General features: G+C 35.3%; 6 protein-coding genes, 1 long non-coding RNA gene and 1 other non-coding gene across 10 annotated transcripts; 2 read left to right on the top strand and 6 right to left on the bottom strand.

The window, feature by feature from the left end:
- The first annotated feature begins 4,758 nt into the window (after positions 1-4,758).
- Positions 4,759-4,865, top strand: LOC125593584. Its single transcript, XR_007329487.1, has one exon. It is a non-coding gene; the product is annotated as a small nucleolar RNA R71 (small nucleolar RNA).
- An 11,923-nt stretch (positions 4,866-16,788) lies between these two features.
- On the bottom strand, positions 16,789-19,620 carry LOC106355075 (probable serine protease EDA2). The gene is made up of 9 exons (XM_048767634.1): positions 19,447-19,620; positions 19,237-19,362; positions 18,996-19,151; positions 18,732-18,911; positions 18,465-18,635; positions 18,301-18,372; positions 17,995-18,200; positions 17,834-17,928; positions 16,789-17,755 (listed from the first exon to the last, which is right to left on the bottom strand). The coding sequence occupies exons 1-9, from the start codon at positions 19,618-19,620 to the stop codon at positions 17,661-17,663; spliced, it is 1,275 nt and encodes a 424-aa protein (XP_048623591.1). The 3' UTR covers positions 16,789-17,660.
- A 3,028-nt stretch (positions 19,621-22,648) lies between these two features.
- LOC106366424 (histone H1) lies at positions 22,649-23,735 on the bottom strand. The gene is made up of 2 exons (XM_013806021.3): positions 23,322-23,735; positions 22,649-23,229 (listed from the first exon to the last, which is right to left on the bottom strand). Exons 1-2 carry the CDS (start codon positions 23,433-23,435, stop codon positions 22,858-22,860), a joined length of 486 nt encoding a protein of 161 aa, XP_013661475.2. The 5' UTR covers positions 23,436-23,735; the 3' UTR covers positions 22,649-22,857.
- Positions 23,736-27,030: 3,295 nt separating this feature from the next.
- On the bottom strand, positions 27,031-29,867 carry LOC106385906. Of its 3 annotated transcripts, none has more exons than XR_007329276.1 (4): positions 28,276-29,867; positions 28,137-28,180; positions 27,947-28,036; positions 27,031-27,870 (listed from the first exon to the last, which is right to left on the bottom strand). It is a non-coding gene; the product is annotated as an uncharacterized LOC106385906 (long non-coding RNA). The 3 variants fall into 3 exon arrangements; XR_007329275.1 differs by having other exon boundaries at positions 27,956-28,036; XR_002656448.2 differs by having other exon boundaries at positions 27,031-28,036.
- A 1,858-nt stretch (positions 29,868-31,725) lies between these two features.
- Positions 31,726-33,050, bottom strand: LOC111209302 (peptide methionine sulfoxide reductase A5). Its single transcript, XM_022709040.2, has 4 exons — positions 32,587-33,050; positions 32,389-32,501; positions 32,168-32,312; positions 31,726-32,084 (listed from the first exon to the last, which is right to left on the bottom strand). The coding sequence occupies exons 1-4, from the start codon at positions 32,881-32,883 to the stop codon at positions 31,887-31,889; spliced, it is 753 nt and encodes a 250-aa protein (XP_022564761.1). The 5' UTR covers positions 32,884-33,050; the 3' UTR covers positions 31,726-31,886.
- Positions 33,051-34,367: 1,317 nt separating this feature from the next.
- Positions 34,368-34,864, bottom strand: LOC125592899 (60S ribosomal protein L8-1-like). The gene has a single exon (XM_048768535.1). The coding sequence runs from the start codon at positions 34,790-34,792 to the stop codon at positions 34,508-34,510; it is 285 nt and encodes a 94-aa protein (XP_048624492.1). The 5' UTR covers positions 34,793-34,864; the 3' UTR covers positions 34,368-34,507.
- A 5,204-nt stretch (positions 34,865-40,068) lies between these two features.
- LOC106399633 (protein SMALL AUXIN UP-REGULATED RNA 10-like) lies at positions 40,069-40,926 on the bottom strand. Its single transcript, XM_013840092.3, has one exon. It carries the CDS (start codon positions 40,712-40,714, stop codon positions 40,388-40,390), a length of 327 nt encoding a protein of 108 aa, XP_013695546.1. The 5' UTR covers positions 40,715-40,926; the 3' UTR covers positions 40,069-40,387.
- A 1,071-nt stretch (positions 40,927-41,997) lies between these two features.
- Positions 41,998-42,982, top strand: LOC125592454 (replication protein A 70 kDa DNA-binding subunit C-like). The gene is made up of 5 exons (XM_048767633.1): positions 41,998-42,018; positions 42,115-42,382; positions 42,461-42,557; positions 42,684-42,772; positions 42,894-42,982. Exons 1-5 carry the CDS (start codon positions 41,998-42,000, stop codon positions 42,980-42,982), a joined length of 564 nt encoding a protein of 187 aa, XP_048623590.1.
- The last annotated feature ends 29,107 nt before the right edge of the window (positions 42,983-72,089 follow it).

The following is a 72,089-nucleotide window of genomic DNA, read 5'->3' as shown; positions in this document are numbered from 1 at the left end:
TTAGGAGTTTTCAAGGCTCCTAAGACAAATGTTGTAGTATAAAAGATTGTCGAACCAGTTCTGAGGGATATCAAACCACTGAGAATGCAAGTACTCACTTAATCTAAGTGCAACCAATGATTTAGATGGGTTTTAAGCTATGACTAAAACTAGAAAGCAATAACAGAATGATACTTTCTTGACTAAGGGAAAAGAGAACTCATGGGCATAGGGATTAGACCTTGGGTGATCAAGTATCGAACTAAGGATGGCAAATGATCAATCAAACTATCAACCTTAACCCTAGACACAATTCTAAGCAAGCTCTATGTCTAGATGAATGTTCATTTGCTAACATATCTCAAACATCAAATGTCTTTGGTTGAATAATATGAAAGCAATCATTACTAACAAGTCTATTAGCTATCTTAGCATCTTTAACAACAAATGTTTTTGGCAAAGTATACTAAAAGCCTAGGAGAGTTGTCTCAGGCATTTCATCAAACACCTTTTGGGTGGGAAATGTCTATTGATCAACTTTTGAGTGGCCAACTCAGAAGATGCATTATCAATACTCTACTAGCAAGGAACAAGAATGATCTACACTAAAACATCCTAGAACTAACCTAATCACCATTGATCTCCCTAACCCATGAATTCAAAAGGTGATTACTCACTAATCTCCATGATTCCTCTTAAACCCATATTGGATTTCAGATTAATCATGTAGAGAAATCGATAAGAAATCAACAATAACACAAGAACATAACAATCAAAATCCAAGAGATGAACTTTTCAAGAGAGTTTTTGTGTATTTCTCAATAGATCAAAAGATAATCTGCCTGGTGGCTACCAAAGATGTTTAAAACATAGGTTTTTGAAATTTAAAACGTCCAAAATAAATTGCAAAAAGGTCCTTGAGAAATCATGATTTTCGGCAGCAAAATAACGCGGAGCGACTTGCAGGTGTCGCTCCGGAAAGTCGCTCCAGGGCCGATTTTTGGTGTCTCCGGGCGAGAGGTCCCGAGCGACTTTGGTGTGTCGCTCCAACGGGTCGCTCTGGATCGGGAGCGACCTTGGTAGGTCGCTCTGAGAGGTCGCTCCAGGGTCATCTAAGACTGTTCGGAGTAACGAGAACGCGAGCGACTTCATGGCGTCGCTTTAGGAAGGTCGCTCTGAGAAGTGGGACACAACGACTTCGTGATGTCGCTCCGGGAGGTCGCTCCCATGCTCGGTTCGTCCAATGGTCACCTTTTCACCTCTTTTGAGCTTCAAATGCACTCGAATGTCTCCAATAACCTCATGTGGTACTCTAGTACCTAATAGAGACTCATGTATGCAAAAAATGCAACCTAAACATGGCTAAATCCTAGTCTATATGATCAAAATGCACATGGACGAATGGATAAGATAATGGAAATATGCAAGATATCAACTCCCCCAAACTTGTTCTTTTACTTGTCCACAAGTGAACTTTCTAGAACTCATAGGGAGAGATGTTTGAAGGTGAGAGCTCATAGCCAAAAGAAACACACAAAGCACTCAAATCAACATCTAAATTCAGCATTAGTATACCCTCTCTTATTATACTCTAGCTTCTCTAGGCCTATTCAACTCTTTTCATCCCTACACTCATCATCATGCATTCACACATGCAAATCAGCCAACTCTCAAGTTCATTAAGCATAGCATCAAGTGAATTCTTGCAAATGGTCAATTGGTCCAAATCATTTGGTTGAGTAAGGGAAAGCTTTTATTCAAGTGGGTTAAGAGGTTCAAAATCCATGATCTTTTAAAGTGGTTTACTCTCAAAACAAGTAGCCTTGACATTGCACATAATATATCTAAGAAAGGGATCAACTCATGCATACAATGCTCAATCTCCATTGTTCTACCCTTTTCCCAATCATACAATTACACAATCATTCCCAAATGTCAAACCCAACTCACATCTCTCACCAAAAGATCCTAAAAACTTTAACTCCTTCTCTTTGAAATCTACAAGGGATTTTCCACAACCTCAAAACATTACTTAGCTCCTAACAATTTTGCTAGCCCCCTTTTTCTTTCTTTTTCTTTTCTTTTTATATTTTTTTTTATTTTTTTTTTTTTTTTTTTTTTTAGATGGGGGCCAAGACTTTTCATAACTTGAGCTAGAGGTTTTTCTACTTATCCCAATAAGACAATTCACGTAAACACAAAGAGTCACTTCTTTTCCTTTTTCATTGCTCCCAAATCATAATCACAACTCTCACCCCCCCCCCCACCTATAGCTAGACAATAGAGTACCCAATCTAGCAAGAATGAAGATCAAGCATTGTCGTTCCCGATACTCTCAACATTATGCACATGTAAGACTTTCCGAAGAAGGCCTCACTCATCAAACAATGAAAGCTTAAAAGAAGGGAAATGTTTTGGGAGTGGTCCACCACTAGAGTTTGTCAAAATAAGATTGGCATAAAGGATGTGACAACTCAAGTGTGTATAACCATGACTCAGTACACAAGGGACCATGAGCAAGAAGTATTAAGTTCGTTCAGTTCAAATAAGGTTGTAGTTGGCTTCAAAGACTGAGTTTCAGCAATCAACAAGTTTCAGGAAGAGTCTTCAAGGCTCGAAGCATACAAGTGTTTTCGAGAGGTGCATAAGCTATTCAGGTGCAAAGTAATGTTCTTTACAAGGCATTTCAAATCATTGCTCCCGATGCAAGTAAATGCAACCTATATGCTCTAGACTCTCCTAGAAATGCCAATGATGCAAACTAAATGATATATATATTTTTTATGCAAATATATATGTATAATGCAATGCATGAGACTCAAAATCATCAAAGCAAACGTGATCAAATACTTGGTACCTCCCCCAAACTTAAATGACACAGTCTCTGTGTTGTCAAGGAGAAAGAGATACCCAAAAAGAGAAAACTAATATGGAAAAACGAAATGGTATATACAAGGGAAAGTAGTGGGTTACCTTCTATGGAGAATGAGTAGAGGGAGATGCTCCCTCCTCGTCGTCCTCAGGTGGTAACTCTTCAAGGTGCTCATCAGTAAGAGTGCCCATCTCTTCAATGTAGAAGGCTTGCCCGAACACAGTTGGTTTCTTCATTTTCTCCTTGATGTCAAAGTGGAGAACATGCCCTTTACCCAAATGGAGATCAATCGTGCCCTCTTTCACCTTAACAATTGCTCCTGCTGTAGCTAAAAATGGCCTTCCAAGAATCAATGGGTCGTGAGCCTCCTCACCCATCTCAAGCACCACAAAATCTGTAGGTATCTCATACCTTCCAATCTTCACAGGTAGGTCCTCTAAGATGCCCACAGGGTACTTCACTGAACGATCAGCTAACACCAGAGAGAGTTTACACTTCTTGTACTGAGTGAATCCAAGCTTCTTTGCAACAGACCAAGGCATCACGCTGACACTAGCTCCCAAATCGCAGAGACATTTCTCAAATACCATAGGTCCAAGAGCACAAGGTAGTGTGAAGCATCCTGGATCCTCTAACTTCTCTGGAACATCAAGCCTCTGGATGATGGCACTGCACTCATGGGTAAGAATCATCATGCTTTCCATTTCCTTCTTCTTTGCAGCTACAACATCTTTCAGGAACTTGTTGTATTGAGGAATCAACATGAAAGCATCGATGATGGGCATTGCAACCTGAGCTTCACTCATTTGCTTGTCAAACAAAGCCTTGTACTTCTCTAGCAGCTGCCTCTTGAATCTACCAGGGAATGGTAGTTTGGGTTCATAGGGAGGAGGAACAAAAGAATTCTCACTTGCTGGAGCAAGAACTTCACCATCCTTCACTGTTTTCTTTCTTCCCCAACCTTTCCTTTACCCTTGGCTTCCACAATCTTCTCCAAGATTTCATCATTGATTTTCTCATCAACAATCACCACTTCATCATCTAAGTTGATGGCCACCTCCTCACCTAGTTTCTCAGCATCCCTGGTGAGGGTTGTAGGAGGTAACTGCTTACCACTCCTAAGGGTGATAGCTTTGGCCTCCTTGGGGTTTTGGTCAGATTTTCCAGGTAGAGATCCTTGTTGGCGAGTCTGGTGAGTGTTCATGGAAGCAAACTGATTCTCTAAATTCTTGACTGTAGAAGCAAGATGTGAGAACTTGTTGTTGAGCTCATTGTAGCTCCCATCAATCTTGGAATGAAGGTTTTTCAACTCATAACCAACATGCTTCTCACTTCTAGTCTGAGACTCCAAGATTTGTTTCAGCAGGGTGTCAGTGCTGCTCTCTTGAGGAGCAGAGGAACCAGAAGAGGGGTTTTGCTGAGGTTGATAGCTGCCTTGATGGTTGTTTCGAGGCGGATAACCACTCTATTGGTTGTTGGGATAGGATTTCTGTTGGTAGTTGTTGTACTGAAAGTTGGGCTCTTTTTTGTACCAGCTACCATTGTTGTTGATGAAACACAGCTCTTCCTGACCTTCCAAACCCTCAACCTCATGGACAACAGGTGCTGTATCTTGGCTTGGGTTACCAACAAAGTGCAGCTGCTCTTGTGTGGCTTTATCAGCAAGGAGGATGTCTATCTTATCCTGTAGAGCTTTCAACTCCTTCCTCGTCTGCTTATCATCTGTTCGACTGCTTCTGTCGTGGTCTCCACTGTAGACTGCATCACTCTTTACCATGTTGTCAACCAGCTCCTCTGCATCTTCCTCAGTTCTCCCCAAGAAGAACCCATTGCTAGTTGTATCCAGTCTGGCCATGTACTTAGGAAGAGCACCACGGTAGAATGTGCTCAGCAAGCTCTCCTTAGAGAAACCATGGTGTGGGCATTGAGCTTGGTAGCCCTTGAATATCTCCCAGGCTTCACTGAATCCTTCCAAGTTCTTCTGTTGGAAACTGGAAATCTCATTTCTCAGCTTAGCAGTTCTTGAGGATGAGAAGAATTTCTCCAAGAATGCTCTCTTGAACTCATCCCAAGTAGTGATAGAGTCGCTGGGTAGAGACTTCTCCCACTGACGTGCCTTATCCCCCAAAGAGAAAGGGAATAACTTCAGCTTCAAGGCATCCTCAGACACACCATTGGTTTTTGACAACCCACAGTAGCTGTCGAACCTATCCAAGTGATCAAATGGGTCCTCTAGAGCCAAGCCATGATACTTGTTGTTCTCGATCACGTTGAGGAGTCCTGACTTGACCTCAAAGTTGTTGGCTGCCACAGCGGGTGCTCGGATTCCCAGTCTATGACCATGAATGTTGGGCCGGTCATAAGCACCAATGGGTCGAGCTGCCCGTGGTTGGTGTTCTGCCCCTTGCGGTGGATCTGCCATATCAATATCCAAGTGTGCTTGGTGTTCTTCTTCTCTTGTAGCTCTAGCACACTCCCTCTTTAAAGCTCTGATGTCTGCTACTATTGGAACTAGGTTTGATGGACCCCTGCTCCTCAAGTTCATACACCTGAAACTTAAATGTAGGTGAAGAGGAAGAATCAGTAACAAAACAAAATAAAAATGACTTAGTCTCAAGCAAGTGACTAAATCTCAATGTTTAAATCTGCTCAGAATTTGGCAACGGCGCCAATTTGATGTTAGGAGTTTTCAAGGCTCCTAAGACAAATGTTGTAGTATAAAAGATTGTCGAACCAGTTCTGAGGGATATCAAAGCACTGAGAATGCAAGTACTCACTTAATCTAAGTGCAACCAATGATTTAGATGGGTTTTAAGCTATGACTAAAACTAGAAAGCAATAACAGAATTATACTTTCTTGACTAAGGGAAAAGAGAACTCATAGGCATAGGGATTAGACCTTGGGTGATCAAGTATCGAACTAAGGATGGCAAATGATCAATCAAACTATCAACCTTAAGCCTAGACACAATTCTAAGCAAGCTCTATGTCTAGATGAATGCTCATTTGCTAACATATCTCAAACCACTACAAGAAAACATCACCTTAACGAGGGCGGTTTTCCTCGTTATTTCGTCGTAAAAGAGGCTTTACGAAGAAATAGCGAGGAAGCGCGTTTGCTCGTTACTCGTCCGTCGTAACACATATTTCCTCGCTAATTCGTCGTAACTTAGAGAGGAATATATTTCGTCTTAAAGACGTAGTAGGGCGATTCGTCGTAAAGACCACGTCAATATTCCACGCAAAGACGTCGCTACAATTCCTCGTAAATACCTCGAAATGAGTTCCTCGTAACCTACACGTAAATACCTTGAAAGAGTTTCCTCGCAAAATACACGTAACAACCACGAAACGATTTCCTCGTAAAATACTCGTAAACTTTTCCTCGTTATTTCCTCGCAAATGTTTCCTCGTAAAATAGTCGTTAATTGTTTCTCGTCATTTCCTCGTAAGGTTTCCACGTAAAGAGGTCGTACATTAGCTACGAATTTACTTCGTTTTTATTATTTTTACAGAATTTAAAAATATAATTAAAAAATAATTAAAATTATTTAATTTAATAATAAATTAAAATTTAAAATAAAAATAAATCAAAATGAAAATATTTTATATATAAATAAGTTTTGAATTTATATAATACAACAACCAAAAAAAAAAACTAAGGGTCGTTCATCGCCCGGTAGAATTCATCACTCCTCCTCGTAACATCCGCCTCGTTATGTACGTCGGATGACTCGCCTTGAATGGGATGTTGTTGTCGCATGTTCCTCAACATGGACTCCCATTCCGGATTTGTGGCCGTAATAACGTCCAAGAAACCCTCGACTCCACCCATACGAGATTTTGTCGCGGTCAACTCGTTACGCAGCTGAGCGGACTCTCTACGCAGCTCAGTGACTTCATCATCCCGTCGCTGACCATAAGACGATGTCGCTCTCGGAACATCGTTGACGGAACCAATACCCAACGTCCGTCCCTTTTTTTTAGGGAAAACCTTAAAAACAAAAAATAAATATTGTAAGTAAAAATTTAAAGTTAAATTAAATGAATAATAAAAAATTAATTTTTTTGAAAATTTACCTCCTCGTAAATCTTATCCACGTCAAGTGTGGATAAGGTGACGGGTAATCCGTCGGTAGACTGCTGGGTCAGCTGAGTCTGGCGGTCTTCAACCCGAGCAACTACGTCGTTGTAGATTTGCTCGGACTTGCCATCTACAAATACGTCCGCCTTGTTCTTGTGGGTCCTCTCGTAAAGTTCCATAAGAGAAGGGAGATGTCCCGTCTCTTTGGCCTAAAAAACAGTTAAGAAAGTTAGAATAAATTAATATATATATTAAAAAAATTATATAATAAAATATTTAATTACCATTTCCAAACGGACACCGGCGTGGGGTTTTTGGCCCGTAGTGTGAAGCATCGGCCCGTTCCCGTGCTCATCGACCGTGTTACGGGAGTTAGAGCAAGCCTGGGCGATTCTAATGGAATCAGGAAGGTGAAGGACCCTAAGATCGGCTCACTCGAATGGATCAGATTTGGATATGAACTCCGGATGGAGAACTGAATGGATTGAAGGGTCGCACGAAGGTTGCGGAAAGGCCTTCGATATTCCCGACTCCAAATGGTGCTTGATATGACTCACAAGACCACCAAGTGAAGGATCTCTCGTCGTTGCTTGATATGACTCACAAGACCAACGATTTGAGGAAGTGTTTACTTGGATATGACTCACCAAGAAACTAAGAACAAGTTCTAAACGAAGAACAAAGAGTTTTAACTCAAAAGCTTTAGACAAAATCGATTTCTGATTTATTAAAATGAAAGAGTTTCATACTTATAGAGTTTTGTAGATCTAGGAATTAAATAGAAAACTAGATCTAGATCTAGATCTAGTCAATACACGGAAATAAAGAGATAAGCTAGTCAAAGTGACCGTTCGGCTTCTGTCCAGATGCATCCGAACCGGCTAAGTCCAAAGCAGTAAGGATCAGCACATAGGCGGGACGATCAGCAAGGGCCGCGGGACGTTCTGATCGGACAAGTTGTGTTCCAACAAAGCCCAAGTCTTCTGATAGCTTAAGGATCCTTGCCTTAGAGAAATTTCCAAAGGAAAAGTCCATGATCGGATCGAACAAGGTAGAGAGATCATCACCACGGTCGTTGGTACATGCGGTACGAGCCAATCGAGCCAAAAGAGAGAAGTCTCGATCATTTTGTGAAACCTCATGATCCAAGTCAAGTCTGACATGATCTTTCTCAAGTCTGGCATGATCTTTCTCAAGTCTGGCATGATCTTTCTCAAGTCTGGCATGATCAAGGTCAAGTCTGGCATGATCCATGTCAAGTCTGGCTCGGCTGTTGGCTTTGGCTTGTCGAGATGGCTGGGAAGGTCGCGTACTGGTTCGGTCCGTTTGGTCTTCAGGACGTGGACTTGGTCGAAGCTTCATTCCGGATGTAAGTGGATCGAGACGGTACACGGCCCGATTGGTCTGTCTGATCTGATCGGAAGGATGAACCTCAACTGGGACGTCTGGAGCGTTCTGATCAGTCTGGTCCATGGACTGGGGCACATCAGAAGGCGCCAATAACGGATGAGGCCATCCCACACATCCGTGGTGAGCTCAGCGGGTTTGCCACGCTCATACCCCTTCACGATCCAGTCACCCTTCCAGTTGGAGACCGTGTCCAACAAGCGAACTTTCGCCTTCGCGTTAAACTTCTTCCTCACCCTCTCAGTGATCCTCAAGGCCCAAGTATATTTTTGCTGTTGGAAAAATAAATTAACAATTAGTTTTTTAGAAAGTATATATATAAATCATGAAAAAATTAAAGTATATATAATTAATTAATAGAAACTTACAGCGTAAATTTTGAACCACGTCTTTCTGACGTAGTGAGGCGTCTTACTCCAGTTTGGATGTGGCATGGAGAAGTAACCCTTGATCGTGTCGGTTACGTCCGATGCAAGACATCCGTCAACCCCCCACCTGGAAAATACAAATTTAAAATATAAATTATTTTTTAATGTTATAAAAGAAATTTAAACGAATTAAAAAAAATTAATGCAACATACCACAAAGTTCCGTCCGGTCGGTCTGGGTTGATGACTGGTAAACCTTCTCTGTCTGGCAGACTGAGAATGTCCTCTACAGTGTACTGCGAGTAAGGAGCACTCGGAGGCACCATCAAATCAGGATGAATATCGGCGGCCATCGGAGGTGCCATCGGAGGAGGCACAGGAGGAGGCATCGGAGGAGGCACATGAGGAGCCGATGGTGCAGTAGAAGAAGTAGACCCAGAGACTCTCTGAGTGTACTGAGTCTCGGGGACAGTCTCCTGGCCCGAAGAACTGGGAGCGGAAGAAGAGGCCGGGTCTAAACGACTACCCGGCTCACCGAAGATCTCTCTGTAATGGGCAGTAAGTCTTCCTTTTCGAACCTAGAAAAAAATGAAATTTTTAAAATTAACATCAACAATAAATTTCCCAACATTATCCACATAATCAACACTAAACAACATAAAATCCGCAAACCTATCTAAATTCCCTATACTAACCACCTAATCTATCATAAACTAACCAAATTAGAGAGGAATCAGAGAGGCTAACCATTGCTACGAAATGGAGAGGAAGTAGAGAGGAAGTAGAGAGGAAAGAAAGAGTGAGCGCTCGGGTGTATATATAAGATTACATATCGTCGCAAATTCCTCGTAAGTTTACGACGAAATAGCGAGCAGTTACAAAGGCCCGTCTTTTTTTTACGAGGAAATTGCGAGGAATCACAAAGGCCCGTGTTTTTTTATACGAGGTATTAACGAAGATTTACCTTACGAGGAATTAACGAGGCTTGCTTTCCTATAAATATACCCACAACTCTCACTCTCAAACCATACACAAACTCCCAAATCACACCTTATCTCAAATCACAATCCTCAAAAAATCCTATTCAAATTATAAATATTTGACAAAAATAGGAAAAGGAGAAGATATTAGAATTCATGTGGGCGAGACTTACGTATTATAATTGCTGGAAGTCTTGCCACATGTTAATCTGGTATTTCTCTCCTTTTCCTTTTTTTTCAAGTTTGTACACTACGAGATATTTACGACGATTTGTACTTACGTGGAATTAACGGGTTTATGTATAAATCCGTTTACGTGGTCTTTACGACGATTTCTGCTTACGTGGAATTAACGAGTGTTTTGTTTAAATCATTTTACGTGGTAGTTACGACGATTTCATCCTACGAGGACTTTACGACGATTTGTGCTTACGTGGAATTAACGAGTGTTATGTTTAAATCCCTAGAATCTGAAACCCGAAACCCGAAACCCGAAACCCAAACCCGAAACCCGAAACCCCATACCCAAAACCCCAAACCCCAACCCCCAAACCCGAAACCCGAAACCCGAAACCCAAACCCCCATCTTTAATTTTCTACTTCATATATTCCAAACCCCATATTTAATTTTAAGTTTCGTCGTTATTTTTAACGAGTGTTATGGTTAAATCCCTAGAACCCGAAACCCGAAACCCGAAACCCGAAACCCGAAATCCAAAACCCGAAACCCCAAACCCCGAACACCTAAACCCGAAACCCCAAACCCGAAACCAAAAACCCGAAACCCGAAACCCGAAATCCAAAACGCGGAACCCCAAAACCCGAAACCCCAAACCCCAAACCCAAAACCCGAAACCCGAAACCCCAAACCCCATATTCCTTATTTTCTACTTCATATATTCCAAACCCCATATTTATTTTTAGGAGCTCTTCTCCGTGTACGTACTTTTGACGCAAAGTAGTACGATGTGAAGTGAGAAACTTCTTCCGTCAAACTTCCAGCAATTATAGAACCTTCAACTTTGGCGAGGTTCTTTGCTTTTCCCTTCAAATATTTCATGGCTCGCTCATACTGATACATCCATCCGTAATGTACAGGTCCACGAAGCAATGCCTCATATGGGAGGTGGACAGCTAGATGCTCTATGGCGTCAAAAAATCCGGGAGGAAATATCTTCTCCAAGTTGCACAATAAGATGGGAATGTTCTCCTGAAGCTGTTCCACAACTTCTTCTTTAAGAGTGCGTGTGCTCAGATCCCTGAAAAATGCTCCAATGCCTTTTATATTCAAAAAAAAATTAAACACATTGTTAGTCATATATTATTTTGTAAATTATTGTGATATAATACACTACGTACCTGCAAGTGCTTCATGTACGTTTGTTGGAAGTAGCTCCGCAAATGCAAAGGGCAGTAGTCGTTGCATAAATACATGACAATCATGACTCTTCATCCCGGAGAACTTTTGACCCTATACAACACATCTAGAGAGATTCGAAACATACCCATCGGGGAACTTCACTTCTGATGCCACCCAGTTGAACAACACCGACTTTTTTTCTGAAGATAATCTGAATATCGGAACGGGAACTTGTCCATTGCTTTTAATATGTAACTCATGTAACTCGCTTCTTGAGCAAATATCCGGCAAGTCCAACCTCGATTTTATGTTGTCTTTTGTCTTCCCTGGGACATTCAATATTGTATTCATGATGTTCTCAAAGAAATTCTTCTCTATATGCATCACATCGAGGTTGTGGCGCAGAAGAAGATCCTTCCAATATGGCAACTCCCAAAATATACTCTTCTTGTGCCAGTTGTGATGAACACCGTAAGAATCTGGCATATTACGAGGGACATGCCAATTACCACCCCAACGAACTGTTTCGTTAGCTCCGTAGTAGTCGATTTGCGCTTCAATTTGTTCTCCAGTTAGATATGGAGGAGGAGTGTCTCTCACAACCCTTTTGTGCCTAAACAAATTCTTGTTTCTTCGGTAAGGATGGCCAATGGGAAGAAATCGACGGTGACAATAAAACCAACTTGTCTTCCTACCATTCTTCAGTTGAAACGCATCTGTCGTTCCATTACAATATGGACAAGCTAATCTCCCATGTGTAGTCCATCCAGACAACATCCCATAGGCAGGAAAATCACTTATGGTCCACAAAAGCATCGCTCGCATCGTAAAATTCGTCTTCGTTGAACAGTCATACGTCCTCACCCCTGTTGACCACAAATCCTTCAACTCTTTTATCAGTGGTTGTAGGAAAACATCCAGGGACCTTTTTGGATGGTTCGGACCAGGTATTAATATGATCAAGAATAGTAACTCCCGTTGCATGCACATCTCCGGTGGCAGGTTGTATGGAGTAAGAAAGACTGGCCACAATGAATATTGTCTCCCTGACATTCCGAACGGACTAAATCCATCTGTGCATAATCCGAGATACACATTCCGGATATTGCTAGCGAAATCTGGATGTACTTTGTTGAAATGTTTCCAGGCTCTTGCATCTGATGGATGAGTCATCTCACCATCCGTCTGAGTATGCTCGGCATGCCATCTCATCTTTCCAGCAGTCTGCTCTGATTGATACAATCTTTTCAATCTATCTGTAATTGGTAGGTACCACATCCTTTGGTACGGTACCCTATTACGTCCCCGTCCTTGCGGCTTGAATCGTGGCTTCTTGCAGAATCGACATTCTTCTAGCTTCTCATCATCTCCCCAATAGATCATGCAGTTGTCGATGCAAACATCTATCATCTCCGAAGGCAACCCAAGACTATAAACCAGTTTCTGAATCTCATAATAAGAATCAGCAGACACATTGTCTTCCGGCAAGTACTCTTTAAACAAGTCCGCCCATTCATTCATGCAACTTTCAGGTAGATTGTGATCAGTTTTAATATTCATCATTCTAGCAGCTAACGACAATTTAGGGAGACCTTCTCTACAACCACTGTAAAGTGGTTGATTCGTCGCGTTTAACATTTCGTAAAACTTTTTTGCATCTATATTAGGTTCTTCATCTTCATCATGAGCTACGAATGCATCAGCTACCATATCATGAACCCTATCATAATCTACCATCTCCTCCTGATGGTAACTATGTTCATTATGCAAATGATGATCAACCGGTTCTTTTTCCTGAAAATTGTTATTACTACTACTTGCTTCATTCTGATCATAATTAAAACCTTCTCCATGTTGAAACCAGATATAGTAATTTGCCGTGAAACCTCTATTTATTAAATGCTTCCAAACATTTTCACGATTTGCCAGTTTCGAATTGTTGCATTTCCGACAAGGACAGAACATCTTACCACTTTCTTGGGCGAGCGGTGTTGAATCTGCTTGATGCATAAATGTCTCCAGACCCGCAAGGTATTCTTTCATCACTCTCCCGTTAGCATCTCTATGCATATACATCCACTTCCGCAACTCGTAAATAGTCCCGGAGCCAGCCATTTTTTTTCTTTCACGTTTTTTGTTGTTGGTGTGTTTAAAATGATGTTCAAACATCCATATTTATAGGAAAATTCGAATCTGGTAGTTGTAATTTTGCTATGAATTTACGACGAAAATTAATTAGGTGGGCAAAAAAAAAGTGTAACACCTATAAAGTTGGTGGATTCAAAAATTTCCTCGCTAAATACACGTAAACTATTACCTCGTAAATACCACGCAAAGTTTACGTCGTATTTACGAGGAAATAGTTTTTCCTCGTAAAATACTCGTAAAATTACATCCACTTTACGACGAAACAGTTTTGTCGTTACGTTACGAGGAAATAACGATGACTTTAGTTTTTCACGTAAATTCATCGTAAACTCGACGCAAATTTACGAGGATTGTTTTTCCTCGTTAATTTTCGTCGTTAAGCATGTGTTTTCTTGTAGTGAACATCAAATGTCTTTGGTTGAATAATATGAAAGCAATCATTACTAACAAGTCTATTAGCTATCTTAGCATCTTTAACAACAAATGTCTTTGGCAAAGTATACTAAAAGCCTAGGAGAGTTGTCTCAGGCATTTCATCAAACACCTTTTGGGTGGGAAATGACTATTGATCAACTTTTGAGCGGCCAACTCAGAAGATGCATTATCAATACTCTACTAACAAGGAACAAGAATGATCTACACTAAAACATCCTAGAACTAACCCATGAATTCAAAAGGTGATTACTCACTAATCTCCATGATTCCTCTTAAACCCATATTGGATTTCAGATTAATCATGTAGAGAAATCGATAAGAAATCAACAATAACACAAGAACATAACAATCAAAATCCAAGAGATGAACTTCTCAAGAGAGTTTTTGTGTATTTCTCAATAGATCAAAAGATAATCTGCCTGGTGGCTACCAAAGATGTTTAAAACATAGGTTTTTGAAATGTAAAATGTCCAAAATAAATTGCAAAAAGGTCCTTGAGAAATCATGATTTTCGGCAGCAAAATAATGCGGAGCGACTTGCAGGTGTCGCTCCGGAAAGTCGCTCCAGGGCCGATTTTTGGTGTATCCGGGCGAGAGGTCCCGAGCGACTTTGGTGTGTCGCTCCAACGGGTCGCTCTGGATCGGGAGCGACCTTGGTAGGTCGTTCTGAGAGGTCGCTCCAGGGTCATCTAAGACTGTTCGGAGTAACGAGAACGCGAGCGACTTCATGGCGTCGCTTTAGGAAGGTCGCTCTGAGAAGTGGGACACAGCGACTTCGTGATGTCGCTCCGGGAGGTCGCTCCCATGCTCGGTTCGTCCAATGGTCATCTTTTCACCTCTTCTGAGCTCCAAATGCACTCGAATGTCTCCAATAACCTCATGTGGTACTCCAGTACCTAATAGAGACTCATGTATGCAAAAAATGCAACCTAAACATGGCTAAATCCTAGTCTATATGATCAAAATGCACATGGACGAATGGATAAGATAATGGAAATATGCAAGATATCATTCTTTGGATCCAAATGTATTACCCAAACTAACTTTCTTCTACTAATATAAAGCAAAATAAAATAAATGTAAAACAAATATTATTTGCTTATTTAACATACATAATTATTGGAATATACTTTAAAAATACCAATAAAAATGGTTGAGAATCGTGTTAATATTTTTGGGCATGTTTCCAAATTGAAGTAGACTAAAACTAACCACGTGTATTTTTTTATAAAAATTTCTTGGTAAATTTAATATAAAAATGACACATTTGAGTGAAAAGTGTTAGAGTTGCGTGGAAAATAATGTGATCTCTTCACTCGGCACCTGAATTCTATTTTTCAATAGATTTCACAAATTTTCTTTTCTTTTAATTTTTTTTTGATTTTTGATTTTTTCTATCAATCTGATTATGTTTCTAATTCTTGGTCTGATATGAAAACTCCATAAAGAAAAATAAGATATGGCTACACTAAAGATCCGACTTTGTGTGTGGTATTTTTTACCACAATTTTCTTAATTCATCATAACCAATCATAATTATTTATTGTCTTCATATACAAAAACTTCAACCATGGCTAAGTTCGACAAGATACGAAACTTTTATTTTATAAAAACATTTTCATTCTACCATTTTACTTGATGTGAATTTTAATAATATTTTAATTTCTTTCTTTCAAAATGATATTATTCAGTAGTTGTACTGAGAGAACTTCATTTCAGTAATACAAAGGTTAAAAATGCAAGAACTAAAAATGAGCTGATTAAAAAAAGTTAGCGTGAACACGTTAAATTGTCTGCGATGGAATTGAAAAAATTAATATATGAACGCATTAATTGTTAAATGATTTTGAAGCTGACACGTCAGTATACTCAAAATTAAATCGATGTGAGGTTGTCACATGTTCAATGTAGTATGAAAGCATTAAATGAGAATGTTTTTCGTTTAATATATATGAGATTTATAAATATAAACCTTAAATATTGATCAAAACAAATATTGTAAATGAGACATGGTGGTACCACCAACTTGTTAAAAACCTTGTATTGTAACCTGTGTTATAATTCAATAAGCTATTACGTCCTTTTCAACGACACGTACAGTAAATACTAAGTTGCTTCAAATGTATTTAGGCCCTGTTTGTTTGTCAGTCGCTAGCGGCAGCGATCAGCGGCAGCGGCTAATCTCTTGTTCGTTTACCTATCGCTGTACGAGCGATCATAAGCGGCGGCTAATCGCTAGCGGCAGCGACAAAAAAATTCAGTCGCTATTTTTTCCAGCGTTTGTTTTATTATTTTAATAATGAACCCATTAAATGACAATGTTACCTTTGGTTTTTAAATGAAACTACTAATGAACCTAAACCTAAACCTAAACGTAATATTTTTTATAATTCTCTTGTCGCCGTCAAGCTGTAACGATTCTCAATCCTCAACTTTGATTCTTTCTCGTGGCCAAGCTTGTTGGGTTTCTCAGTACTCCACTTCGATTCTCTCTCGCGGCCAAGGAGCTTCGAGCCACGGCCAAGCTTGTCGGTTTTCTCTCTTACGGTAGCTCTTTCGTTTTGCTCTTTTTGGTGCTTATGGATCTGTTGTATTCTTGGCTATTTGTGATTTCAATTTGGTTGGTGGTCATGGGTCTGTTTCAAGTTTAGTTTACCTCATACTTGTTGTGTCTGTTTGTGATATTATGGTTCTGAATTCATATATGAGTATGTTTGTGCTAGTGTTGAGTTTCTGTGAATGAATACATAACGCATTGTTTTTGATGTTTATTGTTGTTCCTTCTTGTATCCTTTCCAGGTTTTAGGAGGAATCACTCTTAAACAAGGATGTCAAAGTTGACTAATGACGTAAGTCTTTTTTTTGTTAATTATTCTTTGGCTGAATTTGTGCTGCTTGGTTTGGTTGGTTTTTTATTTCATGGCTGAATTTGTCTTGATAGGTTTGGTTGGTCTTATGATTTCATGGCTGATTTATTAAATTAGAACTGGACCGATGAGGAATGTCGTTTCTTTTTTCAACTGTTCTTGGAAGAGAAAAAAAAGGGAAACAAAACGGTGATAATGTTGACGGTGATACCTCTCATGGTGATGGTGATGATGATGAAGATGAATCACCTGATGATAGTAGTGATGATGATGATCATGCTCATGGTGGATATACTCCTTATGAATCAACAGGTGATAGAGCTATGGAAGGTGTACGTGACTACATTACAAATGAGATGGGTAGAGGAGGTCGTTTGCCATACTAGAAAATCTTTTGTAATGCTTTATTTAAGTTTTATATTTACTTTAGACTTTGTCTTTATGAAACTATAATATTTCATTTGAGGTTGCATTTATATTTTTATGTCATTTATAAGTTTAAAGTAATTTTATTTAACGTTCAGTCATAGAAATAGCATAACAAACAACTTAGCAGCAGATCAGTCGCTAGCGGCAGCGATTACTAACCGAACAATCGAGCGACTATCGCTATGTCAGCGATACTAAAACGAACAACAACAGCGATATTTAATCACTGCAGCTAGTCGCTGCCGCTGATCGCTGCCGCTAGCGACTGACAAACGAACAGGGCCTTATTGCTTTAGGTTAACAGTTTCCATTCAAATTTGGTTTGCAAATCAGTACGTGGTAGTAAAGACTAAAATTTGTATACTGTAGTTTGTTTAACCAAACCATGACTTCTAGTTCTATGATGCAATGTTATTTAGAACTCCTAGTAGATCCGCGACATTCAGACAGCCACAAATCGATATGTTCTACCATCTGTTGCCTCACTTTGTTTACAACATCTGGTGAGCTGCAATTATTTGATTTACCTGAGAAGAAAGAGAGATCTTTTAACATTTTGTTGACTTTTGAGAACAAAACACACAAGTGCTTATACCTTCGATGACCATTGGAGATTGAGGGCATCCTCGTAGATCAGTTCCATGGCCACAGTTATGGCAATCCATGATGTAAGAAGGCACTGCAATATTAATTTGTCAGAAAATGCACAAATTCGATACAGAAGTTAAAGCTTAGTTAAAACAGAATTTACATTCAGGAGATGAGGTCTGTTTGGAAGCATGACGCCATGGATCTTGTGACCCGTTTGTGAAAATGATTTTGGTTGCTGGAGATTTCACAAACTTTGTCACGTAGTAAATACTTACTTATAAACTAGCTTCGAGAAGGTTTTAATCTCACATACCCGCGATTTTATGGCCTCCATAGTACAGGTTTGTTGCATCAACGTCAGGATATGTACCTTTACCAAAAAGGCTCTTGCACAAATCCAAATGGTACCTGATAAAGTAAGCGAAATAGTTAAAAAAAAAATGTGTCATTAAAAGAGTGATTAAAGAATATTACTCTGTATTGATTTGCTGAGATCGAACGCTATTATTTGCAGGTGCCACCTGGAAATATGCTAGTTCTGTGCAAACTTGGAACCACCATATCCGATATGTACTATCGGCGGTGACAACAGTGTTTCTAAGATGTTTCCGGTTATATGGTCTAACGTGTAGGCCCCAAACTTTCATGCAATGGTCTCTAACATATTTAGAATATGTTTCCTACATTGCAATTAAACCCATTTACAAATGTCTATAGTAAATACAAGATGTTCATATCCGATGCGATATGAGGGTGAAAGAACAATGTGAGCTTAATTACCACTAAATCACTACCGTTCTTCTTTGCTTTAACAAGCGGGACACATAGTTTATCTGAATTTCCATATTGGAACTGCAAGATTTTGAGCAGTAAGTATCACTGATCACACAAGACTAGGAATAGGACATGAGAAAATGAGTATATATGGATAATCAAATCCTTACAGCCATAACCGCTGCATCTGCGGTTAAGTATAAGAAATCAGCATCAACATGAAGCTCAGTGGCGTTAAAGAGGGCTTTCACCGCCTTTCTGTTTACTTTGAGCCCTAGTTCCAGGAGTTTATTAGTCTCTTCTAGTGCATCTTTGCATTCTTGACCAGCTGATTCACCAATCTGCAACAAAAGATGAACATCCAACACACATCACAGCCTTAAATCTTACAAAGAAAAGTGTTTACTTCTTCCATTCATACTAAGAAATTATGATACCTGCTGATCAAATGCAGAGAAGTCATAGACAGCATGAACAACTGCAGAACTAGCAAGGCTTCCACAGGTCAAGTGAGGGAACTTGAGTCGGAACCAAGCACTTAAAGCTCCAGGATAAGACACCCCGAAGAAGAACCACGGGTTGTCACTACTTCTATTCAACTTAACATTCAAAGCTTCCTGCATTAACAAAATCCATAAAATGAAAAATTCTCTTACCATAATGATATATGATTCCATGAATGACTTGAAACCAAGACTTGCCTGGTAATGTTGACGAAAAGCAGCCAAATCGAAAAGGGCTTGCTTGGATGAAAGGTATCTCAGATTCTCTGTAGCTAATGAGTTAAAAGGGTAACTTTTCCCATAGTACCTATGTTCTAATGAAACCACACCAGCTTCAAACTTCTTTGCTAATACCTAAATATATATGTGTTTATGAAAAACATCAATCTCTTTTAGTTTCTTGTCACGCAAGGAATCATCAGGTAAATAAAATTATTACACTCATATAATCTTTAGCTATGCCACTGCAAGGACCTTCACCGCATATTATCATAAAAACAGGACCATCTGGAGCTCGAAAGTTGTCAAGATATTCATAGTATCTCTGTCTGAATTTGCGATGATCCTGGAGGGGAAAATAAATAAAGTTCTTGAATTTGGACAACAATGCAACGAATCTGATACTCTTATTTGAAAGTTTATAACGTACGTGAGGAGAGTAATGATCTAGGGTTTGATTAAACCAATGCGCATCCGTAGTCAAGTAATAGTCTCTTGGGGAAACGCCATGAGAGGCACTCCCGGAATGTAACAAGGCATTGGTCGAATAAGACAAAAACCCAATGACGGTGGTGAGCAGAATAAAACCGAGATCCGACGACATTTTCCGGCGATGTAAACCGATTTTCCGGTTATCTTTTCTGTTTGACTTTATTCAACCAATGTCAGAGCATCAACCGAAATCAAGGGAAGACCACTTTCTAAACAAAGAATGAAATCGACGGCTAAAATGATCTCTTAGTAATATCTGACGGATACCATCGAATCTAATTAAGGAAATTGAGATCCGTCGTCTTAGTGGAAATGTGTGCTTAAATGCTGATAATTCAGGTTACTTTAAATAGAAACAATGGTGCATGTATTACTAGTGGATATCAAATATTAGTATGTAGCTCAAAAATAAAGAAAGAACATCAACAATTTGGAAATGAACCATTCTTCGGTTTGGGTTTATATGTGGGATATGGGCTTATATAGTCCTAACGTCGTATTGACGCGTAGGAATCAGGACCACTAGTAGTTCTCATGATTGGAAGAGCTGCACTAAGGAGACTTTCTATCACTGATCGGACTGGCTTAAATTTTTTGAAAAAGACTTTTCCCAAATAGGCATTTTTTGCTGATTTTTTTACCGCGGCTGCTTCATGCATATCCAGTTAACACGGTTTATGTTTGCGACACCAGTTCCTTCAGTCGGTTTTCTATTCAATGGTGAAGTCCATTGACTCTTGTGTTTCTCCTCCAGCCGGAGTGTCTAGGGGAAATGCATGGGTCGTATGTGGGTCGAGAATCTGCGTTGTTCTTTCCTATAGTGTTAGAGGGCTGAGTTTTCTTCTCGGCTTTAACTGTGATAGCTTATGTACGCTATGCTCCAGTCTCTTGGAATATTCTTCCATTCTTTTTTTTCAAGGTTTGAATATATGAGAAGACTCCAGGATTATTATCGGAATGTTGTTACTTTCTCGGGCATAATTCATCTCAGCGATTAGCTTCTGCAAGGAATCGATCTGAGCTAGTAAGACGATGACTGCCTTGGTGGCCAAGGGTTTTTCTTGCTGACTTTCGGTCATCGTCACATAGTCATGGTTATCCCTTTCATTCTAGCGCCAAACTGTTAGGGTAAAATAAAGTAGGGTTCTTCGTGATAGTACGAAAATATGAAATGTTGTGCAGTAAGTCAAGGAGGAATATACCAAAAGTAATATTTTATTGATCAATAGAAGATGAACGTATTTGTTCGAAAACCTTAGTTCTAATCTATAGTCGATATGTAGAATAGTTGATTCCTTTCTTCTATGGTTTAAAATTTTCTTTTATAGGTCCTATCTAGATTAGATATTTTAAAAATCATGAAATATGAAAAAGTATATTTTAATGAAAGTTCTATTTTATTTTATTTTATCCAGAGCAGGAAAACTCAATCCGAAACTGAAATTCGTTTAATCAAGAGAAAGAGAAGAATGTCGGCGTCTTTATTTAAGCATAAAAAATAATTTAATAAATTATTCATCCCCAATATTTAGTTTATATGTTTACTTTATGAAAGTTTTTCTTCTCCTTACTTTAATTTGTTTTACTCACTGTTCTAAAATACACAATACAGCCGTCTTACACTTGGTCATCTTATTCAGATGCAGCTTGGAACCCATCGACATGGAACTGCGGGATTGGCTGGCTTCTTCGTGATGCCGACAATGCTGTTGCAGAAAGTTCCTCCTCGTACCGGCGTTATGTTCCTTCGGCTTTTGTGGCTGAAGCATTGGCGGTCAAAGCGGCAATCACCGCTGCAATCTCTTCACATGTCAGTAGCATTCGTGTCTACTCCGACTCTAAAAACCTCGTTTCGCTCTTGAAGAATCAAGGACAGGATGTGGTGTTGAAAGGCGTTCTCCATGACATCAATGTGTTGGCTCGCTATTTTTCCTCTATCTCATTTATATTTGTCCCGCGTTTAAAAAATGTTGAGGCTGATTTGCTTGCTAAAGTAGCCCTCTCTCCCATTGACTCGGATGAAATCTTGTAGAACCGTTTATGTTTAAGTAATCTCATTTGGTTTGCTCAAAAAAAAAAACAATACGGCCGTCCAAGCGCCATATATACGTTGTACGGATGCATGACGTACCGAATTTGGTGGTTCAGTTTATTTATACGGTATAATCCATTTTTGGGTGTTTTGATTTGTATTAGTGAAGATTGCTATAATGGACATGTTTGACGAAAGTTAAATATTAAAATTACTTTTATTTGTAAATTCATAGTTTATAGGAAAACTTCCACGATTTTTTCATTTTCTTGAAGTAGTTGTATTTTATTGTTCAAAATATTTAAGATTATAATGTAATTCTTTGTTTCACATCTGGTTTTTACAAAAACAAAATCATCTTAGTATATATTTAGAATGCTACTATTTATCTTAGATAAGAAAATAATAGGAACTATATAAATTTATGATAGAAATTTTGGATATACCAATTTAGACTAAATATTCTATTTTTCTTTGTAAAAATTTACCGTATATACCCGCGTAAACGTCCGCATATAGAGCTAAACACTATACCGTAGTTCACCGTCTGGCTAGCGTATAACGTAAACGTATTTTAGGACACTGGTTTTACTTTTATGTTTACTTCGAAATTTTCAACAGTTTCAGAAAAAAAAATCAAATTTCAACCAATACACAATCTTTCTTGCGATTTTTACTGATCCAATTTGCGTATTCTTAACTTACTCCCGACAGAGAATTATGCCGGTATAGAGAGAGCTTCTTCAGTCAATCCGTTTTTTAGATTGAAACCCCTTGAGATTATCTCGTGGACTGAGTGAGCTTCGTACCAGCACATCGAGTAGCAGAGGCGACGAGAATTGTACGGAAACAACCTAGCACTCATTGTTTAGTTTGTCTACGTGCACAGTACATGGATGCTTGGTAGAGCGTATGACTTTTAATCAAGTGGCAGTGGGTTCAGATTCTAGCGAATTTGTCTGTGTTTAATGGAATGAAGAAAGACGTTTTTCCGCTGGATCAGATTTATATTCATTGCAAACATAATGTGTAACACAAGAACGTAGGTACTAATTTCTAAGAGACGAGATGGGTAAGAAGGTGTTGTATCTCCACAGTCGTAGGGCTATACAAGCACAAATTATTGCATATATTATATTGACAAGTTGGTAGTTTATATACATACCTAGACTCCTTACCCTTACAAGCCCTAAAGAAGGAGACACACCGAAACAAAAAAAAAAAACAGAGTCAACTATTTTACAGAGAGAAAACCCTTATTCTTCATATTCACACACACACACACTCTTCTTCTTCTTCTTCTGTCTTTCTTGTTGATCAAGAAGCGGAAGCTCTCAAGACCTTCTTAGAGCCTGGAGACTTGATCGACTTAAGCTGTCTTGGCTTCTTTGCTTTCCTCTTCTTTTTCGTCGTCACCATTTCTGGCTTGCTCACAGTCTTCTTCGACCGAGTCTCCATCTTCTTCTTTTGCTGCTGCCTCGTTGTCCTCGTGGTGGTCTCTGAGAGCTTGTACGAGGCTCTGATCTTCACGAGCTTACCCTTAGCGACAGAGTTTTTAAGCTGCAGAGAAAGTGTTTTACGGAAATTCTCAGGGAGTAGAGGTTTGTATTTCTCCTCTATCTGCTTTGCTATAGCGTAAGGGCTTGACCCGTTCTTCTCTTTCAGATTCATCAAAGCCTCTTTTATCATCTTCATCAAGAAACAGAGACAGAAAATTTTTTTAAAAAAAAACAAAAATATATTTTTCAAGAAAACAAAATAAAAATATTTTTTTCTTTTACCTGAAAATATGGAGGATGAGTGGTGGTTTTGGGTTTTTTAAGCTTCTTTGGTTTCTCTTTTGACGCCATAGGAGTCTTCTTCACCGTCGGAGTCTCGTTTTTCTCTTTCGCCATTAGAGGGAACACTTGCGAAACAAGACAGAGGATTAAGATGGAAGATGATTGTTTTGTTCGTGCTTATCTGTTGCTTTTTCAGCACTGGCAGTAAAGTATATATAGCACTGAGAAATGAACACGTGTTTATTTTTTGTTGGTTATAAGTTTTGCTGAAGGATCTGTTACGTGTATTAGGATGAATCTGGAACGTACACGTGGCAAATTTGATGTGTTTCTGGGAGAAAAGTAGAAAACACACTTCGACCATCATTATCGGTTAAACATTTTTTGGCCTCCTTAAAATTTTTTTTTTTCCGTTTTGGCTGATTTAAAAAAAATAAAATAAAAAAAACCAATCGCAGGCCCTTACATGTTAGTAGAACCCGTGAACAGTTCAAAACACAGAACAAAGTTGGTTTTTAACTCACGTTTTTTTTGACCGACTCTTAGCAAATTTGTGGAGGAGACTACCTCTTTTAGTGTAAAAACCTTCTAAGAAATTAGGGATAATTAGATTATGTTTATCCTATAAAATTTTTAATGAGTTTTTTAAATTTTTTTATTTAAAAAAAATGTACTAATTGCGGGTTATCACGTGTCAACGAGATCCGCAAACAGTACAAAACCCCAACAATAGTCAATTCTTAATATGGGCTTTTTGTTACCGACTTTTATGTTTTTGTGGGACTTCTTCCCCTAAAAAATTCCCTAATCACTTCCGATAAACTTGTCCTTAATGTCTTTGCTACTGTATAGGTGGTTCTTAGATGTTTTCTTTTTCCTTTTTTTTTCCGTAGATATTTCTTGATTTTAATACTAGTATAAGATTTATTCCACATTCGCGATTTTTGTCTGATGTCTCCACATAATCATTTGTGAATTGTGTGTTTACTACTACATAAAAAGCCTCGAGTTTGAAGTTGTTCTTGATTGGTTTTGACATTTTTCAAATTTGAAATTTATAAAGGTTGGATATCGCAAACTATGAAGCAAATCAAACGAATTCCCAAATGGTTAGTAAAGAAAGATAGATTAAAACGATTAGGCATCTATAACTTACTTTCATATTTTCCTTGATTTTTTTTTTTAAAATTAGAAATAGATTTCTTTTCGAGAAAAAGACAAAAATAGCACTAAATCAAGTTTTTGTTCCCAAACTAGCACTCAAGGTCAAAAGTCACAAAAATAGCACTTAATGTTTTATCAAAAGTCACAAAAATAACACTTAATGTTTTATCAAAAGTCACAAACTTAGGGTTTAGAGTTAAATGCTGGGTTTAGGATTTAGGGTTTAGAGTTTAGGGTTTAGAGTTTAGGGTTTAGGGTTTAGGGTTTAGAGTTTAGGGTTTAGAGTTGAGAAATGAGGTTTTGGGATAAGATTTCAAATTTTGAAAAATAAAAAAATTAAAATTTTCAAAAGATAAAATGCTATTTTGGTCATTTTAGTTTTTGAGTGCTATTTTTGTGATATAAACTTAGAAAAGTGCTATTTTGAAGATTTGTCCTTTCTTTTCAGTGTATTCTTTTTGCAATAAAGAAAATTTAAAAGTGTATTATTCTGATATAAGATTTTGATAAATTTCAATGATAAACTTATCGGATGTAAATCTATTAAAATCTAGGACATAACTTAGGTTCACCCCCTTGGGTGAACCTTTAAATTCACCCCATTCTTTAAAACCAATCAAAGTGATACATAGATTATTAATTAAAAAATATTAAATTAAATAAAAAATAGCTACAAAAAATAAAAACGCTAATTTTAACGACGCTAACGCTTCCAGCTAAACCATAAACCCTAAATCTTAAATTCTAAACCCTATATCCTAAATTCTAAACCCAAATGCAAACCCTAAACTCAAACCCTATACCCTAAACCCAAATCCAAACCTCTAAACCCAAATTATATACCCTAAACCCAAAAACAAGACTATAAACCTAAACTCTATACCCTAAACCCAAGTCCTAGACCCTAAACCCAAACCGTAAACCTTAAAACCAAATTATATACCCTAAACCCAAAACCTTAACCATAAATCCAAACGATAAATCCTAAACCTAAACCGTAAATCCTAAACTCAAAACCTATACCCTAAACCCAAATCCTAGACCCAAAACCCAAACGGTAAACCCTAAGCCAAAACCCCAAACTTAGATGCTATAGGGTTTGGGTTAAGGTTTACGGTTTGGGTTTAGGGTCTAAGATTTGGGTTTAGGGTCTAAGACTTGGGTTTAGAGTATAAGGTTTAGGTTTATAGTCTATTTTTTAGGTTTAAGGTATATAATTTTGGTTTATGGTCTAGGATTAGGGTTTAGGGTATAAGGTTTGGGTTTAGGGGTTTGGATTTGGGTTTAGAATTTAGGGTATAGAGTTTAGAATTTAAGATTTAGGGTTTAGGGTTTCGCTAGCGGCATTAGCGTCGTTAAAATTAGCATTTTTATTTTTTTAACTATTTTTTATTTAATTTAATATTTTTTTAATTAATAATCTATGTGTTACTTTTATTGGTCCTAAAGGATGAGGTAAATTTAAAGGTTTACCCTACATAAGTTTTGTTCTAAAATCTATCATTTTATATACAACTAGAGGTTGGCCCGCCCTACGGGCGGGAATTTGTATTTTTTTATATGAATATATATTAATTTATGAAGCATTTAAAAAAGAGTATAGACTGAAAATAACATTATAAACGAACAAATAATGAGATATATTTTTTTTGCTAAATTTATATTGTTATTTTTAATATACATTTTTGGTTATATTCGTTAGTTATTTCAGTGATATTTATTTTTATTTGTAGTTCCTTTGTTTGGTTATATTTGTGAATTATAAATTCAAGGGATCGCTTTTTGTTGAATGTAAGAAGATTAGATCTTAGACTCGTTGCATTTAGCTAAATTAATAATACGGTATCTAAAATGGTTCGAAAGATAGCAGTGTTCAATTTTGCTTTATGCTGAAAACGCTAATTTTATTTTTATTTTTTTACTTTAGTTATGTACAATCATGTTACACTTATGTATTTTTGTCTGGTTGTTTGTATTTTACTGAGTTCATCCAAACTATGCAAATATTTGTCTTTTTTACTTTCATTTTAATATAAAAATCATGATAGAGTTTTTTCCTATTATTATACCATATAGATAAATATCAACGTTATACAAAAATTATGATGCTTGGCAAAGAAATTGTATGTCCGTGTTGTTTTAATGTTTATTACTCTTATTTTTTTCTATAGGTTGTAGTTACTGAGTTAGTTATTGCGTAAGCTACTATATATTTATTTTACATTTGATTCACTATGTTCGTGTACTTAACATTTGAATCCATGTTCATTGTTTAGATTTTATCTGTGGTTTTGTCAAATAAATGGGTCATAATTGATATTTTATTGAAGGTGTTTTCTATCATATGTATCCATAACAATACAGTTGTCCATGCTGAACAAAATTACATGTTTGCAAATTTAGGCTATGATGGGGGACGTATAATGTTGATGTAAAGGGTGGCACTATTTTTTATTTACTTATGATTGTTTTCCTCACCTTTTTATTACTGTGAAAACGATTTCGCTAATTTTTTCATTCTAAGGTATTTTTTGTGTTAGATGAATTAAACAAATATTTTTCTTACTCAGTTAATTAATGATAAAATACTACTATTTGTTTTCCTCACGAAAAAGAAGAAGAAGTATTGTTGAAACAAAATGAATTATATACACACGCTTGGTTCAAAATAATCAAAGAAGTTGCAATCATTAAACTGGCAATTAGCAGGATTTTTCGCATTCAACATGTGTCACCAGCTTTTGTCTTGTTCTCTGGTCCACTCTTGTTCAGCTTAGAAGTAGGCTGTTTAGTTTTGCTGACAGCACCAGGCATGTCGGGTGATCATCACCTTCTCAGCGTGGACTTATGAAGGTTAGAGTTGGATTTATTTGAGCATTTTAATTTTGAATCCAGATACAACACAACCTGGTCTACAAAACGCTGAACAGGCGGACGTTGGTTGCCGTAAGAGATTCTGGGCACAGGGTGCTGGTGTAGAAGTTCCCTTGCACGCAGCTCTCCCACAATGCCTACAGAAGATAGTTGGCCAGTTTTTCACTTTTCAGCTCAAGCTCAATCACTTTTAACTTCCAAGCATCAGTCATTTACTGTTACCCTACTGGTTGGGAAGAGAGCGAGGAGGAGAACGAACATAACCGTCCAGCTTAAGCACATGTATTGAAAATGACAGCTGAAGTCGAAGAAACTTAAACATTTGTTTCTGCATAGAGTATTGATTAATTTTCAAAGTAAATCAACAGAAAATTCTAGCAAAAGTGTGTAACCTGTAAGTTTATCTGGTGATAAAATCTACTAAACCATTCAGGAGTTTAGTCCATGTTAGCCTAATCGATTCAAAGAAACCTTTACGATGAGTTCCTTGAATTTAAAATAGATTAGTAACCTGGAGGTTTATAAACACATCAATTAATGATCCGAGAAGGAATTTCTCAAGAATGGATTTAAAACTATAGAGGAACCTGAGTTACATTGTCGAGTACAGTAGCTGTCATTCTGAACTGATACTCTGCTCTGTCCCCTTCTCTGAACTGAGAATCCTTTAAGTATAGCTACATACACAAAGAAAACAGAGCATATGTTATGCAAGAAATCAGGGAACTGTAAGAGAAACATTTAGATTTGCTATGGTATAAGTTTTTTTGTAAGGACCGGTTTAGTCTATAAGCACCAATTGACCCTTGGACCAGCGTAGACTGCAAAATATTAAGTTGATTTTCAATTCCCAGCTTTCGAGAGATGAAGCAGAAATATGGAACAAATACAGCTAACGAAGTTGATTAATGGTTACCTTCTCATCGAGGAAGACGTGAGCTCTCGTCCTTTCTTCACATTCCTAGCCTCCCAAAACCGCAGAAGACGTGTAACAACTGCATTCTTATGGTACTCTTCTAGGGTTTTTAGGCTACTATAATTTGAAGAAGATTTGTGATTTCTCATGAGCACTTTGATATAGTAGCATCCGTTGATGTGGGAGGTGAGAAGTCGGCATTGAAGAACAGATAGTGGGGTTAATTGATTGCACCCATCATCAATAGGAGTTATTCCGTCACCAGAATGAAGGGGATCAGATTCGAGGGGGGCTACGCAGAGCAGAGAAGAACTCTGATCTGCACATTGTTGGTGGGCTTAAAATTTTAGTTTTTTCTGGGTTTAGATTATTTGAAAAGCCTAATATTAGATTTTTAGTTCGATACTTGATAGTTATTAAAGAGAGCACGACAGGTGTCAACAAATGCCCTATGCTAATAGATGACGTGGATTCATGAGGAGAGACTCAAGGCAACTTTATTGTATTAGATAACTTATTCATAACATAACTAATTTTAATTTAAACAAATGCACTTCTATATTATAAAAATACAAATAAGCTAATTCGTCTATTAAATTTAGTTTATGCAAATTAAATATTTGAAGTATTTAACCTTCAAAACACTTCGTAATATATATTTTTAATTTCTTTTTATAAATTATTTAAATGTTTCTAACTAATTATTATATTTATTAAATATATTTTTTCTGTTTTTTTTAAGCGTTACTTTGACATTTTGCTTGCTACAAAAAAAATGTCGTTTTAAAATTTCAATACAATTAATATTTATTTCCAAATGAATAATAACAGTAAAATGCATTGATCTAAGAAATGATTTAATTATCATAAATATCACCGTAAATTGTTTTTAAATGACATTTTTTATGAAACTGAAGAAATAAATAGTATTTAAATTATGTGTAATTGTCTAAAAGTGGGATGATTTTTATTAGTTGATTTTGCAAATAACACATGAGGTAAAAGTTAATTTCAAATAATATTTAAATAACTTTAATAAGATAGAAGATGGACGTCCAAATAATCTGTTTACAGGGAAACAAAGAACCTTATTCTATGCGAGTGATAAGGACGACAACACATGCAAACATTGCTGCGATAAGTATACAACCAATATTCCTGGGCAAAAGAATGAACCAAAACTTACATTCGAGATACTATCAATCGAAACCAAGACGAGGAGAATCAGGTGACATATATAGGCCATGTTCGTTTCTTCATTCAACTGAATCATTTGGCTGAAGCTGAGCGCGTTGTTCGTTTGGACACAAAAAACATCACTCATTCGAATGGATCAGTTGAATTATTTTCGAAAATTAGGTTGGATGGAGATGGTTCAGTTGAATGAACCGAAACGAAGCAGTTAGATGGAGATGATTCAGTCGAAATATCCAAATGTCGATTTTGCCCTTGAAAAAACTCAAATATTACAAACCTAATTTCATTTTTTTTCCGTCGTAGCTTTCTCTCTGCGACAAACTCAAATCTCAGTTTCTCTCTAGCCACCATGAAAGGAGCTTGAAGCTCTCACCTCACCATCTCTCTCTCTCTCTCTCTCTCTCTCTCTCTCTCTCTCTCTCTCTCTCTCTCTCTCTCTCTCTCTCTCTCTCTCTCTCTCTCTTCGTCCTCTCTCTCTAGCCACCATGAAAGGAGCTTGAAGCTCTCACCTCACCGTCGCTCTCTCTCTCTCTCTCTCTCTCGCCGTCTCTCTCTCTCTCTCATCCTCTCTCTCTCGCCGTCTCTTTCTCGCCGTCTCTCTCGCCGTCTCTTTCTCGCTGTCTATCTCATCGTCTCGTCATCTCTCTCACCGGTTTGATCTTCTTTTTCGTAGATCTATGCTTATATGTTTGAATTCGTTTATGGGTTTGCTTCTGTTTATGTTATGTATTGATTTCCCTTTTGAATTTGTCATGGGTTTATGCTTGAGAATGTGTTGAAATACTGATGGGTTTGCTTGGTTTGATTACATAAGTATGCTTCAAGTTTCTTGTTAGCTTAGCTTATCTCACTAGTAGCTTGTGAAATCTCATAGCTTGTGAATTATTTTATGGTATATGTTCTGCTTGTATTCATAAAGCAACATTGTGTTTTATGCTCTAATGAACTTGGTGGGTTTGCTGGATATTCATGGGTTTGCTGTGAAGAGTGTTCGTTAGGATTTATAAACATATATTTAGCTCTTGTTTCATAGGATTTATAAACATATCTTTAGCTCTCGTTTGGTCATGTGTTTTTGATAAACATATCTTTACGTATGTGTCTTAGAATGTTGTGTGCCTTATGGGTCTCTTGAGTTTAATGGTCGATCTTCAGTTCAATTCTTAGTTCATATTATGTGTGGTTTTCAATCACAGCATCTCTTGTGTGTTTATGTGCTCAAGAAACATTGACACTGACGAGGAAACTCTTTATATGGCAGGTTGTTTCTTGCAGTTTACTTGGATTGCAATGACATATGTCCCTGGTACTGATGTGAGTATATTTTAAATATTTGTATGCTTGTTGAATGCTTCTCTTAGTTTAGTTTAGTCTCTGGTATTGAATATTTGAATGGTTCTCTTAGTTTAGTTTAGTCTCTGGTATTGAATATTTGAATGGTTCTCTTAGTTTAGTTTAGTCTCTGGTATTAAATATTTGAATGTTAGTCCCTGGCATGGACTGATGAGCAAACCCGGTTCTACCTCAAACTGAGAGTTGAGGAGAAGCTGAAAGGAAATGAAAGAAAAGGAAATCTTAATGAAGTTGAGAGGACTTTTGGTGTTTGGAAAGCCAAGTGGAGAGTTTTAGACAGAAAGCGTCCCAAGTATGAGTTGAAGAAATGGATAAAGATTGTGACAGCAACCATGGCCCTCCACAACTTTATTCGAGATTCACAACATGGAGATACTGATTTTTCTTATTGGGAAGGAGTGGAATCATATGAACAGCATGGTGATGATCAAGAAGAGCATGTTGGATACATTCCGCAGGGTGATAGACTGATGGAGAGTGTGTGTCACTGTATTACTATGGAGATGGCAAGAGGAACTAGACTTCCATACTAGACATTTTTTAAATTTCAGTTTTATAAACATTATTGTTGGCATTTGAATATCTACTTTATTTGAATATCTACTTTGAACTGTTTGAAAGTTTATTAAAATTTGAATATCTACTTAGAGTTGTTTGAAAGTTTATTAAAAAATTATTAAAATTTGAGTCTATTTTATAAATAAAGTTATATGAAATTTATATGAAATAAAAATTTATAAATGTCAAAATGCTAATTTTAAAATAATTTCAGTGTAAATATATTTTAGAATGAATAATAAAATTTTCTGTAGTTAAAATTGATATCAAATATATGATTAAATCAAAACATGGGTATATATGTAATTTGGTTATTAAACTCATTTGAATGATTCATCTAAATGGAGAAACAAACATAAAATTCATTCAAATGGTTCATTCAAATGACTCATCCAAATGGAGAAACAAACATGACCAAAAATTTGAATGGATCATTTAGATGGAGCACATAGATGGATCAGCTGAATGGATTCATCTAAACGAAGAAACAAACAGGGCCTATATTAGATGTCTTTCAAGACCGGCCAACCTTTTCTAATAATCTCGTTTACTCTAGAGTCAATTTGTTTCTGGACTCTTGGTGGGCAGAGCTCTGCTGCATAACCGTTTAGCTTTGTGGCTAGAGCTGATCTCTCGAGCTCTTCTTCTGCCATGTTTCCAATGAGCTGAAGAAGGAATGGATGCTGTTTCAGCTCAAACTTCTACGTATTCAAAATCACAGAAACTCAATGGATTAACAGCTGAAGGAGTTGTTGTTTAAAGCAAATGGAAGATAAAGATGAACCTGATGGTCAGGCTCAGCGCGATAAAACGTTCCTAGCTGTTGAATTTGGGTAGTGACGATGCTGCTTCTTGATTTAAGCTGCTCTCTTTCTTTGCTAATAGTAGCCAACCTCAACTCTTCCGTAGAATTAGTGAAAATAATGGATCTGTGTCAAAAAAAAAAAAGATTCGGATCTTTTTAGCTTTTGTACTAATTCAGATAACTCAAGAAAATGTAGTTACCTGTATTGATTACCGACATCAGGGCCTTGTCCAAACACTTGTCTGGAATCATGACTAGACCAGAATACATCTAAGAGCTGACGATAACCAACTACCCTTGGATCATATTCAACCTGTGACTCACACAAACCTAATAATAAGATAATCTATAAATACCAAATCGAACAACATGGTGAGATCAAAGCTCAGACTAGGAACCTGAACAGACTCGGCGTGATCACCCAGCTTTCTATACTCCGGATTCACCTTCGTTCCGCCGGAGTAACCGGCTGTCGTTCGCACGACGCCGTTTATACAGCCGAACGCCGTCTCCGATCGCCAGAAGCTTCCCAGAGCGAAGACAGCCGATTTCAAGGGACGATCGGGAGAATCAACGACGGGATCTGAGATCTGATTCGATAATCTGATGGATACGGTCTTGTCGAGCAGAGAGATGTATAAGAAGAGGATCGCGAAAGGAGACAAGGAAAGGATTGTCATCTGTGATGAAGCCATTACAGAGTCCGTCGTCTTCTCTAACTGTCGAACCTCTCCACATGAATGAAAGCCTTGTTGAGTCGCTCAAAAGTCACTCCTGAAATTCATTAGCCAACCTGAAAAGTCTTCAAGTCCCTCTGTCTTATTCAGAAGGGTCCTCCTTTGTATGATTTTTTCTTTTTGATAATTTATTTGCGGTTCGGTTTGGTTGTCCGCTATAATGAACCAAACTAAAAGCGATCGAACCAAAATAAATTTGCTTTGTAAACTAAACTCTAGGCCCGGGCATTTTACCCGGATCCGATCTTTTTATCCTATTGGATCTTGTTGTGAAGGATTCTACCCGACCCGAACCCGAGACCCGAGTGGAGTACCCGAAAACCCGAAACTTCTACTATATATTAGGTTTATATGGATGCTTCAGTTTATTTTTGGTATTATGGGTATTTTTTTAAGTTTCAAATTTTAGTTTTTGGGTATGGTTTTGGGCAGTGTTTTTAAAACCGGACCGACCCGATAGTTGGACCGGGTTCGACCATGAACCGGTTATATAGCCGGGTTGGTCTAGTAATTGGTTCGACCATGAACCGGCCACATAGCTGGATTATATTTCAAAATTATTAAACCAATAAAAACCACTAAAACTATCAAAAATCTATAAACCATCCATATAAACAAAAAACTAATTTATATTTATAATATTTTATGTTCAAAATTGATTATTATTTTAACTATGCATCATGTTTACTAATATTATTTTTATATTTACATACTAAAAAAATATTAAACCATATTATTGAACCAGGTTTGACCCGGTCGAACCATATTGAACCGTGACCCAAAATATTTCCGGTTCAGCTTCCGGTCCGGTTTTAAAAACACTGGTTTTGGGTTTCTGATAAAAAAAATTAGATTTTCAAAAATATAATTCGGATAATCAGATAAAATTTCAGATATTTTTCATGTCACCGGATCGGATTTTAGATAAAAATTATCATATTTTTTGAGTATTTAAATATTTTTAGGTATTTTTCTGTGTGTTTTAGGTATTTTTTATGTTGGACCCGACATGACCCGAACCGAACCCGATCCGTAACCGGACCGAATCCGAATTGACAAACTATAATTATCTTATTGGGTCCAACTATCTAAAACCCGACCTGACTCGGACCCGAGAAGACCCAAACTGAAAATTTCAAATTATCCTATCGGGTTCTAAACTCTTATACCCGAAGAATCCGGATCCGCAACAACCCGACCTGAATGCCCAGGCCTACTAAACCCCAACAATCGGCTCACGCGAAATAAAGCATGTACAGCTCACGTAGCGGCGAATTTGCCAATGTCGAAATAGTGAAGAGATTTGGAGAAAGGTCCAGCGGTTAGATGCAGTTTGAATATTCTATTTGTGTCCTTGATGGAAAGCTCAGCTTCTCATACTCTATCTACCTGATCTCTTCTTAGTCAGATATTAAACAAGTCTTGATTTTAATGACGAGAGATTTGGGAAATGAAATTTGCAAATGCATAATATAAGCATCGATAGAGAGAAACAGACTCTAGACAAAGATTTTAAGAACGCAACCAAAGACCAAAAGGAAACACCAGCAAAACTCAAACAAATATATATCTTAATGAAAATCTAGTCAGCCTTGGCAGCAGAAGCAGCAGCTTGACCTCTTAGACGACCAGTTCTCCTAGCAGCAATAAGACCAACCTTCTGTCCTGGTGGTGCATCACGCCTAACCGTACTCGCGTGACCAATGTGCTGATGGTTACCTCCTCCATGAGGATGCTCCACTGGATTCATAGCCACACCACGAACCTTAGGCCATGAGTTCCTCTTCGCACGGTACTTGTGGTACGCGTTTCCTGCCTTGAGCATCGGCTTCTCTGTTCTTCCACCACCAGCAACTTGACCAATCATGGCCCTGCATCCACTCGGGACAATCTTCTTCGATCCAGATGGCAACTTGATCTTGTCAATACATATAATCAATTCAATATTGTGCCAAATCAAGTATCAAAAGTAGAATCTTTGGCAAACTGACTCCAAAATTTAATTTTCACCAAAATAACCGAACCGGGCAAACCAAAAATTTGGGTTTTGGGTTCGGTTATCAGTTTGTTTCAGCAATAGGTTAATTCGTTTTTTTTTTATAAATTCTAATCAAACCATAACAAATCTAAACCACGATTCCGAACCAAACTAACCGGACCAACTAAACTTCAAGTCAAAATAATCCAATTGAACCAAAAAATTGAATTTCTATCCGAACCGGCAGGCCAAATGTGATAAGCATCTAAAAGACTAAAGATCTTCACCAAACAATCTCAACATAATGGTTCCTGGATAGCAGACACAAACCTAGTAGTATCATTATCCGGGTTGTGAGAGATAACGATAGCGCAATCTCCAGAAGCTCTAGCGAGCACACCACGATCACCGACATGATGCTCGACGTTGCAGACAACAGCCCCTTCAGGAATAGCTCTAAGCGGGAGGACATTTCCGACAACAAGAGTGGCTTTCTTACCGCAGTACAAGAAATGTAATCGTTTCAAATCTATGATGTCAACAATGTTATCATGTTTGATGCATAAACACCAAAATAACAACAATATTTGGAGAGAATAAATAATACATTAAAATAGTAATATTTTTATATCGTTAACTAGCATTTATAACATGTACACATCAATGTCGAGAAGACAATGCATAAACTCAAGATCAAAACTGGAACTATGGGCAAGCTAGTTTTTGAGCAGACCAGACAATGCACCTTTGTTTGGTCTTAGTATTTTAGTTTCATGTTCTTGCAATGTAAAACCCAGACAAGGTGATAGTTATGAGCTTGTTGAACTAGACATGTGAACATTTTTATAATATACAAGAATGACCAAGAATGAGAGACTAAGTGAGAGAGAGAGAGTCAAAACTATATACAATATATGACTTGTATCCACTTCATCTGATCTATTGTTGAAAAAAAAAAAACATTTTAAGGTATGAAGGAGATTAATGTGAGTAAATAGGCCTGGGAATAATATCTGTAACCTGAAATCCGAACCGAACTCGAACTGAAAACCCGATTCATATCTGGTCCGAAATGTAAAAAATACCCGAATGAGTCTTGTAAGGTGGTACAAAACATATCTGAACCCGAAGTGTTATTAACCGAACCCGAAAGGGTAACCCGTAAAACCGAAAAAACCGAAAAATCCAAAAAAATATCCGAAGAAACCGATCCGAATGTCCAAAATAATATACAATATAATTATATGAAACATGAATATATACTTCAAATATTCAATTTCATATTTATTTTGATATGTTATCTAACAATAAGTATTTAAATTTTAATTAACTATCTTAAATACTTAATTATATATAAATAAATATATATTTCTTATGTTTTACTTTTAAATTTTAGATTATATTTCAGGTATATCCGAACCGATCTGATATAACCCGAATCCGAATGATATATAAGATTACTTTATGGGTTCTATGATGTGATACAAAACCGATCCGAACCCAATGTGTTATATCCGAACCCGGCCCGTACTTGCAAATCTACTAGAATGGGACCTTGTAGGTGTTATAAAAGAGAACCAAAATCCGAAAAACCCGATCCGAACGCCAACGGTTACCCGAACGCCTAGGCCTATGAGTAAACATGTCTTGCATGATTTAATTCTGTATGACATTATACCAATTTAATTCTGTATGACATGATAGTTCAGTGGTTATGGATGTTATCAAATACATAATTTATATTTCGGGAAGGATAATGACACATCAAATTAATTAACTAAACTAATATGTTACGGAAGATTATTTTATCTTTTGTAACTGAGTATTTTATCAAATACATAATTTCCAAGGATAATGACACATCAAATTAATTAACTAAACTAATATGTTACGGAAGATTCTTTTATATTTTGTAACTGAGTTAAGGGCTTATAAATAAAGGGAACTAGAATTTGATCGCGCCTCCGCGCAGGTATATTTTTTTTAAAAAATATGTTTCTATTTGTTTTTCATGTCAATAATATTAGGGCTGAAAAAAATATCTGAATCTGAAGAACCAAATCGATCCAAATCCAAAAAGTAGTATCAAACCCGTACCGAAATTGATTAAATATCTGAATTATTCAATTTTGGTTTTTGGAAAACTGAAATCGAATCCGATCCAAATTGAAGTATTTCGGGTACCCGAATGTATTCGAAATAGATTTATATACTTATATATTAATTATTTTTAGATGTAATGTATATAAAAACATCTAGAATATACATGATACTTTTAAGTTGGTTTAAATACTTGAAAATATATACAAATAATCAATTGTAAATATCAAAGTAAAAGTATACTTAAAACACCAAAAATATTTAAAATAATTATTGATTCTCTATCCAAATATTTGCACTAAACTAATTTATATGTTAAGTTTAGGTATCATGACATATGTTATTCAAATTTATATTTAATATATTATTTTGTTTATAGTTTTTGTGAAATTTAAAGATTATAATGAATTTTAAAATTTTAAAATTAATTTAAATGAGTTATCCGAACTCGAATTGAACCCGCAAAAATCCGAAGCGTACCCGAACTGAAATTTAGAAATATTCGAATGGGGCTGTAATCTTTGACCCCAGAAATCCGAAACCCAAACAGACCTGAACCGAATCCGATTAGGTACCAAATCGATAGTTTCTCATAATATAATAGACTTCTAATTTTTCTTAAAAATATAAGTCCATTACTCTTCTTTTTTGTAGTATACTATCTATGTTTCCAAACAAACCTTTTTTTTAACTGTAATATATGTTTCCAAACAAACCTCTTTTTTTTTCTTTAAAACTGCAATCCATGTTTCCAAACAAACTTTTTTTAAAGTTGCAATCTATGTTTCCAAACGAACTTTAAAAAAAAAATTGATATCTATATTTCCAAACAAACATAATTTGTACTTGAGTTTTAATAAGATAGTTGTGTTTGGTAGACCTTTTTTTTATTAATCTGGAGATATTCTAAACCCATGGAAAGACTCAGACTAATTCTCAAAGTGAGGTGTAGCCCACGGAAAGTTCCTCTCTCCGGGCATTCAAACAGGTTCTAAGGCATGGGTCCATGTTAAGTATCAGGATAATTGTGACTTAGTTTCGCGCAACAGATGGATCAAAGCTGAAACGTGTTAGCGTCCCAGCCCCACATTCTTACCATCCGACCACAATCACCAAGTCAAAAGTGTTGATCCATGATCTCTTTAGTTTAATGTACATCAAGTGTTTGTATCAATAGCGAGAATTTTATGGCGCAGAAAAAGTTTTCACCAGTTTAACATATATTTTATTAATTAGATGAAAACAATTAATCATATTTTATTTGTTTTACTCTCATTTATGTTCAAGTAAAGCATATTGTTTATTTTTAAGTAATCAAAAATATCTTCGTTGCTTACCATTTTTCTCTTTGTTTGTTTTTTTTGAGAAAGGGCTAATTTTTCTCTTTGTTACCCTATTTAAATTACTCTCAGTTACTTTGAGTTCACCAGACACACCGTAGAAATATGAAACATACGGTAACTGATAGTTCGAGAATTGTATTACTAAATAAAAAAAGAATAAAATATTTGAGAACCACTCTAGAATAACACTAAACAAATATTTATTCCAAAATAGCATATAAGAAAAAGTTTTCTCAAAATAATATTAACTAATTAAATATATATAAATCAATAGGTTGGGCTAGTGGTGCTTGAGAGATAACCTCGATATGGCTATCCCGCAGTTCGATATCCGTTGGCTACCCGAACTGCTTTAAATGATAAGAATACGTGGATGCTACGGGATTCGTGGAATTACTCGACTGACTTCGGTCACCGAATCCTCACAATTATCATATATATATATATATATATATTATTTTGATTTAATGATTAAGGTTTAATATTTAACAAATAAGATTAGGATAAGGATTTAGAGTGAAATCATTTAATTATTTTTCTCATTAATTAATGCTATTTTGAAACAATTATTACTCCATATGTTTCACAATAACTGTCACTTTAACATTTTTTATTAAAAAAAAATCATTTTACAATTTCAATGCAAATTATATTTATTTTCAGCTAAAAATTAATTGAAAACTACATTGATTTTATAAATAATTTTATTTATCTCAAATACTATTGGTCAGAGAGATATCATTAATAACAACTTACATATATTTCCGCCATTTTCTTAATCTGTGTGAAAAATGTCAAAGTGACACATGTATTTCCGCCACCTTCTTAATTTTGTTATAATTTATTTTATTATATAAAAAGATATGTTCCAAATATTTTGTGAATAAAATATTTTAGATTGTAGCTTTTTATTTAGTAAAGATAAAACCTAAGATTGCCAAACAGGTAATTTGGCCTAATATATAAACATGCTCCAAATTTTCGTCTTATTTATAATATGTGTGCATATGTGCGCAATGAAAGAATTATTTGTTTGAAACGCTTTAGTTTATTTTAACAGATACGGAAATAGCTTGCATTTGAAACATAATACCTTACAATTTGACAAATTTATTTAAATTCTAAAGAATTTCAATTTTACCACAAGTTTGGTACCACTTTTTAAATTTACCTATTTTCATAGATACTTTAAGTGTTATAAAACGTAAAATTTAATGTTTAAAAATAATTAATAAATGTTTAAACATAACTTATTAAAATATTCATAGAAGTTTACAAACCCAACCCACCTACTAAATAATAAACTCTAAGAAATAATCAATTAACCATAAACCTAAATGTTAGAAATTTTTTGATTGGGTGTCTTTTTTAAAAGTGGCTGTCAACTTATGGTATTTTAAACAATTTCTCTTAAATTCTTTAGATATTTTTTTCTAAATTCATGAAACTCGATTCTAAGTTTTACCAATACCCGAATTCATAAGAGTTTTGTCAAAGTATACAGTATACTTTGGATAATATTGTATATACACATACCGAAGTACAATATTGACCTTTTTTCATTCTGATATACACAATCATAATTTTATAGATGACAACTATGATAGTCGTACTTATTATCCCTTTCTACTATTTTTGGAGTAGAGACTTTTTTTTTTTTTTTTTTTTTGCTAAAATTTGGCAGTAGAGACTATATTGAAAGGTGTTTATATACATACCTAGTTAATGACACGGATTCAAACCTGAATTATTGATTTTGGAACATTTATATATTGTGGATTATTAAAGAACATGTAGATTTTTTTTTAATTGATCACAACGTATTTATAGAAGTTAACTAGCTACTCCTCTCAAGATCACCGGCTAACCTTTCACGCCGACTTGAGGGAAAAAAGACTCCAACTATTACAAATTTTCGTCTTCGAAAGAAAAAAAAGAACCAAAAAAACCCAACCCGCGGGTTGATGCCTTGCTAACACGGATCTTCTTCTGGTCATCACGTAGCTATTAGTCAGCTTTCTTGGATATTTTAGATCGAACTTTATCTGAACATGGAGATCAGAGACCTGAAGAACCCTTCATCACAGGGTATGATAAGACCCATATTATGGTCAAAACCAAACTCTTCCTCGGCTAGTCGGAGCAACGTTTGAAACTCGGAGTATTCGAGCCACGAGATGGGAACGATGTAGCGACTTCGGTTTGGTCCAACATAAACCGGAAAATGACCTTTTGGCACGTCTTGTGGAAAACTATCATCTTCTTGATTATAGTAGCAACCGTTGACGTTCTTCTTCTTCCCTAGACTCGAGCATCTCTTTAAGATTTGCTTGATCGATGTTGCTTGAGATGACCTCTTTATTGTCATTATTTAATTTTTAATCTTTTCCTTTTTCTCTGAAACTTGGGTTTTGTTTGAAGAAATGTTATGGACGTTAGAGGTACATGGTGAAGTATTTATAATATATGGAGTATGGACAGTTTGGAATGTTAATAAATTGATGGAAAAATAATCCCCTATATATTAAAGGAGAAACATTTTTAAGTTATGACTTTGTAATCAGTGCTTAGGTGTCAGTTTCACAGGGCTTCTCAGAGTCTCTAATTAAAAAACTTAGATCTTACTAGAGAAAATACATTTTTTGTTACATTGGACCTCCCTTACCATAATTACACATTCCATAACATTACTAATTTAAAACGTGGAAGCAATAACTAACGTGCATCCTCTATATAATTATAATAACTGTCTAACCAAGTCACCTTTACAAAATAATATAACGGTTTCAAGTTTATAAAAATTATCGTGCATGCTTTGTTACTACCATACATGTTTATATGGTATATGTTCTTAGTATTTCTTTGTCTGGATCAGAAAAGTTTCTGGATTTCAACCTTAAACATAGTTAACGTACAATCTATAACATGTGTAATTTACATTTATAAGTTATTGTCGTTGTCATATAGTCATTTTTTCGTTTTCTAAAGTCTAATAATGTTTGTGTTCGAATTTTCTAATCAAATTATTTTCTGTTATAGTTTATACAATCGGGCTTCAGTAATAAATATAAAATCCTTCTTAGACTGCGGATGCTTTGTTTTTTTGGTCCTTTCTAAACGCAATTTTCCTTCCGTGTGACAAGCATTGATCTCAATAAGCCTTATTGTCCACGTTTAGCATTAATAACTCATAAATTGTTATTAGTGGCATTTATTTTACTTGGAGTATTGTCCAAGTTAACGCATTCAATTTTCCATTATTACATGACATTAAATGGGTCAATAATATGGTACATACATCTATTACAATGCGGTAAGCTCAATATACAAAATACATTATTTCCTTAATAACAGAGATGCTTAATTTACATATGGCATTCGACTTAATTTATATATGAAAATTTAGATCGGCTTAATATCGCTAGGTTTGACTATAAAAGAGGTGACCCGTTCTCTGCTTTTCTTTCATCATTCCTCTTCATCTCTATAACCCAATAATACTCCATAACAACTTTCAGACTTCTCTAATGGCCGGCTTTAACCCAGTTGCTGATCTGAAACCCTTCAAATCAATGTGGAAGATCAGGATGAAGATCATACGCCTTTGGAAACAGTTTACTGCTTCTGGTGGTTTAACCATAGTCCATAGAGATGGTTCTTATTGATGGTAATGTGAGTTTTTATAAAACTCTATTTAATCGTTTCTTTTGGTCTGTTATGTCCATATTTATTTTGTACTTATTCTTAATGTCGTGTATATTTATACAGGGTGATAAGATTCATGCAACTGTGAAGAAAGAATTGGTTAACCAGTTCGATATCTTTCTTGCTGAAGGGAAAACAAAGATGATGATCAACTTATCACTAAATCACTCATGTGGCTCCTACAGAACAACAAATCATCTTTACAAGATCAGTTTCCTTGCGACTACCCGTGTCAAAATCTGTGAGGATTTGCCAAGAGCTATTAATGGGTTTCAACCTGTTAATTACCGTGAGATTCTTGATGGTACACTCAACTCGGATCATTTGGTTGGTAAGTAATTATTTCTGTCAGTTTTGTTCTAGCTATTATTCTACGATTATAATTATAATATAAATTCCCGTTCTGCAGATGTCATAGGCCAGGTAGTGGAAGTTAGCCAAGTTGATGTGTTGTCGGTGAATGGAAAAGATACCCAGAATATTACTTTGGAACTACGTGATCTTGAGTAAGACAATTATTCTAAACCATGATCCCTTTTCTATATTGATTAGTACATACCAATTTTGAGTGTATATGATTTCGTTTTGATTTATTTTGCAATATTAACTATTACATTTTTTATTTTTCGTAGGGATGTTCGTCTTCCACTTGTGTTGTGGGGAAGCTTTGCTTCTGATGTGAGTAATGCGATGCAGACCCGTCGTGATGAAGCACTAATTTGTGTGTTGAGATTTGGGAAGATAAAAGTATGAAAAGGTACGTATATTTAATGTCGTTTGTTTTGTATACTACTATGTATAAGGTTTATCTCTTTTACTAATTCCTGTCCATCTTTGTGCAGATGATCGTAGCATTTCAAATGCGTATAATGTTTCAGATGTCAGTTTGAATCCATACATGACTGAGGTTGAAGAGTTTAAATCTAAGTAAGTTACAAAGGGAGTGTGAATATATTATAATGATAATCCTTTCACATGCGCATATTTTGCTATTCATGGATCCGACAGCTAAATTTCCAAGTTCTGATGATATTGATCGGATAATATTATTGTAAGTTTAATATTATTGAGGAAACCTTTATTTTATAATGTGAATATCATGTAGACAGGGTTTATAAACAATTTTCATTGGTAATGTTAATTTTTGTTTTCCAGGATTCCATTCACTACACTTTGAGTCTAAAGCAAGAGAGCTGAAGACTTTGATTTACTATCTTATGCAAGTTCTATGTCTGCTTTTAGTTTGGGTTTTTTTATATTAAGATTTTGGTTTTGGATTTTATTATATTAAGGTTTTAGTTTTGGATTTTTTTATATTACAACGTATGTGTTTTAGAAGGTTAAAGAACTTTCAATTGCTGTACGCTGCAACTGTTTTTTTTTCAAGTGTTATAAGCCTTATATTATACTTGAATCTACTCTTACCTTCAATTAAAGAATCTCTGATGTCCAATTTTTTTTTTTTGATGAATCTCCTTCTTTTCAAGAGGCTACCGCTCAGGCACTTCATGAGTTCCTTGGGCATCTGAATCTAATTATGCACATACGAAAAACTTGGATAATCAATTTAATCTATACAAAAGAAGCATAAATAGATCAGCATACCTAAGATCTGAACAGTTTTTTTCTGGGTTTGCACCTTCAATTAAATGAATCGCCTTTGCTTGGAGTAAATCACGGGATAGGAGTTCGTTCGCGAAGACGGTCTTCCCAAATACATAAATCGAAGACCCGTTTGGAGGAGATTTTAATTCAGAGAAAGGAAAGGAAGTCAAAGAACGACTTGAATCTGTTTAGCTTTGTTTATGACATGAATCGAAATCGGGACAAAAAGTGAAGCGGATCGATTTCGTTCTTGCCGTAAACTTTATCCACCTTTAGTCTTATTTTTTATTCTTTTTTTATTAAGTTGAGCAAAATTATTTAAAACAAAAAACATAAAATCCAACCCAATGTGACTGAACTTAAACGCAGCCCACTGGGAACAATTAAAAATAAAACGCCAAACCCACTTATGTTGAGCCAACTTAATTTATCTTTGCAATATTCCAGAAGACAAATTCTAATTTTTTCAGTCAATAAACTATTAATACATTCAAAACCGATAAGTATGGTTTATGTATCATATTATAAGCTTATATACTAACTCACGCATATATAATTTAAACATGTAAAATAACTATCTCATCCCGCGCAAGGCGCGGGTTACTACCTAGTATATATTAATATGTACAGAGACATAGTAGGCTTTTATAATTAGTTGAGTATATAACAATATAGATAACAATTAATTGTCTTTGATTACTTCTGACGTTGACCAAAGCAGTGAATATATTATAGGTATTATTAAATGTATGTTCAAACATTTACATGTATATATAGATATGCATTAGTATGAATGCACAATAATATTCTTTTCTTATTTGTTAATTTACTAATAGATCATAATTTTAATTATTATTAGTAATATATCATATTTAGGTTGCTTAGTTATGACGTTAAAAACTATGGTTTTTTTGCAAAATTGACCTAAAACTCAAAGTCAAACACAAAACTAACTTTCTTTTTTTTTGAAAATTAATTTCGCCCTATTCACCCCACAAGTTCATATAATTCACGAAAATGCAATCAATTTTTTTTTTTCGAAAACGACATTTTTACTCTCTCACCCGCATCATCTTCAAGTAATTACAAGATTGTCATTGTCATCAATACCCCAACCACCAAGAACAACCAATTTGAAGCTCTTAATGCTCCCAAAATCGATTTACCCTTCTTCTTTCTTCATTCTTATGAACTAAACACAACATCTCTCTCACTTTCTCTCCACATTCAGCTAAAAAACCAAAGATTTTGATTCTACATTTTTTATGGTTCATAGAGTCATAGAAGCTAACGATTCTGGGTGGGTCACTTTCGTTTGAGATTCTGTGTGCTTGGAGAAGCCTTATGTGTGCTAAGGAAGTTATCTCACCATTTAAGATATGAAATCGAGTTTTTTCGGGATATGTTCGTCCAGACGACTTCCTAGGTAGACGACTTACCTGGAAGTCGTCTGGTCAATGCAGAAGTTATTTTTGCAATTGACTTTGAAATCTGTTTTCTGAGACGACTGAAATATAAGTCGTCTGCTTTTGTTTGCTTACAAAAAAATCTCTAAAGAACCTAGACGGCTTACATGTAAGTCGTCATAGGTTAGTTTTGCATTTGACTGGATTTTGTCGGAATTTTGACTTTTCTGGATGACTTATTTTTCAGTCGTCTGGTGGAAAATTAAAATATCAATATTTTATTAAAATCCGACGACTTACATGTAATTCGTCGTAGGTTAGTTTTGCCATTGAAAAAAAACTTCAATATTTAATTATACCCAGACAACTTATAATTCAGTCGTCCGCCCGACGACTTACATGTAAGTCGTCCAGGATTTTATTCTGAGATTCTGGTCAAACCTCGTAAATCCTGGACGACTTACATGTAAGTCGTCGGACGGACGACTGAATTGTAAGTCGTCTATATATAATTAAATATTGAAGTTTTATTTTTCAATTGCAAAAATAACCTATGACGACTTAATTGTAAGTCGTCGAGTTTTAATAAAATATTGATATTTCAATTTTTCACCAGACGACTGAAATGTAAGTCGTCCAGGAAAGTCAAAATTCTGAAATAATCCAGTCAAATGCAAAACTAACCTATGACGACTGAAATGTAAGTCATCTTTTTGGAGTTTTTTTTAACCAAACAAAAGTAGACGACTTATTTTTCAGTCGTTCAGATAATAGATTTCAAAGTCAATTGCAAAAATAACCTCTGCGTTGACCAGATGACTTATATTTTAGTCGTCTGGAAGACTTAGATTGAAGTCGTCCGCGTCGATCTTTAATAAACTTTCGTTTTCTTTGTTTTATGTTTGCTAATGTGTTTAATTTTGACTTTTTCAGATGATGCGTCAGTTAAATGCAGTGTATGGAGAATGGTTGTTGAAAGATGGATGTTGGAATTTTGTGGTTGATCATTTCAAAGGAGCGAGAATGTTATTTTTGAGTGAAGGTTCGACACATCCTGATCTTATTGCAATGGCTCAAGAACATTATAACCTGGACATGAACACAGAGTCTGTGGAGTTAACCTACTCATTACAACATATGGCTTCAGACCTTCCTCCTATTCATGTTACAAGTGATAGACAAGTTCAGAACTTGCTCGAGATAACTAAAACGCATGAAGTACGTCTGGCTGCAGACGACTTAGATGGAAGTCTTCTGGTCAATGCAGAGACTTACATGGAAGTACTCTCGAATTGTTATATGCTTTGACTAGTTACTATTTTTTGTTTCCATCTCTTAAGTATTATTGTTATAGACACTAATGATAATTATTGTTATGAGTTAGAAGAAGGGTTAAAATGCTTATTAAAATGGTGTATCAATATGAAGTTACCAACATTCTTGTTTATTAAGATGAGAAGAAGGCCATTGGAGTTTATTATTGCATATGGGAGATCTAAAGATAAGAGAAAGACTATTGAAGTCTATTATTTTATTGATTTGTAAATGTGTAAACACATTGTTAACACATGTATTACATCTTGGGAAATATTATTACTGATTTTACAAAAAAAATCACAACTAAAAAAGTAGACATGCAAATCACAAAACAGACTACAAACAAAACTATTATAGATCATTCTTCTACAAAGACAAGCATGAACTCCACTTGATATGGAAGAAGACTTCGTCAGAAGACTTCCATGAAGTCCAGAAGACTTCCAGGAAGTTCAAACGACCTCCTGGAAGTCGTCTGGAAGACTTCCTGGAAGTCGTCTAGCGCATTATATTTTACACGACTAACAGGTAAGTCATCCCAGAAGTCTTCCAGATCTGAAAAACCTGCATATCAAATCGAGATTTGAAAAACATGCATATCAAAAAAACGTTCAAATGGCTTAAAAACAGAGAAAATGAGTGGAAGATTAGATAAATCTACCTTTATAGAACACACAAAAAATACATATCTAAAATTAATAGATCTACCTTTAAATGAGTGTAAGATGAGAACCATCTAATTAAAAATCTGCAAAAAAAAGATAGATTAGTGAGAAAGACATGATACAAAACTGAAAAATTCATATAAAGTTTGGTGTTTTCAAGTCAAAGAGGTTAGAGTGGGTTTGGAGAGTTTTACTTTGAGAAAAAAATATGACATTTATACAACAGGAAGCTACCAAATGAAGAAAAATCAGACATAAAAACTTATCAAAACGCTCAGATCTGTTATGAAAGGGAGACTTCGTCAGAAGATTTCCAAGAAGTCCAGACGACTTCCTGGAAGTCGTCTGGAAGACTTCCTGGAAGTCGTCTGGAAGACTTCCTGGAAGTCGTCTGGAAGACTTCCTGAAAGTCGTCTGAGCGCATTATATTTTAGACGACTAACAGGTAAGTCGTCCCAGAAGTCTTCCAAATCTGAAAAACCTGCATATCCAAATCCAGATCTGAAAAACAGGTATATCCAAAAACGTTCAAATAACTTAAAAACAGAGAAAATGAGTGGAAGATTAGATAAATCTACCTTTATAGAACACACAAAAATACATATCTAAAATTGATAGATCTACCTTTAAATGAGTGGAAGATGAGAATCATGTGATGAAAAACCTGCAAAAACAAGATAAATTAGTAAGAAAGACATGAGACAAAAACAATAAATTGATATAAAGCTTAGTGTTTATAAGTTCAAAGAGATTAGAGAGAGGTTGAAGAGTTTTATAATGATGAACATTACATTTTTGTTGCAACCATTTGAGAGGAGGATAGAGAATGTGTAAATTTTTCTTTATATAGGGAGACAAAAAATCCAATTAGGTTAAAATATTTTTGATTCAGACGACTTCCTAGACGACTTACTTGTAAGTCGCCCAGAAGACTTTAATATTTTAGCGGGAAATTAAAATATTTTTAGCGGGAAAATAATTTTTAAAAAAATTTTAGGCGGGAATATTTGAACGACTTACATGTAAGTCGTCCAGCTAAAATTATTCACCAGACGAGTTCCATGGAAGTCGTCTAGACCCTAAACATAACATCTAAACTTAATTAACTAACTAAACACTTCATAAAATCAAATTTAACTTTAAAAGTGTTTACTATACACAAAAATAAACACTTACAGGTAAAAATTTAATTTAAAAAAAAACATTCAAGCTTTCCAAAATCTAACCCTAAGAATACATACAATACTACAACATATGTTGCCAAACCCTAGACCAAAGAATACTATGATTCACTACCTACACTCATCTATGTTGAAAAGAATTCAGTTTTGTTATATTTTAATTTATATCACTTAAAACTGTTTATAATTACATGATTTTAATTTTTCGCTTATCAAAATATTTTTTAAAAAATTTATAAATTATTTTTAAGATTAGCTACACCAGAAGACTTACTTGGAAGTCGTCTAGAAGACTTCTAACATCTCAGACGACTTACTGGGAATATATTCGTAAAAATGACTTTTATTTTTTTGTTTGGTCACAAAGGTATGACTGTATTTTCACAAGGCTTTTAGGTTAGTTTTGCATTTGATTCAAGTTTGAGTATATGTTTGTATTTAAAATCAAGTTGTGAGTCATATTTGGCAAATTCCCCTAAAAACTTCCGCCACCCGGGTTTGATTCACGCAGGGAGAGACTATTTACATTGCTTGGGTTCCCGGCAAAGAGGTGAAAACACCTTTTTTTTTACCAAAAAAAAAAATGCATAACTCGACGTAAAAAAAAAAAAAGTAGAAAGTTATACAATATGTATATAATATTTTACACAAAAACGACTAACAGTTAGAAACACATGCATGCAGTGATTTAAATTCGGATACGAAAACACATGTATGCGGATAGAATCAATGAAAACACACGTCAACACGCGTATATTTCGTATAACATTTATAAATGTATTAACTAGTGATGATATCTATATTAGCCATGTGATCATTATAAGCATATACACGGATCTAAGTTCAAGTTTCACTGATATGTAAACGAAAGCAATCATGTTTATCCCGTAAATCTAGATTTCTGGATCGATCATAGCCCTATTTAGTGGGATCATATAAAGCCAAATGCCCTGTTTGTATTCAAATTAGGACATCAAGATTTCCTGTTCTTGTGAGAGCAAAATCATGTGGGATGTAGTAGGCAAGGACAAATAGACTCTTGAAGACAGAGCCAACAAGGACGAGAGAGGGATGTAATTAAAATTTTGAAAGAGTATGTCCAGAAAAAGTTTGGGTAGGGACTATAACATTGCCCTACAATGTCTCCCATTTGCCTTTACATACTTAGACACAATGTTATAAACAAATGTCTATTTCGTTTCTCTTACCTCTAATATCGTATACACCATATAAATGAGACCATGGCTTGTTATATATCTTTATAGATATGCATGTTCATAATTACGGACGAAATTAGAGTCTTTGTAAGTTGTAGCCAAAGGACGTACTTTCGGCGATACATATATATATAAGGATTCCTCGACAAAATTTTTTTTGGTAAAACCTTTGTCTTTGTTTCTCATACGTACAACGTGCATTTTGCAGCGACTTTTTAAAGTTGTTTTTTGTTACAACTGGCCATTATTGAAACATAAATACACGCCCATTTCTCTCAATAAAAAGATAGAGATGAACATGTTATTTTTTTTCTTACAATGTCTTCTACTAGATCCAAGACAAGACTATAATTTTTGACGTTACCATTTAATATAAAATAAATATAACAATACATTTGCGCAGGGGTAGACCCTAGTTTTTCAAAGGTAAACACCACCACATAAAACCAATAATCTTGTGGTGAAATCGAGTGTAAAAGGTTAACTTGTATGGTTTATTTGGTTACTTTCTTAGTTTTTGCGGATCGTTTTATTCATTTAATCATTAGAAGTTGTGTGTACCATTTTTTGTGTTGTTTAGTCATTTTCCATTTGTCTACAGTCACTATTTATAAATCCTCTATAACTTTTTTTTGACAGAACCTAACATGTTTTTGAAATGAAGTAAATAATTTTTAAAAAATCTTGCAACCAAACGAGAAAAAAAAAATTACAAAGAAAAACTTGCAAAAATGCTGAATACTATATGTACAGTATATTGAATTTTGTTCAAGACATATATGAAGAAGTGACTGAATTACACAACTGTTTGACTTTAAAATCACCTAAACCGTCAATTTGTATTTTGTTTTATTAAAAAATCAATGGATTTATGTAGGTCACTTGGGTTTATATCAAATAACAAATAGTATTGTTTATAGTTACGCAAATCTATGCGTATTCTGAATACTCTTGTGATGTCAATCATTTGTTAATCAATTTATATTATTTTCTGGATAATACATATGCAAGATGCACGGTAAGCATAAAGGATTTATGTCGCATGTGAGAATTAGAACAATGCTTTAGACACGAACCTAATATTTTGTTTTATTATGAAATCTATCCTCGAAGTTGATGCATTGCATTAAGAGCATTTCCAACGGCATTTTTAATCTCTATTTTTCACTCTAAAATAGATTAATTCTATAATAGAGTTTGCGTTTGTTCCAATGATATTATATTTTACAGTAGAAAATAGAATAATTTAACAAAAAAAACAAGTTACTCTATATTTAGAGTAAATCTATTTTTGACTCTATTATAAAGTAAAAAAAGAGTATCATTGAAACATTTTTATTCTAAACTCTATTTTAGATTGAAAAATAGAATGGGCTAGAGATGCCCTTAATCATTTTTTTTAACACAAAACAACTTCTTCATCTCCTCTTTGTTTTCTCTTACTTTTTAGTATGATCAAATCATCAAATCTTAGTTTTCATCCTCAATCTATAGTATCTGTTCACTATTTATGTTAAAACGAATTACGTATGTTAATCTATAACGAACGTCAAAATTAAATTCCTTCTGCTAATCCTATAAATTTTTATTAACATATGAAGAATAAAACTATAGAATAGCGTTCCAAAAAATAAAATGATTCCACAGATTGTGATGATTAGCATGAGTTTTAGTCCACAATTTCTTAAATATTCTATATATGCGTCAAAGGTTTTTACCATTGACAGCATTTATGTTTTTCAAATGTAAATTTACTATATACATATGCGATGAACATGTCAAGAATGTAATTAAACAGAAGATACTCCTACTACTTACTAATTAAACCCAGATTTGTACGCTATTCTTGTCCATTAAAAGATAATATTTTCATGATGATGTTGATCAATATGTAGTTACTAACTAAAATTCTCACTTTATAGTCAGGTATGAAAGTACAAAAACAATATAGAAAGTAGATAAATCTTCAGAAGGAAACAAACAAAAACAACAAAGAATAAACAAAATAAAATAAGAAGTCAAAAGGATGGGTGGTGTAGAATCAAAGGGTGGACAGATGATGGTGGAACAATGACACTTGGCTGATTACAGTCGGGGGCATTTGTTGTGGTTATAACTCGGAGACATTATCAATTCATTCTTCCTTGACATCAACCGAAATCCCAACACCTTCTTCTGATCTTCTTTTCCCACTTATTGATTCATATTAAAACATTATCATTACAGAAAAACTAATCGTTAAAACTTTCACATCAGAGCTTAGTATAACATTAGTGTTACATACATACATATATATGCAGAATTGGTCCCAAGTATAATTTAATAAAACACTGATTTTGAACCTAATCTTTTAAAAAAAATTAACACATATAAATTTTATAACTTCTAAATGATTAAAAAGATTATTCAAACTACATGTATCCGACTTTGTAAAATGTTAAAAAAAAATATGAATAATAAAATCTATATTGGAAATAATGAATTTTACAGTATATATGTAAAGAATATGAAGCAATCTCCTCATAGACAAATTGTTTTTATTAATTCTACCAGCTTAACATTCTAATATAAGAACCTATGTACATTAAATGAATCATGAAAGTTATGGTGTAGGATAACTCTTGAGAACATAATGGATACAAAACCTGTTAGTCCGATTATTGTGTCACTGGTCAATGACATGTTTCATTTTCTCATTAAACATTGTATTTGGTCACACTATTATATTATCCTGACTTCCAACTTGAAAGTAACATGGTTTATATATCAGTTTAAATTTCTGCAACTAAACACTGTTATAACTTAGAAGAATCTTTGAAAAGTTAGTAAACTCATCATAGACCCACCAACAAAAAGAGGGGAAAGTAAGACATGTGATGTTCGACATGTATCTCTGCAAAATAAATTAACTAAAAAATGGTAATGAAAAAGGAAGCAAGAAGAAGACAACGTATTAGAAAAAACAGAGCCAAGAGAAATAAGAAGAGGCTTAAGTGTGAGGGTCCATTGTCTTGGAACCCATAGGACTCACCCATGTGGCTACTATCCAAAAACCTAAAACACCACCAGCAACACCAACTAAGCAAAGAGTGCCATAACACATAAGCAGACATATATTCCTCACCATCCAATATGAGCCACCAATTTGAATATTTTTTCTGTTCTCTTCTTTGGATAACCTAAAGTGGGGAAGTTAATTTCCCATGTTCTATGGCCACAAAGAATAACAAGGATTTCAACATCTTTGTCTTTACAAGTCACATGTGACTATTTTGAAATATTGAGCTTCACTAAGAGCCTGATAAATCTCCTTGTCACAAGTCCCTACCCATGAGAAGTGAATGTGGTGCTTCTTCTAACATAGAAAATAAACTAAAAAATCTACAAATGCCTAAACCGACGCATCCAGACATGTCCTATTGAATGAAAATGACAATACAGGATAAGAAGATGACTTTTTTTGTCGACGATAAGAAGATGACTTACATATAGAAGAGAAGGAGAAAATACTTGTTTTTGAGGTCAGCTTTAGGAAGAACGCATCCTTCCTTGCTTGCTTCCTCCATTGCCTCCTCTACTATACAAAGAAGGCATGAAAGATACAGAGCTTTACCACTAGAATACTTAGTCAGTGAGCATCATGCATCTTAACAAAGCATTTGACCCTGCAACTTCCCATACAAATTAAAAAAAAAATCAGTTTACGTTCTGTTTTTTCACACCTTCACAAACCTGTGATGCTTATGTTTGACAAGAAAACTTCTAACATAAAGTTTGCAGCCAATGTAATAACGTATGACAAGGGAAGATTTGAGGCAGTCGCAAATAAGATGAGCTAATGCATCTGCATTTTTACTGTCACATTCAACCATAGCGTTAGAAAATGTGTCCAGATATTAAGATATCTTCCCCATTGACGCATATGAAGTGTATCTTACAAAAAATTCCTAGCGAACTTCTCTCTGTTGTTAACATTCATAGCCAGAGGAAAACTAAAACTCTTCAGGTTGCCTATCTACCATGATCAACTGTCTTTTTAGCTCATCTGCGTCTGAGAACTTTAAAAACCAAACGCAAACCGAATTATCCTTGTTGTCTACTTTCGTCATCTCATAGTACGTTCTATTAGCGAGTGAAGATAATTATCATGACTAAGCAATAACGATTGCTTCACTAGACAGTAGACACCATAACAAGAATGCACCTAATGGGAGGTTGGAGATGTGAACAGCAAGGTAATAACACACGTAGGTGAAGAAACTCTCAAAAGGGTCAGGGAAGACAATCTCACTGTAATACTCAGCCATGACAAATATGTGATTGTTGGGAGACTGAGGACCACTGTAAAATCTGCGTGTTAAGCTTTAACATGTAAGACCTTGAAGAAGTTCAAAAGATCATAGAAGATGTATATACACAACTTACTCCACTGAGGTTCACAATCACAAAGAGGTACTCACACACTACAAGAAAACAGGCGGATACTGACGGACAAAATCGTCAGAAGTTCGTCGAAATATGCGGATACTGACAAATTTCTGACGACAGTGGTCGTCGGTATCATTTCGTCGGAAAAAAAAAATTCGTCGGAATTTCGTCAGAGTTTCCGACGACTTTCTGACGAATACCGATAAACCACATTCTGACAAACTTTCGACGACACTCCGATAACATATTCCGAGAATAGAATTCATCGAAAACACTATATTCCGACGAATTAGGTCGTCAGAATATACTGACGAATTAGAGTCGTCGGAATATAGCGATTAGAGAAGATTGTACAACTTCAACTCCTTTAAACATAGGCATGGAAGAAGATGGTTATATTGATTCTATAATTCTCCCCAACCACACTCAGACAATGCAAAAGGAGGTGAATCAACCACTCTAGTAGGGGTATGCAAGTGGAAGAAGACCTTACATATAATTTTATAAACACACCAAGATCCTCATTTATAGCTCAACCTACATAGACAGTCCAGTTATGAGTTCAGTATTTAGTTGATGAGAAAAAGAAAACAATCAAATAAATTTCAAACATCTACAAAGATTGCAAATATAAGGTAACTCAGGGAGATAGAAAGAAAATATATAAAAATACGCACTCTTTAGCTGTCTTTCCGTGAAGAAAAGCAATCTATAAGCCATAATAAATTTGACAGGCTCTATAAGCCATAGTATATTTACAGAGAAAAGTTACAAAAATGTTTTATCAGAAAAATGAACAATCGAGTAAGAAGCTTTGCAACAATCTGAAGCATTCTTTCAAAAATATAAAAAATGACAATGAGAGATGAGCCAAAAACAATGCGGGCGAAGATAGATGCAAGATCAGATGTTTGATGCACTTAAAGCCATAACTTAGCATTTTTCAATCAGAGCAAGAAGCTGCATGCGCTTCTTTCTTGTCAGAAACTGCCGTCAATTTCACATTATCTTCCATCAGTTTCTGAACTTCAACCTTCTTTTGCGCCTTCTCTCCTTCTAGCTGTGTGTCACCAACCTGTTTCACCATTAACAAACACACATAAACTAGAGACGATGGTAAGGTTTGTAATGTTGATGAGTGTAAGTTTATGAGACTGACCTGACCGCTCAAAGAGCTCTTGGATGGTTGTTTCTCTGACTTGAACTCTCTCTTCACACGACACATCTCCTCCTCAATACTTTCCTCTGTCTCGTCGTCTCTCCAACTAGTAGTCCCGCGAGCAAATCCCTCCATTTCTTGTAACTTCAACGACAAATTCCATTTGTGGAAAAACTCATTTTGTAGGAAATTTTGATTTTTCAGTTTTAACGAGAAAATTTGATTTGGGAGGGTTTTTGGTGGGTAAACACATTTTGGTAAAAATTTGATTTTGCGGTTTAGATATGAAAACTTGATTTTGGATTTTTGTGAAAAAAATCGTTTTAGCAGAAAAGAAATATTTTACAAATTTGGTGGAGAATTCGATTTTGCGATTTTACCGAAAAGTATAGTTTTGTAGTTCTGGCAAAAATAGGTTTTGCACTCTTGGTGTTAAACCTTAATATTGCAGATTTCGAGAGAAAACTCAATTTTGCATAATCGAACAAATTTTAAATTTTAATATATAGTTAGATACTGTATAAAATGGCGTAAAGCACAATCAACTGACCAAAAACTTAAGCCTATAAATCTCATAGGCTAATTGTATTCAGTCTTCTTTTAATCATGTCTCAAAAATCAAGGTTTTTTTTTTTGTCATTGAGTAGAATCAAATATAGTTCCACAAGGCATAGCTTGGATGTAAAGAAAGAAGAAAAAAAACCCACAACTAGAGAACCAATAGGCCTCAAACCAAATCCCAAAAGTTGGGAAAACAAAGAAAGATCATCATAAGAAGAAACCCTTCCACACTTCAAGTTCCTGGAAGAAACATCAACGTGGAGCTGCCTCTACTGATAGTAGGGGAGATAACCATCGAGGCCCATTACTAGCCACATATGAATGATGACGAAGATCTCTTGTGACGCTTAATGCAATTGCTGAAGCTGCATTGTTGCTCGTTACAGAGACCAACTGAATCTTACTTCTCACAACAGCCTGCACATTACGTAAGATTTCATAGCAGCTTTTGTAATTGAACGGGGACAACAAGGGGTTATGAAGAACCGTTGCCGCTTCCGCCGAGGAAAATTCAAAAATCACATTCTTCAACTTCAAGTCAACCACAGCAGCAGTCGCCCAAGCTAAAGCCACTAAGTCTATTTGAAGCATCTCAAAAATCAAGGTTATGATTAAAGATTTTGATACATGGTTAGTGTTAATCTTTTTAGGTTAAACCCTAATATCCCTAATAATGAATGTATAATAAGAGAATCTAAAAACAAAAGCAGATGTTAAAAGAAAAAAATGAACGAGTATTTCACATTTGAACTCTAATGTAATTTCATAGAAACTATTACCAAAATAAAACTAGAATACAAAATATAGAACATTTTTAACTATACGACAATAGTAATCTGAAATAACGTGTAAGAGCAACTTCAAACTAAAACTCCATTTTTTTTCAAAATAGAGAAATAGAATATAGAATAAAAATGTTTTAACTGTATTCTATTTTTCACTCAATAATGAAGTAATGAACACATAAACAATAGATTATTCCATTTATGGAGTAAACCGGTCTTTTTTATAGAGTAATAAATAGAGTAGTGTTAGTAGCCTAAGTGTTAGAGTATTTTTTTACTTTATATTTTATTTTACTCTATTTTGGAATAAAAGTTTGAGTGAAATTAAGATGCCCTAAGACAATACCCTTTTTATTTACCACTTGAGCACGGCTGTTAAGGAGTACAAATCTGAACTCTAAAGTTAAAATTAACTAGAGATTGATCCGCACACTCACGCGGTATTGATTCTTGCATTTTTATATATTGATATTTTTTTCATAATTAGTGTTATATATTTTAGATGAGTCGTAATATAACTAATTGTATTCAAAAGACCTGGACCGAATGGGGTAATATGGTTTTGGTACAAATATCAGAACCCATTTCACATACATTTGTTATTTAGATATTTTTATGTTCTTATACATCAGAACCGAACTCATCCAGACCCAGAAAGATCCCACTCAAAACTCACACATAAATTTATAATATTCAAGTGGAGCCTAATTTCAAAAAAAAAGAAAAACGATACTCGAAAAGAACAACACGTACCTAAATGGATAGCCAATGTTCATGTCTAACTGATTTTATAAATTAATAAAAAGATTTTTTCTATGTGTTTGGTTAAATTAAGTAAAATAGAAAGAATTTTTTATTTAGTAAAATAATTATATGGAGTGAAAAATTAAGTGACAATAAATGTAAGACATTTTTATTATTTTGATTTAAGTTATTATTTTATTCACAAAACATGTCTGTGAACTATGTTTTTGGCTACATAATTTTTCACCGACTAGAACTAAAATTACAAAAAGGTTTTGGTAAAACAAACTAAATCGAACGTTTAACCATATGCAAAACACAGTTATTTTACATTTTTTATTTTATAATTGGCACAAAGTTAATGTTGATTAACTAATAAATAAAAATTTGTACTATTATTATGGTAATATAATTAATGATGTGATGTATTGTTAATGTAATGTAATTAATGAAATTGTTAAACTGAGTGAAATATGGAAAAATAATTAATGTAATTATATTAATGAAATTATTAAAAATACACTATATTTCTCTTTTTATATTGTTATTTATGTTTCCAAACAATTTTTATTTATATTAATATCAATTTTTTTATATATTTTTTAAAAAATACACTATACTTCTTTAATTATAACCAATTTTCCTTATTCTATATATTGTTTTTTCTTCTTCCTTGTCATTTCCAACTGACGTAACTAAAGAATTTCGTTATAACCAAGGCAGCATGTTGCATAGGCATGTAGTCGATAATTGATTTGAACAAGTAATCATTTTTTTTTTATAAAAGACCAAGTAATAATTCTCATCTTTATATGTTTGTGTGAATATCATTTACTGGATTGAAACTTTAATAATATAAGCACAAAAACACATATAAAATATGCTACAAACCCGAAATTTCAATTCCCTTTAATTATTTTGAAAAATTCATGTTCATGCAAACAAATACCTTATTATATACTAAAATATAACCTATGAGCGTGTTCAAAAAGATACTTCCTCTGTTTTAAATCTCCTCTGTTTTAAATCGCAGATGTAGATAGTTTTAGTTAAAAATATCAATATCTAAAGTGATTACTTATTAAAAACATTATTTAATATATGATTTCAACAAATTATAAAAAATTATATAACTTAATCGGCCATATACTATTCAATATATAAAAATTGCATTGAAATGTTAAAACTAATAAAATATGTTGTGAAAGCTTGATTCTATTCCTTCCATAGAATGTCTATATATACAACATATGAGATCGTAGGCTAACTAGATAATGATACTATAGAGATAAGCCTAAGTCAACATAGAAATAAGAAAACACTTCATGTTTATCCCTTTACTCTCCCTCAAGTTGGTAATGAGGTATCCCGAATTTCCAACTTGAACAACAGATACTGAAATGTCGGTGTCGGGAGAGCCTTAGTCAGCAGATCGGCCGGCTGTTCCTTCGTAGAGATGTGAGAAAGCTGGAGAAACTTATCCTTCACGACATCACGAGTAGTATGACAGTCATTTTCGACGTGTTTTGTGCGTTCATGAAACACCGGATTAGTAGCAATATGAATGGCAGATTTACTGTCACAATGGAGCTCAATAGGTTGATGATGGGAGAAGCCAAGCATGAGGAGAAGACGTTTAAGCCATTTAAGTTCGCATATAGTGTCAGCCATGGCACGGTATTCAGCTTCAGCTGAAGATCTAGAGACAGTCGGTTGCTTTTTCGTTTTCCAGGAGACAAGAGAATCACCAAGAAAGACTACATATGCACTGAGAGATCGTCGTGAAGAGGGACAAGAAGACCAGTCCGCATCGCAGTATGCAGTGATTTTCATGTTGCTATCAGCCCGCAACATAATACCTTGATCTGGAGATCCTTTGAGATAGCGCACAACACGAAGAGCCGCTTGCCAGTGCTCTTCAAGAGGCTTTTGCATGAACTGAGAAAGAATATGAATGATGTAGTTGAGGTCAGGGCGCGTAAACGTCAAGTAGATGAGACGCCCAACCAAGTGCCAGTACTTGTGTGGGTCCGAGAGAAGAGTATACGAGTTCGTATCATCAGCCATAACGAGCTTATGATTGAGTTCCGTCGGGGTAGGAGAAGGCTTGCAGCCTAGTAACCCACATTCAGCAACAATATCCAGAGTATACTTGCGTTGAGAGACAAAAATACCTTCAGGGCCGCGAGCAACTTCCAAGCCAACGAAATACTTCAACTTGCCCAAATCTTTCATCTAAAAGCATGTATTGAGATAGGTTTTAAACCGTTGAATAATGATGATATCATTACCAGCAATGATGAAGTCATCAACATAGACCAAGATATGGAGACATATATTCTTAGTATGATTGACATAGGAGAAGAGCGAGTAATCTTCACGACTTTGAACGAACCCAAACTCCAAAAGAGATTTACTAAGCTTAGAGAACCAGCATCTAGGTGCTTGCTTAAGTCCATAGAGGGACTTCCGGAGGCGACAAACTTGATTAGGTTTACTACTTTGAAACCCCGGTGGTAACTGCATATAGATTTCTTCTTCTAAGTCTCCATGTAAGAATGCATTATGGACGTCCATCTGATGGACTTCCCATCGTTGAGCCGCGGAGACGGCAAGAAGAAACCAAACCGTATTCATCTTGGCCACCGGCGCGAAGGTATCTTTATAATCAAATCCTTCTCGCTGCCGATTACCCCGTGCAACAAGGCGAGCTTTGGGGCGTTCAATAGTTCCATCAGCGTTGTATTTGTTAGAAAATAGCCACTGGCAGCCGATAGCTCTTCTTCCTGGTGGGAGCTCGGTGACATCCCATGTATGATTGTATTCAAGAGCTGTAATTTCAGTTTTCATGGCGCCATTGAAGCGTGGATCGCGAACAGCCTCACTGTATGTCTTAGGGACTGATTCCGTAGTAATAGTTGCAAGGAATGCTTGATGCTGCTTAGTAAAAACAGAAGTGCATAAGTAATTAGCAATGAGATACGGTGTCTTACCTGAGACCGTTATCGAAGGATCAAGATCAGATGTAGCAGGGGCGCGAGGGGGGTTTGTAGCTTGAATTGTATGTGTTACATAGTTCTTGAGAAGAATAGATGGTTTCTTGCTACGTTGGCCGCGTCCCAAAACCTCAGGCAAACCCGGTGACGGTGGATCAGACGATGTCTCAGGAGCAACAGTAGTAGGAGCAGGCGGTAATGGTTCAGTAGAAGAGGTAGCACTAATGTCTGATGAAGACACATGAGCACTGAGATTATCAGATGGAGTAGAATTACAAGGAGATGGTAGCGACGGAGGCATAGTGGATGGTGCATGTTCTTGTGCAGAAGTATTGCTCCCCCTTGATACAGGGATGGGCTCAAGCCAATCGTCCACTGGCGTAGTAACCTGAAGAACCGGAGGAGATACATACGGAGAATCAGCAATACCAGGAAACATGTCTTCAAAGAAAGTTACGTCCCGGCTCACAAAGAACTCATTTCTTTCAAGATCAAACAGTCGCCAGCCTTTAGTTCCAAAGGGATAGCCCACAAATATACACTTGTGGCTTCTCTCCCCAAATTTATCCTTGTCTTGTGCCCGTCGACGAGCATAGCACAGGCAACCAAACACACGGAGAAGATTATACTCGGGTGGTTTGTCGTGAAGTAACTCATACGTTGTTTTGCCTTCTAACACCGGTGATGGAGTCCGATTGATAATATGAGCAGCTGTCATTACGCTTTCCCCCCAGAAATCAATAGGTAAACGACCTTGAAACAGGCAGGCTCGAGCAATATTAAGAATGTGGCGATGTTTCATTTCTACACAGCCGTTTTGCTGTGGCGTATCAACACAGGAGGTCTGGTGTAAGATCCCCTGCGTCTGGAAGAACGGTTTTAATACCATGAATTCAGTGCCATTGTCTGATCGCACCGTCTTAACACTGTGACCAAACTGTTTTTCGGTCATAGCACAGAAATTTTGTAGTAGTTTTGATACTTCTGACTTTTCAAGCATCAAATAGGTCCATACGGCACGTGAAAAATCGTCTACAATTGTAAGGAAGTAGTTTGCACCAGAGGAAGAAGGTGTACGATATGGTCCCCAAACATCACAATGGATAAGAGAAAAAGGTGCCTCAGCTTTATTAAGACTATCAGAAAACATCTTCCGAGTTTGTTTAACACGAAAGCAAATATCACACTGGCTAAAAACATGAGAATCTAGTTTAAAATTATCCAAAACCGGTAGAGTAGATAACACTTTATAAGATGGGTGTCCAGGACGACGATGCCACAGAACCCCAGGAGAAGGTTTTGGCGATGATGCTGCATTAACCCGTGCGACTTTGACCCCCGTAAAGTAGTAAACCCCCTCACGTTGCTCCCCCGCTCCAATCAGAGTCCTCAAAAAACGGTCCTGTAAAACACACAACGTATCAGTGCATATAGCAATGCATCCAGTTTGTTTTAATAATTTCAAAACCGAAATAAGAGTGCAATCAAAGTCCGGCACGAATAGGACATCGTGAAGCGAGTAATCCTTGCTGAGTTTCAAAGTCCCGAATTTGGTAGCATGAGATGCTTGTCCATTTGGAAAGGTCACAGATGAGAATGGCATATCCGTCAGGTTGGATAGTAGTGAGATATCACCAGTCATGTGGTGAGAAGCTCTTGTATCAAGAATCACATCAGTTAGATTTGTTTTACCCGACAAACGTTTTGAGGTGAGATTGGATTGTTGATTCTGAAGTAATGTGATCAAGGAGGCGATCTGGTCACTGTTGATTGCGGCCGTAGTATGGGAAGCTCGCCCACGACCACGTCCACGCATTCCACCATAGCGTCCTCCTCTTCCTCCACGAGAGCTTTGAGAATTCTGTCCTGGAGTTGTAGTAGTTGATTGTTGATATTGTTCTTGATACCATTCTGGATACCCATGGAGCAGAAAACACTCAGAGATTTCATGACCTTTCCGTCCGCAATGTGTGCAGGAGCGGTAGCTTGTGTTGTCTGATGTAGACACGGGTTACGGGTACGACCTTATTTGGTTCCGTCTTTGCAGAAAACCCCAGAGCATCGGAGCGTTATTCTTTAGATTTGGTAGTATGAAGTTTTTGTTCTTCTCGAATTACTCGAGAGTAAACAATGTTGAGATCTGGAAGAGGATCTTCATCAGTAATGCGGGACCGTAGAGACATGAATCAAGAATCATCAAGTCTGAATAGGAACTTATGAACGTGAGCATCTTCACGTTCTTTTTCTATATCATCAGCCGCAGCGCAGGTGCATGGTCGCGTAGACTTAAGATTCTGAAGCTCTTCCCATAATTTAGTAAGTTTCCCGTAGTATTCAAGGACTGATTGACCTTCTTGCTTGCAGTTGGTAATCTCGTCTTGAAGTTGATGGATACGGGTACCATTCTTGACAGAGAAGCGGAAGCGTAGAGATTCCCAAAGTTTGTGTGCTCCAGGAACAAACGTGACAGTTGAACGAATTTTTGCATCAATTGATGTTCGAATCCATCCAACAATCATGGAGTTAGCAGCCAGCCATCGAGAGAGATCCGGTTCCGTTTCTGGTTTTGGTATTGTGCCATCGATGAAACCGGTCTTTTGCTTCGCTTGTAGAGAGTTTCTGAGTTCCGTTGACCACTCTGTGTAGTTGTTGCTGTTTAGGAGAACAGAGGTTATCAGAAACCCTGGATTATCTGAAGGATGTAGGTAATAAGGCAACCCAGCGGTGGGAGCTGATGTCGCTGTAGTATCGGATGATGAATTATCACCCATTGTAGTAGTAGAGATATGTGTTTAAAGAAAAATTAGGTCAGAATCGTATAGCTCTGATACCATAAAATATGTTGTGAAAGCTTGATTATATTCATTACATAGAATGTGTATATATACAACATATGAGATCATAGGTTAACTAGATAATGATACTATAGAGATAAGTCTAAGTCAACGTAGAAATATGAAAACACTTCATGTTTATCCCTTTAACTAATTATATTATAAAACATTTTTTTTGCTAAAATTATTTATAATATAAAATGAAATAACTTATAAAAATGGGTGCTATGGGCTTGAAATCTATCTGAGAAGCAAATCAGGTTTCATGCTTGAAGTTGATCACGCGTATTCTATCCTCAAAAAGCTCTTTGTGAGTTGAATAGGTGAACTGTTACTTGATTCGCAAGGGCTCTTTCTGGACGGTTAAAGACAATAGTTCACTTGGTTAATGGATGTGGAAGAAACTGTTAAAATACAGACGAATAGCTGCAACTTTTACTAAAGTCGAAGTGCATAATGGAGTATCAACATCGTTTTGGTTTGATGACTGTTCTGATCAAGGTCGGCTGATTGAGAAAACATGAGATGGAGGAGTCATAAACATGGGTATCAGACTTCATGATACAATGGCTTTAGTTATCCGGAAACACCGTAGAAGAAGACATAAAGTTGAAATATACAATATCATTGAGAATGAGATACGGAGCCTGCGTAAAAGAGGTATAAACATGGTGGTGAAGATGTTCGACTCTGGAAAAGCAGTGATGAGTTCAAACCAATTTTCAAATCAGTGATGATGCAGAGAGAATATTCTAATTATTCAAAAGTTAGGGCTGGACATTTTATCCGTTAAATTTGATTCGATTCGTTATTCGTTTCGATTCCATCCGAAAATTCTGGATATCCGTAAACTTTCAAATCAAAACAAATACTAAAAATCAATATTCGTTAAAATCGAAGCAAATCACAAATATTAAAATTTTGTGAAGCGGATATCCGATCCGATCCGGCAATATATACATGTATATCTTGATTATATTTAAAGTTTTTAATGTATAAAATTATATAATTATTATTCTAACATATTATTTGATAAATTCTATTCACATTATTACTTATATAAAATTATTACATAAAAGGAAGATAACACATTTATGATAATTATAATTTTTTCTTAAGTTTTGTGTTATTATAATTGTTAACTAAGTTCAAAAAAATTTATAAAATATGTAGATTCACTAATTCTTTTAATTTTTATCATATATATCATGCAAAAAAATATTTTACAAAACAAATTTGTATAAAATTTTTAAGATTATTTGTATTAGTCAAAACATATGAGATATCTGTAAGTATTCGTAAATATCCGCAAATATCTATTGATTTTCCGGATATCCATTTTTTCGAATATCCGTATTTTTCCGAAGCAAAGCAAATCGAAAATTAGATATATGTGACATACGAAGCAAATCACAAATACCTTCAAAAACCCGGATATCTGATCCGTGTCCAGGCCTATTCAAAGTTTTATTTATTATTGGGATAATTATCTCTAATGTTTTAGGGTTTTTATGTTTTCTTATATATAGTCTTTCAGGCTATGGTTTTACGTAGTTGATGCTTTGGTTAATAAAAGTTAAGAAATTTCTCTTTATTCCTCGTTTTCGGTAGATCATTGGTGGTCTCAACAAATTTAAGAAGACATTGATCTTAGGCATTCTTAGACTAAATAAGATCTTTGTGATTATCCTAGTTTTCCGGGTATTCTCAGAATCAACGGATCTCTAGTTCTATCATATAAAGCTTCCGCTACATCAGGTGGTATCAGAGCTGGTGTTTTTGTGTCTTAATCAAAGCTCGATTCTAGAATCATGGCGAATTTGTTCGTGGAAAGGGAAGAAATAGTTTTCAGAAAAATTCGGGGTGATCCGATTTTTGACCTTTATGGTGATGAAGGTCGGATTCGAGACGAAGGCAATGACGTCGAGGTCAAAGACGTAGGCAGTTGGAGAGATGAAGTTCTTCCCCAAAAGATTCTCGTGGAAGTCAACAACTTGAAGCTAGACAATCCACGTTTTGATGAATATGGTGCCAATTGGGCTTTTACAGAAGATGGCCCAACAAGTGCTTTCACATATCATCGTAATAAGGAGGAGCACATGGATATCAACTTCATGATGATTACATTGTTCACGGTGCAAGTCGAAGTTGATGAAATATGTCAACATTGCTTACTTGTTTGACAAGAATATTGTCATTGGATGCTAAGGAAGAGAAGAAACAAATTAATTGAAGACCACGGTTAAGATTCGAGGACGAATCTTTCCAAACCTGGAGAGAATGATGCAGAGAGAATATTTAGGAATATTCTAAATATTCTAATTATTCAAAGTTTTATTTATTATTGGGATAATTATCTCTAATGTTTTAGGGTTTTTATGTTTTCTTATATATAGTCTTTGAGGCTATGGTTTTATGTAGTTGATGATTTGATTAATAAAAGTTAAGAGATTTTTCTTTATTCCTTGTTTTCGGTAGATCATTGGTGATCTCAACGAATTTAATAAGACATTGATGTTAGGCATTCTTAGACTAAATAAGATCTTTGAGATTATCTTAGTTTTCCGGGTATTCTCAGAATCAACGGATCTCTAGTTCTATCCTATAAAGCTTCCGCTACATCAGTAAAGCTATCGAGAGTTGTGCGAGATCCGGTTGAATGGTCACAAGGAGTGTGTTTTCGATACAATACTCCAAAGTACTCTTTTCATACTTGGGTTGCCATCCACAATAGACTCAGTGGAATTGAGGGTCTTTAATTTTGTGTAACTTATGCATGATCAATCCAGAGATCCGTAACCACCTGTTATATCAATGTCCTTTCTCAGAAGATATTTGGAAGAACCTCACCAACAAGCTATTATCCACGGCTTACACTCATGTATGGGAAGAGATCATTCATTCCTCTCTTCACCGAAAACCGGAACAAAAGATCGAACTATTTCTTTTACGGTATGTGTTTTAGACGACATTATATGTTGTATTGAAGGAACGTAATGGAAGAAGATTCGGTGAGACGCCTAACTCAGCCTCGGTTCTTATAAGAATCATAGATAAGCAAGTTCAAAAATGCATCACCAGCATGAACCATTGAGAGTCACCAGCTTATCAAAGGGCCACAGAGACATGGTTCTCTTTCCGTTAAAATTCTTATGTGATGTAAATCTAGTTTGGTTTTGATTTCTTCTAAGAATCGCAACACTTGTTCTAAAAAGTATTTTTGGTTGAATTAATTTAACATTCTTTCAAAAAATGGGTCGATAATAAAAAAAATAAGTTGTACACTGTAATAAAAAAAATACAAGTTGCACAGTTGAAATGAAGAAAACAGAGAGCGACATAATGAAATAACACGTGGGTTTGTGGATCTAAGGATCTCTTTCTTAAAATCAATAGAAAGAGGGAAGAAAAAAGCTTTGGCCTCTATCGAGTATGTCACTTTATATCAATTGAAAATCGCCGATGTGTTATATATGAGCTATGGAGTGATCTTCTCTACTCTGAAATCCCTATTCCTTCTTTTTAAACATCATCATCATACCAGTTTACTTTCTAAAACATGTATCCTACAGTTTTACTTAAAAATCGATGATATAAGTATATAGGGCCGACAAAAAAGTAAATGTAAACGTACTAACATTTATTATAAAAAACTCTCAAAATCAATATCATAACCATGGCAATATTTTATAGTAATTATTTAAATATAATTTTAGTTTATTTTAAATCATGTAATTAATTGTATTTTATAGTTTTTGAATAGTTGGACAAGTTTTTTAATTTAAATTTCTGGATCTTTATTCTGCTTTTAGTTAAAAATTATTATTAGTATTATGTGTTGGGATTGACAGGGGAGAGAGGAGAGAGGATGAGAAAATGATTACCCGTAAGAAAAGGGAATCAAAAGGAGCAGCTTTTGATGTGCTGTTGTTGATTTGGATAAAAGGGATGTGTTTGGGTGTGTATGTGCACACAACATACAAAAAACCTTTTGATATTATCCCATCACAAAGTATTGATCTGTCTTCTGTTGAAGTGATCTTGACCATTTATCATTCCAAATAACGACCCCTGAATTTTATAGTATGTTATTGATTTTGTTTGGAAAAAATAAACTTGTTGATTTTGGTAACGTTTCCTGAACAAAATATGAACAAAAAAAAACAAATTTGTTTGCTTTCATTTTAATTAAAAATACATTAAATCCATTAGAATTTACCACGAATAAAATTCAATAGAAATTGAATAAAATGAGTTTTAGTGTTGTTTCAATTTCTACCTAATAAATACTTCTTTCAATAACGCTAATTTTTTCTAATTTTAAAACACATTCAATTCTAGTTTTAAAATATACTACCTCCGTTGCACAAATATAGATTTTTTTAGTGTTTTCACATATATTAAGAAAACACATTAAATCACTATAATAAATATATCATTTTCTGTAATTTTTATTTTTTTAATAACTTTTAACCAATAATAATCAATAAAGTCAATTAATTTTCCTTAAGATCACAACTTTTTCATAGAAAATACAAAAAATCTATCTTTATAAAATAATTTTTTTTTAAAAACATCTAACTTAATAAAACAGAGAAAATATTCATTTCCATTTCGGATAACGTCTTCCTCAGCTCTTTTTTCTCTTTGTGGGGTTTTGAGTTTTTAAGTACATACCTTTTATAAAAAGACAATATCATTGATAATGAAGTCCAGAGGTTTCTAAAAAATATGAATCCGGAGCTATTTTATTAATTTTTTTTAAGGCTGTATAACCTTCTTACAATTAATAATTCACTAGCCATCTAAATACCCTAACTCATCGATACACCGCTTCTCTTTTATAAATAATAGTCATATTGCCCTCATGAATAGCCGGAGAAACCTACAAACAACCCAAAATTTAATAATAATTAATGTGGCAAAGTTACTCATGTCTCTTTGTTAGTCATACCTTTTGATAATCGCACATATCTTTAAATGTTATTTTTATTAGTAAATATTAGAAAGATCAATCAATTTTGTTCAGATGTGTAACGCTTCCCGACGAACTCTATTGTGTTCATGTCGAAGGATTACAGTGAGCAGACACAAAAACTCTTTCATTCTTTTTTTTCTTATCTTAAATCATTGATTACTTTACAATCATGCTTTTACTTTAATACTCTTTTTTTTGTTTCTGGTTTTGTTTTCCAGATACAGTGGTGAAAAATAAGGACGGCGAATCGGTAAAAATGTCGCCTTGTCGGAAAAAGAAAAGAGATGAAGACGAGCTCTATATGGTGATGAAGAATAATGATTGTGAGCCTAGTAAATGTGTGTCACCATCAACATGTCTAAAAAAGAAATGAAGAAGATGAACTCCCCGTCCATACTATATTCGGTGAAAAGAATAGTATAGTATATATATTTTAGTGTACTTATTTATGTAAGGATACCATACTATTTGAGACATATTTCTATACTATTTCTTAAGGATATAATAATATGTCATGTTTTCAATTTTGATAGTCCTCTTCTCTGTAATTTTGTGTGATTGATTGTAATATAAAACTTATTTTTTCGAATGTTGGACAAATTTGATTATTTGTAAGATTTGCTTACTATACTACTTAGACTATATGGAATAGAAGATATACAACATGTTAACCAAGTAAATGGCATCCAGGTGTCAAATATTGGAAAACAATTTATAGATTGTATTTGGGTTTATAGGTTCATGCTTAGGGTTTAGATTTACTAAGTAGAGGTTTGGGTATAGTAAACCATATTATATACATTCTATTTGGGTTTATGCTTCCTTGATTAGGGTTTAGTATTACTAATCAGTGGCGTGTCTTGTATTGTTGTACTTTTTCGGGTGGGGAAAGCTTAATGTTTGCATTTCATACTATGGATACATCACTGGATAAATTTGATTATTTGGAACATTCGTTTACTATACTATTTAGACTATATGAAATAGAAGATATTCAACATGCTAACCAAGTAAGTGTGATTTCAAGTGTCCAATGTTAGAAAACAATTTATAGATTGTATTTGAGTTTATAGGTTTCTGCCTAGGGTTTATATTTACTAAATAGAGGTTTGTGTATAGTAAACCATATTATATACATTCTATTTGGGTTTATGCTTCCTTGATTTGGGTTTAGCTTTATTAATCAGTGGTGTGTCTTGTATAGTTTCCAGTAGAGGTTTGAGTGAGATACAATAGTACATACGTAACCAAAATAGAATAGTATTCACGCAATCTGGTAAGTATTAACTTCTTCATGCATTCATCTTCTTTTATCTATGTTTATTTATGTGGTAAAAAATTAAAGTGACGTGGTTCTTTTTTCTTTCGTAAGTTATGCAAAGGTCACATAAATTGTGGGCCACATAAATTGGTGTCAACATCACTTTTTATTATTTGTCACCGATAAATACACATATTTCACATGGACGATGTTGACATACCTTCTTCTCTTCACCTGCTACTTGTAGGACATAGGATTATAACCGGATGAAACGAGACACATTGGTTACTTTCTTAATTATATCAAAATTATTGACCTACACCTAATTAAACTACCACACTTAAATATCTCGTAAATTTTCTCTTTTTTAATTCATAAAACCCTATCGATCAAAATAATCATAAGTGAAGTAAAAATAAAATCTCTCTCCTCACTTTTTTCATCTTTAACTCAGTCGAAGGCAATGATTACACTTCTCTAACTTTCTAGGAAATTACTAACACTATGATTTTCTTTCCCTCTTCTTTTATCCTTTTTTAAAAATCATTCTTTTATCCTATTCCTTCCTGGAAAAAAATGTACATGCATATAATAATGTTAGTTATAACCCCTTTCCTGAATAAATTCTGTACTTTTTCGTGTTTAATACTTTTCCATCCACCAGAAAAGATTACTAAATTTTTACGTAGGCATTTCTAACCCAAACCTATTTTTTCCTCTACAATTTCCACAAAAATAGAGTAACTCTGTTATAAAGTAAGTTTTGCTTCAATGGTTTTCTCTATAATAGAATTACTCTATTATAGAGGAAAAAATAGAAAGATTTCACTTTTTCACTCTATATTTGGAGTGAAAAAGTGAAATCCCTCTATTTTTTCCTTACTCTGTTATAAAATTAACTATTAAAGCAAAATTTACTCTATAATAGAGTTAATCTATTTTTATGGAAATTATAGAGAAAAAATAAAGTTTGGGTTGGAGATGATCTTAGCCAATGTTAAATACTAGTGTTACTCCTGGATACTATATGTAGAAAGTCACTAGTGTTAGTGGTAGATATATGCATATATATATACATATATATGTCCTATTAAAGGAGATTTCTTTTGTTAAGCAATTTTGCAGAATTAGTTCAAGAGCAATTATGTAGAATTCGTTCAGAAAACAAATAGGTTAAATTGATAGGAAACACAGTTCTACTTTATGTGAATTATGTACCACTATACATCACGAGGTGTATGGAACGTGATGTGGGTTGAATATTCTATGAACATTTCTGAGTCCGTATAATCAATAAAGCGATAGAGAGACATTGAGAGAGCGATAATAAATAGTCTCAACCACCAATATAATTGGTGCAGTTGTGGGTGAAAGGTACTTCCCTATCCAAAATAAGAAGCTTATAACTAGAGACATACTTGTTTACATGATGTAATATTCCATCGTTTAAACCATGTCTAAGCATGCATATATATGCATGTAAAAGCATATCATCATTGATTCTTCCATATGTAGTACGGGTTGTGTGTTTGAATAAAGATATATGATGATGATCCTGAACTAACTCTCATGAATTCACTTCATTTATTTTTTATATTGTATTTACGTTATCGAAGAGCGTGCTCTTTATTCGACAGTGAAATTCCTTCCGCCACTCTCTCTTTCTATCTATCTCTATCTTTCACTCTTTTTTATTTTATTTTTCAAAACATTCATTTTAGCTCTTCTCGCTGCTATATATTCTAGACCGATCATGAATCATGTTGTACGCATACAACTAAAGGGATAATGATGTATTCCTATATACGAGGGACTTAGGTTTATCTACACGTTCATAGATTCTATATTCTCGTTGTATAAGTACCAAGATTGGTTGATGAATAAAGAGACTTTACATTATATTTTATGGTATCAGAGCTAAGATTTCATAACCTAATTTTTTTTTTCTTTTTCAATACTATTGATCTTCTTCTATCTTCTACTACTACGGTTCATCAACCATAATGGCTGAGCACGACACGCCAGCTGTTTCTACAACTACGCAGGCGACTTCCAGAGATTCGTCACCATACTATCTACACCCATCAGACAATCCTGGAGCCCTTATTACTTCTGTTCTACTTAAACAAGACAACTATACTGAATGGGCTACAGAACTCCGAAATTCTCTCCAAGCGAAACAGAAAACATGTTTTATTGATGCTACCATTCCAAAACCTACAGACGGACCAGACTTATCGCGATGGCTTGCAGCAAATTCTATGATTGTCGGATGGATTCGCACTTCAATCGATTCAAAACTCAGATCAACAGTTACTCATGTGCCTGAAGCACACAAGCTTTGGGAATCTCTGCGTTTTCGTTTTTCTGTCAAAAACGGGACCCGTCTACATCAGCTACAAGATGAAATAACAAATTGCAAGCAAGATGGACAGACGGTCCTTGACTACTATGGTCGGTTAACTAAACTCTGGGAAGAGTTGCAAAATATGAAGACAACTCGACCTTGTACGTGTGCTGCTGCGACTGATATTGAAAAAGAAAGAGAAGACGCGAAAGTTCATAAATTCTTGTTTGGTCTAGACGACTCGCGATTCTCTGCCATCCGTTCTCGCATCACCGACGAAGATCCATTACCGGATCTCAATATTGTTTACTCAAGGGTGATTCGTGAGGAGCAAAACATGGCAACTACCCGATCTAAAGAGCAACGAACCGAAGCTTTAGGGTTCTCAGTTCAAACCGAGAATTCCAAAGAGTTGGTTTCTGCCAAAACTGATACTACTCCACGACCAAGAGATCCTTCTCGAACTTGTACCCATTGTGGTCGTACAGGCCACGATATAACAGAGTGCTTCTTGGTCCATGGCTTTCCTGACTGGTACACTGAACAACAACAAC

This window comes from Brassica napus, chromosome C9 (genome assembly GCF_020379485.1).
Source record: "Brassica napus cultivar Da-Ae chromosome C9, Da-Ae, whole genome shotgun sequence".
In the NCBI taxonomy this organism is placed as follows: domain Eukaryota; kingdom Viridiplantae; phylum Streptophyta; class Magnoliopsida; order Brassicales; family Brassicaceae; genus Brassica; species Brassica napus.
The sequence above is the reverse complement of the archived record's forward strand: the minus strand, read 5'-3'. Positions and strand labels throughout refer to the sequence as shown.

Coding starts and splice junctions, on each gene's coding strand:
- LOC106355075 (XM_048767634.1), bottom strand. CDS start 19,620: ATGTCGTCGGATCTCGGTTTTATTCTGCTCACCACCGTCATTGGGTTT. Junction 19,152..19,236: donor TAGCTAAAGATTATATGAGT/GTAATAATTTTA, acceptor ATATATATTTAG/GTATTAGCAAAGAAGTTTGA. Junction 17,929..17,994: donor TCTCAGCAAATCAATACAGA/GTAATATTCTTT, acceptor TTACTTTATCAG/GTACCATTTGGATTTGTGCA.
- LOC106366424 (XM_013806021.3), bottom strand. CDS start 23,435: ATGGCGAAAGAGAAAAACGAGACTCCGACGGTGAAGAAGACTCCTATG. Junction 23,230..23,321: donor CTCATCCTCCATATTTTCAG/GTAAAAGAAAAA, acceptor TTCTTGATGAAG/ATGATAAAAGAGGCTTTGAT.
- LOC111209302 (XM_022709040.2), bottom strand. CDS start 32,883: ATGGCTTCATCACAGATGACAATCCTTTCCTTGTCTCCTTTCGCGATC. Junction 32,502..32,586: donor ATCACGCCGAGTCTGTTCAG/GTTCCTAGTCTG, acceptor TGTGAGTCACAG/GTTGAATATGATCCAAGGGT. Junction 32,313..32,388: donor GATGTCGGTAATCAATACAG/GTAACTACATTT, acceptor TTTTTGACACAG/ATCCATTATTTTCACTAATT.
- LOC125592899 (XM_048768535.1), bottom strand. CDS start 34,792: ATGATTGGTCAAGTTGCTGGTGGTGGAAGAACAGAGAAGCCGATGCTC.
- LOC106399633 (XM_013840092.3), bottom strand. CDS start 40,714: ATGACAATAAAGAGGTCATCTCAAGCAACATCGATCAAGCAAATCTTA.
- LOC125592454 (XM_048767633.1), top strand. CDS start 41,998: ATGGTTCTTATTGATGGTAAT. Junction 42,383..42,460: donor CAACTCGGATCATTTGGTTG/GTAAGTAATTAT, acceptor CCCGTTCTGCAG/ATGTCATAGGCCAGGTAGTG. Junction 42,773..42,893: donor TCGTGATGAAGCACTAATTT/GTGTGTTGAGAT, acceptor ATCTTTGTGCAG/ATGATCGTAGCATTTCAAAT.